Source organism: Ranitomeya variabilis, chromosome 1, assembly GCF_051348905.1.
Source record: "Ranitomeya variabilis isolate aRanVar5 chromosome 1, aRanVar5.hap1, whole genome shotgun sequence".
NCBI lineage: Eukaryota > Metazoa > Chordata > Amphibia > Anura > Dendrobatidae > Ranitomeya > Ranitomeya variabilis.
The window spans coordinates 781,295,451-781,367,539 of NC_135232.1; the positions used below are offsets into that span (position 1 = coordinate 781,295,451).

General features: G+C 45.4%; 1 protein-coding gene across 1 annotated transcript; it reads right to left on the bottom strand.

Moving 5' to 3' along the window:
• Positions 1-4,615: 4,615 nt before the first annotated feature.
• On the bottom strand, positions 4,616-47,265 carry SMU1 (SMU1 DNA replication regulator and spliceosomal factor). Its single transcript, XM_077272571.1, has 12 exons — positions 46,979-47,265; positions 45,475-45,685; positions 44,984-45,136; positions 38,730-38,840; positions 32,093-32,221; positions 22,174-22,293; positions 11,170-11,286; positions 9,643-9,770; positions 8,802-8,928; positions 6,909-7,076; positions 6,596-6,748; positions 4,616-4,892 (listed from the first exon to the last, which is right to left on the bottom strand). The coding sequence occupies exons 1-12, from the start codon at positions 47,002-47,004 to the stop codon at positions 4,794-4,796; spliced, it is 1,542 nt and encodes a 513-aa protein (XP_077128686.1). The 5' UTR covers positions 47,005-47,265; the 3' UTR covers positions 4,616-4,793.
• Between the last annotated feature and the right edge of the window lie 24,824 nt (positions 47,266-72,089).

Below are 72,089 nucleotides of genomic sequence, written 5' to 3' on the forward strand. Positions count from 1 at the left end.
GTCTGAGTGCCCGACATCCACAGATGGGGATTGTGCTCACAGCCCAACACCATGCAGAACCCTTGGCATTTGCCATAGACTAGGATTGGCAAATTCGCCACTGGCGCCCTGTGCTCTTCACAGATGAAAGCAGGTTCACACTGAGCACATGTGACAGACATGACAGAGTCTGGAGATGCCGTGGAGAGTGATCCACGCAACATCCTTCAGCATGACCGGTTTGGCAGTGGGTCAGTAATGGTATGGGGTGGCATTTCTTTGCAGGCCACACAGAACTCCATATGTTCGCCAGAGGTAGCCTGACTGCCATTAGGTACCGAGATTACATCCTCAGACCCCTTGTGAGACCATATGCTGGTGCGGTTGGCCCTGGGTTCCTCCTAATGCAGGACAATGCCAGACCTCATGTGGCTGGATTGTGTCAGCAGTTCCTGCTAGATGAAGGCATTGAAGCTATGGACTGGCCCACCCGTTCTCACCTCAACCCAATTGAACACATCTGGAACATCACATCCACCAAAGTCACTTTGCACCACAGACTGTCCAGGAGCTGGCGGATGCTTTAGTCCAGGTCTGGGAAATCCCTCAGGAGACCATCCGCCGCCTCATCATGGCCATGCGTTGTAGGGAGGTCATACAGGCACGTGGAGGCCACACACACTACTGAGCATCATTTCCTTGTCTTGAGGCATTTCCATTGAAGTTGGATCAGTCTGCAACTACATTTTCCAGTTTGATTTTGAGCATCATTCCAACTCCAGACCTCTGTGGGATATTAGTTGTGATTTACGTTGATAATTTTTTCGGTTTTATTGTTCTCAACAAATTCCACTATGTAATGAATAAAGATTTACAATTGGAATATTTCATTCAGTAATATCTAGGATGTGGGATTTTAGTGTTCCCTTTATTTTTTGGTGCAGTGTATATTACTACTTGGAGGACTCCATTGTTTACCTTTTGCACTTTACTTTGCACTATGCACTTTTTGGAAGAGATACTATATGGTTAGATCTGCAGGGTGCAATTATTTTGTACAGATAAGCTAGTTAAACCCTTTTTTGCTACTACAGTGTAGATTGTCCTTCATGCATGAGCTCTGTATGTACCTTGTCGTTATAGACTGTATATTATATGCTTATATTCTGTTAATAAAATATAACTAATTTTTTATATACATTTTTCTGGACTTTTTACTCCGTGAGCTATTTGTAGGATTCAATTAGTTGGACTAGTAAGAAATCTATACTAACACCGTCGTAGACAGAAGCAGAGTATGTCGCCGCAGCACATGCCAGTCAAGAAGTTCTATGGTTAAGACAACTGCTAATAGACTTTGGATAACAAAAATTAAGACCAACAAAGATGTATGAGGACAATCAAGGATGTCTAGTTCTTGCTCAGATGGAAAGAGCTAACCCAAGAACTAAACACATTGATGTGAAGTTTCACTTCTTGAGAGATCACCAGGCACAAAGAATCCCAAATTTAAAGTACTGCCCAACTGAAGATATGACAGCAGATATTTTCACAAAAGCATTGAATGCTGACATATTGTACTTCATGATAGTGGTAAAACGTCTTTGATATGACTTGCATTTATTTGTGGAAAAAAAAGAAATTTGGCGAAAATGTTGAAAAATTTAGCAGTTTTCCAACTTTGAATTTTCATGTCCTTAAATCACAGATATGTCACACAAAATACTTAAAAAGTAACAGTTCCTACATTTCTACTTTACATCAGCACAATTTTGGAACCAACATTTATTTTTTGTTAGGAAGTTATAAGGGTTAAAAGTTGACCAGCATATTTCTCATTTTTACAACACCAATTTTTTTTTAGGCAACACACCACATTTGAAGTCACTTTGACTGGTCTATATGATAGGAAATACCCAATAGTGACACCAGTCTAAAAAAATGCACCCCTCAAGGTGCTTAAAAAACACATTCAAGAAGTTTATTAACCCTTCAGGTGCTTCACAGGAATTTTGGGAATCTTTTAAGAAAAAAAACAACTTTTTTTCCCCACAAAAAAATTACTTCAGATCCAATTTGTTTTATTTTCCCAAGGGTAACAGGAGAAATTGGACCCCAAAAGTTGTTGCGCAATTTGTCCTGAGTACGCGGATACCCCATATGTGAGGGTAAACCACTGTTTATAGCAGAGCATAGCAGAGCTCGGAAGGGAATGAGCGCCATTTGACTTTTCAATACAAAATTGACTGGAATTGAGATCGGACGCCATGTCGCGTTTGGAATGCTACTGATGTGCCTAAACAGTGGAAATCTCCCCAATTCTAATTCCAACCCTAACCCCAACACACCCCTAATCCTAATCCCAACCCTAACCATAATTGTGGAAACCCCCCACAAGGGACATCATTTTGGAAAGTAGACCCCCTAAGAAACTTATCTAGATGTGTGGTGAGGACTTTGAACCCCCAAGTGCTTCAAAGAAGTATATAATGTAGAGCTGTAAAAAAAAAAATCAATCATTTTTTTTTTCACAAAAATGATCTTTTTGCCCACATTTTTATTTTTCCAAGGGTAACAGGAGAAATTGGACCCCAAAAGTTGTTGTGCAATTTGTCCAGAGTATGCCGATACCTCATATGTGGGAGTAAACCACTGTTTAGGCGCATGACAGAGCTCAGAAGGGAAGGAGCACCATTTCACTTTTTCAACGCAGAATTGGCTGGAATTGAGATCAATGCCATGTTGCCTTTGGAGAGCCTACTGCTGTTCTTGGACTTGCTGCGCATCTGCACTTCCACGACCTGTGGTTGCACCTCAGAGTCTCCTGGGTAGGACATCTTTGGGGCACACCAGCAGCTGGACGCCGCCGGATATTATACATACCACCCGCCGTTCATCCACCTCCAAGCTTGAGACGTGCTTCGCCGGCCCCCCAAACGTGAATCCTGGGTACTTACTGGTCAGGAGCGCTAACTGACCATTGCGCATGCGCGAGGCCGCAACGCGGAAGCCAGGCCCGACGGAAGAGCAGGGCGGCCGATACATGCACCCCGCTCCCCCAGGATGAGTGACGGCTGTTCCAGAGTACACCGCACTCCGTGAGCCAGGGCAGCCCCTCCCAGACCCTGGCCTCACGCTTTCCACCGCCAGTCGAGGGGGGAGTCTGACAGGCAGTGCTCCCCTGATGTGGTTTCTGGAGCTGCAGACCCTGCCATTCCCACAGAGACCGCACAGGCGGCTGCAAAAGGCCCAGGTAACCTTTTCTTCTGCAGTTTCCCGTAGGAACATGAAACCAACTGAGGAGGCCATGGGGACCTAGCATCAGCTGAAATATATAACCGAAGTGACAGCAGATTGGTGCATACACGGTGGCTCAGTGGTTAGCACTGCAGCCTTGCAGCGCTGGGGTCAAATCCCACCAAGGACAAAATGTGCAAGGAGTTTGTATGTTCTCCCCGTGTTTGCGTGGGTTTCCTCGGGGTTCTCTGGTTGCCTCCCACACACCAAAGACATACTGATAGGGATTCTAGATTGTGAGCCTCAATGGGGACAGTGCTGATAATGTGTGTAAAGTGCAGTGGAATTAATGGAGCTATATAAATGAGTAAAGTAAATAAATATTCTATTCTCTACAGTCAGACAAGCTAACTGTCAAGTTATCCCTCCCTGGGTTTGCCCTATACTGTTTTGCCTAGAAAAAATGGAGGGAAAAAAAAGTTACGGTGGATTTAGGATGGAAGACTTCTTGCCATCTCCCTCCCAAGACAAAGCCAAGCTAATCTGAATCAAATTCCTGAGCATAGAGATGCTAGCTCTGAAAGGAGAACCTGGCACCTGTGAGTGGAAAAAAAGTCTAGTGGAGACTGGATAAAGCTGCAGACACATCACGCAAAAGCGGGTAAGTGAGGCGAATTATTGCTGTCCCCGGAGGACGATCCCAGGTCTTGATTAGCAAGTGTCCCCTGGTGTTATCTGTTTTTAAAAAAGGACCAAGCAGCAATAACAAGCACAACCATTATTAGAAGTACTGTTTCACACAGCACATACCAACTATAAAGCCAAGACGTAAAGAAAGAGCTTAGAGCATATGTTAAATCCTAAGGCAGGTTTCAAATAATAACCTGCCCAACCATCATTTCTCCTGATCTGAAGTAGTTAGCTCAAGCCAGAGAACCTGGCTGTAAGGTAGTCATTCCAAACAGAACAAGATTTATGTTTCACGGATATGTCAATCCAGCATTTGTATGCAAGATTCTGTCTAATGTGGTTTTGAGGTGTGTGAAATACGTACTGTGCTTGGATCAGAATAAATGGCCCGACTGCCAGGTCCACTAACCTGCAAAATAGCAAGTGTAGGACAGCACCACACCACAAACGTTCCCTGCCCTAAGGTAAATTGGGCGATTCAGGAGATCATTACATTTCCGAAAATAAAGTGATGACATTCATCATATTACGCATTAATCTACTATGTTGCATTTGAGGCAGACACGTATCTATCAGAATACAAGGAAACTGCCAAGTTGGAATTGGTTACATTTTTAAATATATTTTTCCATTTTAAAATGATGCGATCACCTTTGCAAATTGATCATTCGTATTGCAAGGTTTTTCCAAACAGAAGTAAAAAAAGAGAGAAAAAAAAATAATGTATATTTGGACATAAAATGCAATAGTAATATTCACGTTAACTGTATATTGCCTTGGGGGGGGAGGAGAGCAAAAAAAAAAAAAAACCAACCCAAAAAACTTGCAAACACTATTCAAACTATTGACATCTAAACAGTCTCTTTCCACAAATTCAGATGGTTTTCTTATGGTTTCCAGAGTTTTAGAAGGCCATCTTCACTGTAGGTACCAATCAAATTCTGGTGAGGATGATGGGCAATTCCAATGACATCTTTCTCATGCACCTAGACAAGATAAGAATATTTTTTTGTCATTAAAAGATAAAATATTGACAAAATTTATGCTGTGGGTTTTATTTTGCACTATATTATACAAGATAGTGTGTGAATGGTATATTTAACAGAACATTGGATATTCTACCAGTCCCATAATATCCTACATATAACAATGATGCACATAGCACATACAGTATACAGGAGAATAAGTGATGGTATATGATATGCTAATATTCTATAGTCATAGTATATCATATATAAGTGACGATGTTCTACATCACATCTGATCATCAGGGGGCAGAGGCTTCAGTTACTGCTGCAGTCTATGCCTCCTCCCTGAAACGAAGTGTCATCAGTGACCTCCATTTCAGGGGCTGGGCTAATCCATGCTGAGCATGCTTCAGTTTTTAATTCTAATGGATGCTCAGTAGATTCTTGTCACTGTGTACTGTTCTTCTCTCTGCACACTGACAATAAGCTCTCTTGCTCTGTCATTGTACAGGGTGAGTAAAGAATGAGCGAGTAGAGACCAATGCCCCCGCAAGAAATAAAGTAAAATATTAGAGAAAAAAAAGTTACATTGAATTTGGATCAGTCTACTTCCCACTTTTCCTCATTAAAAATACATTTTAAAAATAAATAGATGTTATCGCTGCATCTGTTAAAGTCTGGGCTATCAAAATATAAAATTAATCAACTCTTATTGTAAATCTCAAATGACAAAGAGATGCGTCACACAAAGCAAGCATGAGAACCAATACCAGCGAAGCCCATCGGACAGAACCGCGCTGCAGAGGAGTATAATAAAAGTTATTTTTCTTCTCTTGCAGGTCAGGTTAGGGCCAGATATGTAGCATTATAGAATTATGTATATCAGCCCTGAAAGGTGATGGCCGTATCTCTTATCGGCCAAAACTGGTGATAGGTTCACTTTAACGGATTAGTGTTCATTTTATAGTTTTTACCATTAAAAAATTAAAACATTATTAATACATTAAATTTTTTTTTTTCATTTGTTAAAAAAAAGTGTTTGATTATATGACATTTCCTCTAAGTGTAGAGTACTCAAATGCTCATCATCTGATGACACCATCTTGCCACTTCTGTGAAGTACCACTTCCGTGCTGCCATTGCTTGCTGGCCCGGTGGATGGGATTACTAATGTAAAGGACTACAAGTCCTTTCAAGGATATTGCCTGCTACTACCAGCCTCCCAGACCTTCAAAGGTCCTACTGAAATTACTTCCCATTTTCACAGAAATCACTTATCTGCTACTGACACTGCACAATCTGATGCCCAGCATGAGACACATGGCCCTGTGGAGATGGCAAAGATGGAGAGACAGGAGGTGGTAACAGCAGGCACAGAAGAGATCAAGGTCTCTCTTGTCTACTATAAACTAGAAGAAAATTAATAACCACGTTTAGGTGTGAAACTACTTTATATTTTCTGCGTCTCTCACAAAAATCACAAAAGATGCAGGACTGCAAAGACATTTGTCATTACCTTCTTATGATGAACATCCAGATAGCTTTTAGTGAAAATGTTGGCACAAAGTGTGAACAGGAATGGGAGACATTTTCAGAATGATAATAAAAAAGAAAAGTAAGAGAAATACCCTGTCAAAATCTTTACTCACTGTCAAATAAATGGTTAACAGTTGTCATATTTTACAAAAAAAAGTCTTGGCCATGAAAGTGTCTTCACTTACAGTTAAAGTTCTCTCCAGTTTGCCAGTGACTGTGCTGAAGCAGTAGAGCACAAAATCCTCTCCAACACAGTAAATCCACTCCCCTCTGGGCGATAAAGTGCAGCACACAAAGTCACCACCTTCTCGCTTACCGGAGCTGAAGCTTCTTACAATCTACGTGGCATTAATAGAAAACGGCACTATTAGGTTACACAAAGCATCACTTTACAACCATGGATAACATGGCCCACTGTTCCCAGAGCTTAGCTGGTAGTCAACTGTCTACTACTCATTACCCATTGTACCTATGCTCTAGTACTTTGCCTCTTCTTACCTGTCCTTGCATGTTCATAATAACTACGGTGTTTGATCGGTTACACACAACAAAGTGCTCTGGATTTTTCGGCAGCAGGATAACACTGTTTACGGTAATGTCCGTTCCAGCAGTGCTGCCAAGGGACTTAAAGGTATTGGCACATTCCGTGGTCTTTACGTTCCAAACCTGGATTAACAAGACAAGAGCAATTAATAAAGAATGAGCTGATAACACCGATTAGAGCCTGAACAAAAAAAAAAAAATAAAAAAAAAAAATCAGCTTATAAGTGAATATTGATTAGCCCATTACAATGGCATTTGTCAATGGAAATAATAGGCAGCAAATGAACAGTCAGTTCTTGAAGTGACGGAAAGAGGAAAATGGACAAGCATAAGACAGAGGACTTTAAAAAAAGCAAAATTGTAATGGAAAGACAATTGATTGAGAGCGTCTTCAAAATGATGGTGTTTTAGGGTGAGAACAGTATGCAGTTCAGAGTACCTACAAAGTTTAGTCCAAGGAAGGACAATGGTTGAACCAGCACCAAGGTCATGGGTGACCAAGGCATACTTATCCCTGAGTGAGTAGTAACACAAAAAGCTAAAAAAACATAATGCTAGCTATGACAGGAACATGCCAGAACACATACACTGCACTGTATTTTGCTGTTTGGGGTTTGTAGCCCCAAGCTGGTAAGAATGCCTTTTTAGCAAAGCTTGGAGTTGAACAAGCTGGGATTCCGCAGCACACAAGTTTGGATCACACCTTTGCAAAAAAAATTATTGGTCCTATAGACTGGTTAGGCACGGTTATGTATATTTAGTCACCTGTACATAGCCATTGTTTTCTTAGACTAACAATAGCGGCCAAACATAGGTGATACACTACACAAGACCCTTTGAGATTCCCTGTGGTATCTGGCACTAATACATTAACAACAGATCTTTAAAAAGTGCCAATGTCTTCATGAATAGGAGTCATTTGGCGGCACCAGAGGAAAAGGAATATAAACCAGCTCACCCGTGATGCATAAGCTGAGTTTCGCGAGCACGGACCCGCTGTGTCCAGGCGTGTAGAATCCAAGAGAAGAAAATGTCCAGCTTCACCGAATCCGTGAAAAAAAAGTTTTCTTTATTCAAAACATGGAGGATACAAACTTCAGCACAAACCAAGGGAGACTAAAGTCTCCAGAAACGCATTGAGATTCTTACCCATATGGTTTGTGCTGAAGTTTGTATCCTCCATGTTTATGTTTGTGAATAAAGAAAACTTTTTTTTCACGGATTCGGTGAAGCTGGACATTTTCTTCTCTTGGCACCAGAGGAACCTGCACTGTTTTGGTCAGATTGTTATTATGTATAAAATAAATAAGGCAGCACTCTGTAGCGCCATAGCTTGCAAACATGAAATATGAAAACTGAATTGCATTACCGCACTACAAATATGAAAAATTGAGAAAGCTCAGCGCATAAATAGGAAATTGAGAGGATTCACAAGTTCCCACACAGATGAAGACTTTATTCTAAGAGAGGATTGGCATTGTTAGGACTTGGAAACGAGAAACGCCTTAACGTAGCTTCCAGGTACACATGAATTGGCCAATTTATGCGCGCTAAGCTTTCTCAATTTTACATATTTCTAGTGCGGTATTGCAATTCAATTTGATATTTCATGTTTGCATGCTATGGAGCTACAGAGTGCTGCCTTATTTATTTGATTGTATATGAGTTGGTGACTCTAGGTTAGCACTTGTTCACACCTAGTCTATGTTTGGATGTGACGGTCATTTTTTTTAAATTTGTTATTATGTATGTCTTGAAAAGTGTGTGACCTGACAGCAATGACCCGTAATCCTGAAGACGCTAGTATATATTACCAGCCTGATATCCAATAATCTGATTCTTACTTACCTTCACAGTGCCATCAGAGGAAGCACTTAAAATGTAGTGACCATCTTGTGAAAATGTAGCCTCATTCACAAATGAGGAATGGCCTCGGAATTCCTTTAGGGTTTTACCAGATTTTAATCCATGAATTCTGAAAGTTTCAAAATAAATCATAATTAAAAGAGTCTACAGTGCTTATATTAACGCAAGGTAGTTATTCCACTTTAAAGAATTAGACTGTTTTTTTTTTTTAAGTGTAGCTTTAGCTATAAAAGAAGTAATAAAATATATTTCATGAGGCCAATTATCGCAGGCCAGGATTACTTTTCGCCTTTAAAAACAATAAAATAGCCCATAAGAGAGATTTAGCCGTAAAACCATTCTTAATCATCATGAAGTTCAACTGGGTACGACAGGAAATTTTTAACCACAGGACAAAGATTTCCATGGATCTTTTACAAACTTACAAAAAAGCAATAGTTCTTCAGTACAATAAATTTCACTCCATAATTACTTTAGAAAAGCTATGGTCAGCACTGGGGGCGGATGGTGGTACTCAGGGGTAGGATGGATGTCTACACAGTAGTGAACCAATGACTACAGCATTGCTTAGTTGCAGTGAAGAAAAGTTATTGGTCTGTTATTAATCTGTCAGCATGTCATGTCATGGGTACCCAAAATAGATAATGGGAGGAGCGAAACGTTGGCAATCTTGTAAAAGTGAGGTGGTACCCTTCTTTAATTTCTTCGGCTTCTTACCCGTTTCAAATTTTCTTGGACATGTTTTGGGACCGCTAAAACATTTATAACTATAATCTTGGAACAGTGATGTTGGGGGGAAGAAATATGGAAAACAATAGCTCACCTGATAGTTTGGTCAAACGAAGCACTGAGGATCTGACTGCTGTCTTTTGAGAAACTAAGGCAAGTGACACCTTTACTGTGAGCACGTTCAAACCTCCTCAAACACTGGCCGCTCTGAATTTTCCACACCTGCAAAAGCAAAATAGAGTAACTTTCTATTGTATCATTGGCATTTAATTTGGTGCATATTTTTTTTTTTTACATATCACTTCCTGATCGCTTTTATTCAATTTTTTGTGTGTCAGTATTATGAAAAAAACATTTTTGGCATGTTTTTCATTATTTTTTATGGCGTTTCTGGTTGTTCCAGATGTGGCAATATCATTTGTGTGTTCATTTTTTCGTTTATTTTTGTTTGGATACAAACACTTTAGTCTACGTTCACATTTGCGGTCTGCGCCGCAGCTTCGCCGCATGCGTCCCTATATTTAACATGGGGGCGCATGGACATGCGTTGCACTTGCGTTTTGCAACGCATGCGTCACTGCAGCGCACGCGTCCGGGCGCAGAGGACGCAGCAAGTTGCATTTTTGCTGCGTCCAAAATCAACCAAAAAAAGGATGCATGCGTTGCAAAACGCAGCGTTGTGCATGCGTTTTTGTTTGCGTTGCGTCGCCGACGCTGCGGCGCACAACGCAAATGTGAACGTAGCCTTAGTGGTGATTATTTTAATACATTCACTTTTTATTTTTATTACTTTTTCACTTGGTCCCATTGTGGAACATGAATATTTTTTACAGTGATCGCTGGTCTCATGCATCGCAGTTCTCGTGTACTGCCTGACATACCCCGCTTATAGCTGGATCCAACAGTCCACCATACCCTGGGGTCATCAGATGACCTCACGGTTCCATGGCAACCATCAGCCCTGCAATTACAATTCCTGGAAGCTGATGGTGTAAAAAAAAAAAAAAAAAAAAAAGAGAGTCTTTTAACTACTTAGATGCAGCTGTCCAGATAGACAGAGGTATCTAAAGGGATTAAGCCGCTCCGATTGGCCTCGACAGGGTTTGGAACCAATGACGCAGGGCATCCTCGGTGACTTGTGGGATTTGCGCTATTTACTTATTCCTCATGGCAGTTTTAAAAAATGTATACAAGAATACCCAGAAGAAATGATGATGTTTTGATGGCAAAGGTGGTTGCACCAAATACTGATATGATTTAGATTTTGCTTTTGTTCAATCGCTTTGGATTTTTTTTATGTCTCAGTTATTAAACATTTCTAGTTTTGAAAGCATTCTTACTTTGCAGCATTTTTTCCCACACCTGCCTAAATTTTGCACAGTACTGTAGATTCCGTAATGCTAAAATATAAAAGCATGACAATGAAGCCTGACGCAGACTGTTGTAATTCAACCATCCAATAGAACCATCAAGAAAAAGAAAAAGGTAAGAAGTAGACACATGGAATTCATGGAAACTTTAGTTGTGGTCAGTTTTCACTTCATATTTCCACATACTATATTTGCATTGTATAATGTAAAGAGGAAAAAAAAGGAAGCTTACGCAATTAAAATAACTGTACCTTAATTTTACCATCTTGTGCTCCTGTCGCTAACATTTCGGTATCTCTACTAAAGCACATGCACAATACAGCATCATCCATCATCATGAAGTTATCTTGTGCTTGATACTTCAAGTCCTAAAGAGACAGTATAACAGAAAACCAAGTGTTACATGATCAGCTTTTATCGTCTGAAAGCCCAACGTAGAAATGAATGAACTTCTGGCTGGAAATAAAAATTTTACAATAAATGCATAAGGCCTCTTTCACACATCAGTTTTTAGATGTCAGGCAGAATCTGGCTAATTTTTAAATATGATCAGACATGTTCCTGTACGGCCACACACAGCCATTACACAGTACACAGCAGGGGCCCATTTAGAAGATTATCGCAGTACAGGAACACTTTTTTTTCTGGAATGTATTTTTAACCCCTTCCCGACCTGTGACACAGCGTATGCGTCATGAAAGTCGGTGCCAATCCGACCTGTGACGCATATGCTGTGTCACAGAATGATCGCGTCCCTGCAGATCGGATGAAAGGGTTAACTCCAATTTCACCCGATCTGCAGGGACAGGGGGAGTGCTACTTCAGCCCAGGGGGGGGGGGTGGCTTCGCCCCCATGGGCTACGATCGCTCTGATTGGCTGTTTCACCTTCAACAGCCAATCAGAGCAATCTGTAATATTTCACCTATGAAAATTGGTGAAATATTACAATCCAGCCATGGCCGATGCTGCAATAGCATCTGCCATGGCTGGAGACCCCGACCTGCCCCCCCCCCCCCCCAAAGCCACCGATCTCCTCCTCTCCGTCCTGTCATGTCCCATGCTCCCCCTCCGTCCTCCTGTCCGCTCCCCCGTCCTCCTGTCTGCTCCCCCCGTGCTCCGATCGCACCCCCCCATACTTACCGAGCTCCGATATCCCTCCCGGTGTCCTCGGTCTTCTCCATGGGCGCCGCCATCTTCCAAAATGGCGGGCGCATGCGCAGTGCGCCCGCCGAATCTGCCGGCCGGCAGATTCTTTCCAGGTACATTTTGATCGCTGTGATAGAACCTATCACAGCGATCAAAATAAAAAAAAATAGTAAATAACCCCCCCCTTTATCACCCCCATAGGTAGGGACAATAATAAAATACAGAAATTATATTTATTTTTGTTTTTCCATTAGGGTTAGGGTTGCACTTAGGGTTGCACTTAGGGTTGCACTTAGGGATAGGGTTGCACTTAGGGATAGGGTTGCACTTAGGGATAGGGTTGCCCCTGAGGAAGCCAGTTCACTGGCGATACGCGTTGGGCACCTGTGCCCGGTGCCACCTTCTTATCTTTCCATCTTTTATTGCCCTGATCCATCTCTTGGGGATGCTACCTGTGAGGACTGGTACATTTTGTCAGGTAGTATAGGATGCCCTATGGTCCGGCTATTCTCAAGCCATGGGGGAACTCTCACTCTGATCCTTTAGGTAGCCTTCAGGGTGGCACTGCGGTTTGACCTCATCATAGGTCTGGTCTTCACGATTTGTTTTGCTATGTCTTTGCAAATTTTAAGTGTTTTTGATTATTGTGTGTAGTGTTCTAAGAGTGTGGTCTAATAAAATTGTTATACTTTGGTGATCCCTTTTGTTTGCATACTACTCTTTTCTTTGTTTATTCTACTGTGCTGCTCTGTAGTATGCTAGAGGTGATCCCTGGCGGTGGTGCCTGCCTATACTCTTGTGTATATGCACTTAGGGCTAGGGCTGCACTTAGGGCTAGGGCTGCACTTAGGGCTAGGGCTGCACTTAGGGCTAGGGCTGCACTTAGGGCTAGGGCTGCACTTAGGGCTAGGGCTGCACTTAGGGCTAGGGCTGCACTTAGGGCTAGGGCTGCACTTAGGGCTAGGGCTGCACTTAGGGCTAGGGCTGCACTTAGGGCTAGGGCTGCACTTAGGGCTAGGGCTGCACTTAGGGCTAGGGCTGCACTTAGGGCTAGGGCTGCACTTAGGGCTAGGGCTGCACTTAGGGCTAGGGCTGCACTTAGGGCTAGGGCTGCACTTAGGGCTAGGGCTGCACTTAGGGCTAGGGCTGCACTTAGGGCTAGGGCTGCACTTAGGGCTAGGGCTGCACTTAGGGCTAGGGCTGCACTTAGGGCTAGGGCTGCACTTAGGGCTAGGGCTGCACTTAGGGCTAGGGCTGCACTTAGGGCTAGGGCTGCACTTAGGGCTAGGGCTGCACTTAGGGCTAGGGCTGCACTTAGGGCTAGGGCTGCACTTAGGGCTAGGGCTGCACTTAGGGCTAGGGCTGCACTTAGGGCTAGGGCTGCACTTAGGGCTAGGGTTGCACTTAGGGCTAGGGTTGCACTTAGGGCTAGGGTTAGAATTCGGGTTAGAATTAGGCTGTGCGAACACGGTGCGGATTTGGCTGCGGATCCACAGCGGATTGGTCGCTGCGGATTCGTAGCAGTTTTCCATCACGTTTACAGTACCACGTAAACCTATGGAAAACCAAATCCGCTGTGCCCATGGCGCAGAAAATACAGCACGGAAACGCTGCGTTGTATTTTCCGCAGCATGTCAATTCTTTGTGCGGATTCCGCAGCGTTTTACACCTGCTCCATAATAGGAATCCGCAGGTGAAATCCATACAAAAAAACACTGGAAATCCGCGGTAAATCCGCAGGTAAAGCACAGTGCGTTTTACCTGCAGATTTTTCAAAAACGGTGCAAAAAACCAGCACACAAATTCGCAACGTGGCCACATAGCCTTTGGGTTAGGGTTGGAATTAGGGTTAAGACTAGGGTTAAGGGTGTGTTGGGGTTAGGGTTGTGGTTAGGGTTGGGATTATAGTTAGGTGTGTGTTTGGGTTAGTGTTGGAGTTAGAATTGAGGGGTTTCCACTGTTTAGGCACATCAGGGGCTCTCCAAACGCGACTTGGCGCCACCATTAATTCCAGCCAATCTTGCGTTGAAAAAGTCAAATGGTGCTCCCTCCCTTCCGAGCCCCGACGTGTGCCCAAACAGTGGTTTACACCCACATATGGGGTACCAGCGTACTCAGGAGAAACTGGACAACAACTTTTGGGGTCCAATTTCTCCTGTAACCCTTGGGAAAATAAAAAATTGCGGGCTAAAAAATTATTTTTGAGGAAAGAAAATTTTTTTATTTTCACGGCTCTGCGTTATAAACTTCTGTGAAGCACTTGGGGGTTCAAAGTGCTCACCACACATCTAGATAAGTTCCTTTGGGGGTCTAGTTTCCTTCCAAAATGGGGTCACTTGTGGGGGGTTTCTACTGTTTAGGCACATCAGGGGCTCTGCAAACGCAACGTGACGCCCGCAGAGCATTCCATCAAAGTCTGCATTTCAAAACGTCACTACTTCACTTCCGAGCCCCGGCATGTGCCCAAACAGTGGTTTAACCCCACATATGAGGTATCCGCGTACTCAGGAGAAACTGGACAACAACTTTAGGGGTCAAATTTCTCCTGTTGCCCTTGGAAAAATTAAACAATTCTGGGCTAAAAAATTATTTTTGAGGAAAGAAAACGTATTTATTATTTTCACGGCTCTGCGTTATATACTTCTGTGAAGCACTTGGGGGTTAAAAGTGCTCACCACACATCTAGATTAGTTCCTTGGGAGGTCTAGTTTCCAAAATGGGGTCACTTGTGGGGGAGCTCGAATGTTTAGGCACACAGAGGCTCTCCAAACGCGACATGGTGTCCGCTAATGATTGGAGCTAATTTTCCATTCAAAAAGTCAAATGGCGCGCCTTCCCTTCCGAGCCTTGCCGTGCGCCCAAACAGTGGTTTACCCCCACATGTGAGGTATTGGCGTACTCAGGAGAAATTGCCCAACAAATTTTAGGATCCATTTTATCCTGTTGCCCATGTGAAAATGAAAAAATTGAGGCTAAAAGAAATTGTGTCAAAAAATAGTACTTTTTCATTTTTACGGATCAATTTGTGAAGCACCTGAGGGTTTAAAGTGCTCACTATGCATCTAGATAAGTTCCCTGGGGCGTCTAGTTTCCAAAATGGGGTCACTTGTGAGGGAGCTCCAATGTTTAGGCACACGGGGGCTCTCCAAACGCGACAGGGTGTCCGCTAAAGATTGGAGCCAATTTTTCATTCAAAAAGTCAAATGGCGCTCTGTTGTGAATTCTGCTCTTGGGCTCCCTCCGGTGGTTGTAAGTGGTAGCGCTGCTGTCTCTGAATTACAGCATTTATCAGGTGTTTTCACTTTTTGCAATTTGGACAGGGCTATTTAGTCTTGCTTCACCCTTTAGTCTGTGCCAGTTGTCCATTGTTCCTGGAGGATTCACATCCCTGCCTGGTCTCTTCTGCTTTGCAGTTCTTTTCAACAAAGATAAGTTCTGGCCTTGATTTTGCTGTCCACATGCTGTGGTCTTATTGTTCAGTTATTTTCCATGTTTTGTCTTGTCCAGCTTGGTCTGTATAAGGATTTGTTTAGCCAAGATGGTATCTCTGGAGATGCAGATATACCCTCCATGTCTTTAGCTAGCTGTGGAGTTTTTGTATTTTCTGTGGTGGATATTTTCTAGTGTTTTAATACTGACCGCATAGTACTCTGTCCTGTCCTTTCTATTTAGGTAGAAGTGGCCTCCTTTGCTAAATTCTCATTTCAGTCTGTATGTTTTTTCCCTCTCCTCTCACAGTCAATATTTGTGGGGGGCTGCCTGTTCTTTGGGGATTTTCTCTGAGGCAAGATAGTTTTCCCTTTTCTATCTCTAGGGGTAATTAGTCCTCCGGCTGTGTCGAGATGTCTAGGGAGCACTAGGTACATTCCACGGCTACTTCTAGTTGCGGTGTTAGGTTCAGGGTCTGCGGTCAGTACAGGTACCACCTTCTCCAGAGTACGTCCCATGCTGCTCTAAGGCCACCAGATCATAACAGTACAACTGGCCAACAATGAGTTAACGGCATCTCAGAAGAAGGGAAGGAAAGTGCTGAGCCATTTTTTTTCTGTAGTCGGTTGTGTTTTTTTTTCTCTTCCCTCTTTGCCTCTGGGTGGCTCAGGAGTTCGGCGCTGGTATGGATGTTCAGGGATTGGCTTCTCGTGTGGATCAACTTGCTGCTAGAGTACAGGGTATTTCCGATTATATCGTTCAGACTCCAGTTTTAGAGCCCAGAATTCCAACTCCTGATTTGTTTTTTGGGGATAGGTCCAAATTTCTGAGCTTTAAAAATAACTGTAAACTGTTTTTTTCTCTGAAACCCCGTTCCTCTGGTGATCCCATCCAGCAGGTTAAAATTATTATATCTCTGCTGCGTGGTGACCCCCAGGATTGGGCATTTGCCCTGGAACCTGGGAATCCGGCGTTGCTTAATGTAGACACCTTTTCTCAGGCGCTTGGGTTATTGTATGATGAACCTAATTCAGTAGATCATGCTGAGAAGACCTTGTTGGCCCTGTCTCAGGGTCAAGAAGCGGCAGAATCATATTGCCAGAAGTTTAGAAAATGGTCTGTACTGACTAAATGGAATGAGGATGCCTTGGCGGCAATCTTCAGAAAGGGTCTTTCTGAATCCGTTAAAGATGTTATGGTGGGGTTCCCCACGCCTGCTGGTCTGAGTGATTCTATGTCTCTGGCCATTCAGATTGATCGGCGCTTGCGCGAGCGCAGAGTTGTGCACACTATGGCATTGTCTTCCGAGCACAGTCCTGAGCCTATGCAGTGTGATAGGATTGTGTCTAGAGCTGAACGACAAGGATTCAGAAGTCAGAATAGGTTGTGGTTTTAGTGCGGCGATTCTGCTCATGTTATTTCTGATTGCCCTAAGCTTACCAAGAGAATCGCTAGTTCTGTTACCATCAGTACTGTACAACCTAAATTTCTGTTATCTGTGACCCTGATCTGCTCATTATCGTCATTTTCTGTCATGGCATTTGTGGATTCAGGCGCCGCTCTAAATTTAATGGACTTAGAATTTGCCAGACGTTGTGGTTTCCCCTTGCAGCCTTTGCAGAGTCCTATTCTTTTGAGGGGCATTAATGCTACACCGTTGGCTAAAAATAAACCTCAGTTTTGGACACAGCTGACCATGTGCATGGCGCCAGCCCATCAGGAAGATTGTCGTTTTCTGGTGTTGCATAATTTGCATGATGCTATTGTGCTGGGTTTCCCATGGTTACAGGTGTATAATCCGGTATTAGATTGGAAATCTATGTCTGTGACTAGTTGGGGTTGTCAGGGGGATCATGGTGACGTTCCTGTGATGTCAATTGCCTCCTCCCCCTCTTCTGAAATTCCTGAGTTTTTGTCAGATTTCCAGGATGTATTCAATGAGCCCAAGTCCAGTTCCCTTCCACCGCATAGGGACTGTGATTGTGCTACTGACTTGATTCCAAGCTGTAAGTTCCCTAAAGGCCGACTTTTCAACCTGTCTGTGCCAGAACATACTGCCATGCGGAGCTATGTTAAGGAGTCCTTGGAGAAGGGGCATATTCGTCCGTCTTCTTCACCATTGGGAGCAGGTTTTTTCTTTGTTGCCAAAAAAGATAGCTCCTTGAGACCCTGTATTGATTATCGCCTCTTGAATAAGATCACGGTCAAATTCCAATACCCTTTGCCTTCTGATCTGTTTGCTAAGATTAAGGGGGCTAGTTGGTTTACTAAGATTGACCTTCGAGGGGCATATAATCTGGTTCCTATTAAGCAGGGTGACGAATGGAAAACTGCGTTTAATACGCCCGAATGCCATTTTGAATACCTTGTGATGCCATTCGGACTCTCTAATGCTCCATCTGTGTTTCAGTCCTTCATGCATGATATATTTCGGAATTATCTTGATAAATTCATGATTGTATATTTGGATGATATTTTGATTTTTTCAGATGATTGGGAGTCTCATGTGAAACAAGTCAGGATGGTATTTCAGATCCTTCGTGATAATGCCTTGTTTGTGAAGGGGTCTAAGTGGGTCTTTGGAGTACAGAAGATTTCTTTTTTGGGCTTCATTTTTTCTCCCTCATCTATAGAAATGGATCCGGTTAAGGTTCAGGCCATTCATGATTGGATCCAGCCCACATCCGTGAAGAGCCTTCAGAAATTTTTGGGCTTTGCTAATTTTTATCGCCGTTTCATTGCCAACTTCTCCAGTGTGGTTAAACCCCTGACCGATTTGACGAAGAAAGGCGCTGATGTCAACGAATTGGTCCTCTGCGGCTTTTTCTGCCTTTCAGGAGCTTAAACGCCGATTTACTTCTGCCCCTGTGTTGCGTCAGCCAGATGTTTCTCTTCCTTTTCAGGTTGAGGTTGACGCTTCTGAGATTGGGGCAGGGGCCGTTTTGTCTCAGAGGAATTCTGATGGTTCCTTGATGAAACAGTGTGCCTTCTTTTCTCGAAAGTTTTCGCCTGCGGAACGCAATTATGATGTCGGCAATCGTGAGTTGTTGGCTATGAAGTGGGCATTTGAGGAGTGGCGACATTGGCTTGAGGGGGCCAAGCACCGTGTTGTTGTCTTGACCGATCATAAGAATCTGATTTATCTCGAGTCTGCCAAACGGCTGAATCCTAGACAGGCCCGATGGTCCCTGTTTTTCTCCCGTTTTGATTTTGTGGTCTCGTATCTTCCGGGTTCTAAGAATGTTAAGGCTGATGCCCTCATTAGGAGCTTTTTGCCTGATTCTCCTGGGGTCCTTGAGCCGGTCGGTATTCTGAAGGAAGGGGTGATTCTTTCTGCCATCTCCCCTGATTTACGACGGGTTCTTCAGAAATTTCAGGCTGATAAACCTGACCGCTGTCCAGTGGGGAAATTGTTTGTTCCTGACAGATGGACTAGTAAAGTGATTTCGGAGGTTCATTGTTCTGTGTTGGCCGTTCATCCTGGGATTTTTGGTACCAGAGATTTGGTTGGTAGGTCCTTTTGGTGGCCTTCTTTGTCACGGGATGTGCGTTCTTTTGTGCAGTCCTGTGGGACTTGTGCGCGGGCCAAGCCTTGCTGTTCCCGCGCTAGTGGGTTGCTTTTGCCTTTGCCAGTCCCTGAGAGGCCTTGGACGCATATTTCTATGGATTTTATTTCGGATCTTCCGGTTTCCCAGAGGATGTCAGTTATCTGGGTGGTTTGTGACCGGTTTTCTAAGATGGTTCATTTGGTACCTTTGCCTAAGTTGCCTTCCTCTTCTGATTTGGTTCCGTTGTTTTTTCAGCACGTGGTTCGTTTGCATGGCATTCCGGAGAACATTGTGTCCGATAGAGGTTCCCAGTTTGTTTCTAGGTTTTGGCGGGCCTTTTGTGCTAGACTGGGCATTGATTTGTCTTTTTCTTCCGCATTTCATCCTCAGACAAATGGCCAAACCGAGCGAACTAATCAGACTTTGGAAACTTATTTGAGATGCTTTGTGTCTGCTGATCAGGATGATTAGGTGGCTTTCTTGCCATTGGCCGAGTTTGCCCTTAATAATCGGGCTAGTTCTACTACCTTGGTTTCACCCTTCTTTTGTAACTCTGGTTTTCATCCTCGTTTTTCTTCAGGGCAGGTTGAGCCTTCTGATTGTCCTGGGGTGGACTCTGTGGTTGACAGGTTGCAGCAAATTTGGGCTCATGTTGTTGACAAATTGGTGTTGTCTCAGGAAGGGGCTCAGTGTTTTGCTAACCGTCGTTGCGGTGTTGGTTCCCGGCTTCGGGTTGGGGATTTGGTCTGGTTGTCTTCCCGTCATGTCCCTATGAAGGTTTCTTCCCCTAAGTTTAAGCCTCGGTTTATTGGCCCTTATAGGATTTCTGAGATTATCAATCCAGTGTCTTTTCGTTTGGCCCTTCCAGCCTCTTTTTCCATCCATAATGTTTTTCATAGATCTTTGTTGCGGAAATATGTGGTGCCCGTTGTTCCCTCGGTTGATCCTCCTGCCCCGGTGTTGATTGATGGGGTGTTGGAGTATGTGGTTGAGAAGATTTTGGATTCTCGTTTTTCGAGGCGGAGGCTTCAGTATCTTGTCAAATGGAAGGGTTATGGCCAGGAGGATAATTCTTGGGTTGTTGCCTCCGATGTTCATGCTGATGATTTGGTTCGTGCCTTTCATTTGGCTCATCCGGATCGGCCTGGGGGCTCTGGTGAGGGTTCGGTGACCCCTCCTCAAGGGGGGGGTACTGTTGTGAATTCTGCTCTTGGGCTCCCTCCGGTGGTTGTAAGTGGTAGCGCTGCTGTCTCTGAATCACAGCATTTATCAGGTGTTTTCACTTTTTGCAATTTGGACAGGGCTATTTAGTCTTGCTTCACCCTTTAGTCAGTGCCAGTTGTCCATTGTTCCTGGAGGATTCACATCCCTGCCTGGTCTCTTCTGCTTTGCAGTTCTTTTCAACAAAGATAAGTTCTGGCCTTGATTTTGCTGTCCACATGCTGTGGTCTTATTGTTCAGTTATTTTCCATGTTTTGTCTTGTCCAGCTTGGTCTGTATAAGGATTTGTTTAGCCAAGATGGTATCTCTGGAGATGCAGATATACCCTCCATGTCTTTAGTTAGCTGTGGAGTTTTTGTATTTTCTGTGGTGGATATTTTCTAGTGTTTTAATACTGACCGCATAGTACTCTGTCCTGTCCTTTCTATTTAGGTAGAAGTGGCCTCCTTTGCTAAATTCTCATTTCAGTCTGTGTATGTTTTTTCCCTCTCCTCTCACAGTCAATATTTGTGGGGTGCTGCCTGTTCTTTGGGGATTTTCTCTGAGGCAAGATAGTTTTCCCTTTTCTATCTCTAGGGGTAATTAGTCCTCCGGCTGTGTCGAGATGTCTAGGGAGCACTAGGTACATTCCACGGCTACTTCTAGTTGGGGTGTTAGGTTCAGGGTCTGCGGTCAGTACAGGTACCACCTTCTCCAGAGTACGTCCCATGCTGCTCTTAGGCCACCAGATCATAACAGCGCTCCTTCCCTTCCAAGCCCTGCCGTACGCCCAAACAGTGGTTTACCCCCACATAGGAGGTATCAGCGTACTCAGGACAAATTGGACAACGATCGTGGTCCAGTTTCTCCTTTTACCCTTGGGAAAATAAAAAATTGTTGCTAAAAGATCATTTTTGTGACTAAAAAGTTAAATGTTCATTTTTTCCTTCCATGTTGCTTCTGCTGCTGTGAAGCACCTGAAGGGTTAATAAACTTCTTGAATGTGGTTTTGAGCACCTTGAGGGGTGCAGTTTTTAGAATGGTGTCACTTTTGGGTATTTTCAGCCATATAGACCCCTCAAACTGACTTCAAATGTGAGGTGGTCCCTAAAAAAAATGGTTTTGTAAATTTTGTTGTAAAAATGAAAAATCACTGGTCAAATTTTAACCCTTATAACTTCCTAGCAAAAAAAAATTTTGTTTCCAAAATTGTGCTGATGTAAAGTAGACATGTGGGAAATGATATTTATTAACTATTTTGTGTCACATAACTCTCTGGTTTAACAGAATAAAAATTCAAAATGTGAAAATTGCGAAATTTTCAAAATTTTCGCCAAATTTCCATTTTTTTCACAAATAAATGCAGAAATTATCGACCTAAATTTACCACTAACATGAAGCCCAATATGTCACGAAAAAACAATCTCAGAACCGCTAGGATCCGTTGAAGCGTTCCTGAGTTACCTCAAAGGGACACTGGTCAGAATTGCAAAAAATGGCCAGGTCATTAAGGTCAAAATCTGCTGGGTCATGAAGGGGTTAATCCAAGATCTAGTGATTAAAATGTACATTGTTCATGGGTCAACCCCTTTAACAAATACATTCACTATACTATATAGTCTTGCAGGGGCTGGCCCGGGTGGTCAGCAATGTAACAGTGGAACAGTGTCTCAGGACTAAGGAATCACAATTCACTATCACGTAGTCTGACAAACACATCTGCATTTGGTAGATGTCTAGAGTGAAATGCAGAAGATCTACTGTGAAAGCCACTGCCTGACCGGTCATCTATGTCTGTAAAGGGGCCAGAACTAGATGCCATGCAGGCAGCAGTTTATGCCCTCACAGACTAAATCAATCACAATCATGTCGGCAGAATCCTTATTTCAATAAAGCAAAACTTACTGTTATATACAAAGTAAAGTACTTGCCTTTCTTATTTTCCCTGTTGTGAAGTTCCACACCTCAATAAATCCATCCACTGACCCAGTCACCAAATACTGACCATCAGGTGAAAAGCGGGCACATTCAACGTGCGATTTCTGACCAAACTGTAAAGACAAGAGTAAAAGGTAAATTCCAATCAATTTGTAAACCAATGACAACCCATTTATTAAGCCAATGCCTTGATATAGTTTACAATACTATACAGGTTTTCCATTGAAGAAAGCTGCAGTACATTTGTTACTTATTATAGCATGTAAAGTGAATTTATTAATTATAAGTGGAAAAATAGACTGTCAAATTCATACAGTATTAGTAAATATGACAAAAAGGTATATTTGAGCGTGGAAAATTTTTCATCATAGTTTAGGCATGGAAAATAGGTATTAGACCTACCGGTAATTATGTTTCCAGGAGTCCATCCCGACAGAACCATGGAGGCAGTCCTCCTCCTTGCAGGGACAGGAAACACATGAGAGGTTAAAAGGCCCCTCCCCACCCCAAGTCCCTCAGTTTTTTAACAAGTACCAAAACATGGATAATGCAAATAACACTTTTATTAGACAATATCATACTACATCATACAACATAGCATAATCAGGGAGGGAACTAACCGTTCTGTCAGGATGGACTCCTGGAAACATAATTACCGGTAGGTCTAAAACCTATTTTCCAGGACGACCCTCCTGACAGCACCATGGAGAATACCCAAGTTCCTCCTCAGGGTGGGATTACTGCCTGGAGGACTTTCTTCTCAAAGGCTGTCTGACGGCCAGATAAAGAGAGTATGGAAAGCTAGCACTCGACAGTTATGGGTGTGACGGTGCAAGTGAACGGAACCAGTGGTCCTCTCAGTCATAAAGATTCATATAATCACTGCACTCGTACTATGAAGATACTTGATTCAAGTGAATAGTTTTATTAAACAAATGCTCAGGTGAAGCGATAGGCAAAATTTTGCCTATCGCTTCACCTGAGCATTTGTTTAATAAAACTATTCACTTGAATCAAGTATCTTCATAGAACAAGTGCAGTGATTATATGAATCTTTATGACGGCCAGATAACACATCTAAATTTATAATGCCTGCAGAATGTGTTGAGCCTGGCCCAGGTTGCCGCCTTACAGATTTGGTCTACTGAGGCATCTGCCCTCTAAACCCAGGAAGTTGACAAAGCTCTAGTGGAGTGGGCTCTCAAATTTTCCGGGGGCTAACACCTTCAGACTGATAGACTAAGGGAATTACGGTGGTAATCCATCTAGCGATGGATGCTTCAGAGGCCTTCCTTCCCCTGTTCTTTACCCCCGAACAGGACAAATAAGTTATGGTCCTGCCTTAAGTCACGAGTAGCCTCTAGGTATTCAATTACCGCCCGTCTAACCTCCAACAAGTGGAAGGCCCGCTTCTTCTCATTTCACAGAATGAGGGAAGAACGATCTCTTAGTTCAGGTTTTGGCATGATGTTACTTTGGGTACAAAGGAGGGGTCCAATTTTAAGACTATATGATCCTCCTAAATCTGAAGATATGGGTCCTGGGTAGAAAGGGCCTGGATATCCCCTACACGTTTAGCCGTGGTAATGGGCACAAGTAAAGCCGTTGTTAATGTCCGGACTGAGATGGACATCTGTTCCCTTGGGGCATAGGGTTCCTTGCATAGGGCTCAAAAGACCAGGTTTGGATCCCAGGGGGGTAGACTGTCTGATTGTAGGCTGTAATCTCTGAACTGCTCTGATAAATCTTATTATCCACAGGTGAGTGGCCAAGGGTAGTCAAAGTATGTGCTCAATGCAGAAACTGGACCTTTAGTGTACTGGGTCCCTTATAATCTAAAACACCCGGGATATAAAGAGCCCCTGCCGAAAAGTCAAATTTGCCGCCCTCCAAGCAGAATCTCTTCCAAATCTTGCAGTATATTGCAGAAGTGACTGGTTTCCTGCTAGCCCGGATAGTAGCTATGACCTGGTCCGACAAGCCCCGAGCCCTCTGGATATCCCCTTCAGGATCCAAGCCGAAAGGTGAAGCCCTTCTGGGTTCTGATGGAAGACTGGACCCTGGTGGGTAATATCCTCTCTCTGAGGAAGCATGATCGGGTCTTCTACTGCCATAGGTTCCCACTGCTGGGAGCTACTTCTCCTCTGCCAGTATAGGACCACCCTCGCCCCATCTTCCTGAATTTTCCCAAGGACAGCTGGAATGAGTACTAGCGGTGGGAAGGTGTAAGAAAGGGTCTTGTCCCACCTCTGACTCAGTGCACCTACCGCCTCTGGGACATCCAACGGGTTGCGCAAATAGAAGTTTGGAACTTTGAATTTTTCCTGGTCGTGAACAGGTCTATAAGAGGAGTCCCCCAACGATCGCACAGGTACTGAAACACCTCATGGTTCAGCTCCCATTCTGTTGGTCAGATTTTCCATTTGCTTAAATAGGCTGCCACGGTGTTCTGGGATGAACAGCAGTGATTGAGAGGATCGTCCCTTCTGCCCAGGAAAAGATTCTCTCTTCTAGATCCTTAAGTGCCCGATGCATGGCGCCGCCTTGGTGTTGCAGGAAGGAGACCGTCGTCACGTTGTCTGACAGTATTCTGACGTGTTGATCCCTTACCGACGCCTGACTCAGTCTTAGGACTTCCCAGACCGCAAACAGCTCCCTGAAGTTGGAAGACCTGTGGCGGATCTCATCCGACCATCTGCCCTGAAGGATTCTTCCTTGTAGGTGGGCACCCCATCCCCACATGCTGGCGTCCATGTTGATTACCACGCAAGGGGAGGAGAACAACTGTACTCCCACCCGTAGCTTTCTGGCCTGATTTCACCAGAGTAGTGATCCTTTTACTGTTAGGGATAAAGAGATTGTCCTGTCGAGTGAGGACTGCTGCCGATCCCAGACTGACAGGATCTCCCTTTGTAGATTTCTTGAGTGGAACTGGGCCCACCAGACACAAGGGATGCAAGCTGTCATCAGGCCCAGCACCTTCATAGCTGATCTGATGGAGACGCGGTTCCTTATCTCTGACTCTGTTCATAACAGACTCCTGTTTCTCCGCTGGCAAGAAGGATGTTCTGCAACCGGAGTCCAGCAGCACCCCCAGGAAGATCTTCCTGGTCTCTGGTATAAGGTCTGTCTGTTCATGGACCAGCCGAGGAATTCCATTGTTGAAATGGTCCGATTTCTGTGACGCACTAGCCGATCCACCGATCTCGCCACCAGAAGGAAGTCGTTCAGGTACGGCACTATGACGATCCCTTGGTTTCTTAGGTAGGCCACTACTTCTGATATCAGCTTGGTGAAAACTCGGGGAGCCAAAGCCAGGCCAAAAGGAAGACACAAACTGGTAGTGGCAGGTTCGATCTGGCAGTCTTACAGCAAATCTCAAATAATTTTGAGATGCTGGGCGGACAGAAACCTGATAGGCACTTTTCAGGTCGATAATACACAAGAAGGCACCTTTGTCTATGAGGTGGACTGCGGATCTTATTGACTCCATCCTGATCCTCTTGTATCTGACCCTTAAGTTTAGAGGTTTTAGATTTATTATCGTATGGGCCTCTCCTGACGGCTTTACAATGAAGAACAGGGAGGAACAGTAAGCTTTATCCACCTCTGCCCGGGGGACCGGGATTATGACTGTCGAACTGGCTAGCTCTTCTAAATCCGCCAACAGAGTCTGCGGCCACTGTAGTGGTAGCAATAAATATTTCGGGGGGAGGAGAGCAAAACTATCGCGTACCCTTCTGCTATGGTCTGGAGGACCCATTGGTTCAGAGTAATCAGGAGCCACCTTGCTGCGAAATGACAGCCTCCCCCCATCTGGATGCTGTAATTGCCTCCTGGGTCTAGAGCTTGACCCAAAGAGAGAGCTTGTTCTTTCCTCCTCTACCATAGGAATTACTGTAAGTTCCACTACTGGCCTTCCCCTGGCTCTTGTGTTCATATTGTCTCAGAGAGGGACCTCACTTCCAAAAGAACTGGTTCCTTTTAAGCCCGTCTTCTGGGAACCCCTTATTTTTATCGGAAGACTGCTCTAGGATGTTACCTAATGCTGGCCCAAAAACCCTCAACCCTGAAAAGGGAATGGAGCACAGTTTGGTCTTGGAGGCTGTGAAGGAAGCCCCTGTTCCTCCCACGTCACCAATCCGTGACGTCACTACACAGGCACAGCTCTCCGGCGCCCCCTTTGTCTCTCAGGTCAGTAAGGGAACTGCACCTAGAGCAAATGGCCGCCGGGGAGACTGCCCTGTTACCCACACTGGGTATTCTAGGATTCGCAATCAGAGTAAAAGGATCAGCCCAAAATTAATTTATGATTTAATTGCCTTAAGGGCGCACTAGGTAATTACAAGAAATATACAATCACAATATATCAAGAGTTACAGTCAGAGTACAATATAACAACAATGATACAAGGCTTAAGGTATAAAGCTGGACGTCAATTTACCAGGTTAGAGGTCGCTTGTGGAAGCCGGGGGGCGCAGCGTTCCGCAGGTCCAAAACTTTAGTTGCCGGGCAGCCCCCAGAAAGCGTGTGCTTGCTCCCCTCTGGCTGGCATGCCCTGTTTCTTAGCTGGTCATCTTCTGAGTGTCCCACTCTCCACATGTTCCAGCTCTTAACCCTGCCGTGTCCCTCCCCCTGTAGCTGGGTGGGCTTAGCAATCTCCACCCCTCTGCCTCCCTGCAAGATTTATTCCAATATCTAATAAATGGGATAACTTCTCTCAGGATGATCGGATCAGTACCCGGGCAGTACCAGCGCCTGTGGTTTGTTCTGCCGGTCGGACAGGGATCAAACCTGGACCCATTCGGTCCCCGTGGGAGGCTGATCTCTATATCTCGGGTTTCAGACCCCCCACGGACACAGGAGTCGCACTATTAGATGCACAATTTCTTTAGGACGAGGGGAATATTTTTATGAGCCGGTACCTCGGATTATGCGTCTATAATTCATGATTCCCTGTTGTAGACGGTTTGACTGGACAGCCATAAGAGATGTGTATCCAGTGGCCACTTGACATGCGTGGTTTAATTAAGCCCCCAGGCATTTCCAAGCCCCCTGCTGGTGTGGCTTCCTCCCTGAGCTTTGAAGTACCTTCTGCAATCTACACTGAGCTCAGCCGATTACCATACTAATAGGCACTATGTTCATTAGAAAAGGTGGGGGCCAGGAGCACTCCTCTCTGCAGACCTGTGACCAGGAGACAAAATGGAGTCACGCCAATCTGTGTTAGTATGCCCGTCCAAGATGGCGGCTGTTCCCTCATCACAGAGGCGTTGTCACCAGACCAAGATTTTAGCCAAATAGCTCTACGAGCCGCTTTGGTCAGAGTTATTCCTAGCTGAGAATCTGGCAGACTCTGCAGAAGTATCAGCCAGGAAGGCAGTAGCTGATTTCATTAGGAGAAGGAAGGCTAAGATATAGTCTCTCGGGGTCTTCTTGGACAAATGTTCCTCCAATTGCCCCATCTACAAGAACATAGATCTTGCCACAGAAGTAGCTGCTCTGTTTGTCCCGATTAGGGCCGCAGATGACTTCCACGCCCGTCTCAGGAGAATATCGGCCTTTCTGTCCATTGGGTCTTGTAGACTTGAAGAGTCCTCAAATGGGATGGATGTTCTTTTAGTGACTCTGGCGACTGGCACATCAATCTTTGGAATTTCTTACCAGACCCCGACATCAATCCTTGGAATTTCCTACCAGACCCTGATGCCATCAGGGTCGAAGGGTAGGCGACTTTTGAAGTCCCGAGACAATACCAGTTGCCTTTCCACATCCTCCCACTCTTCCAGCACCATAGCGCGAATGTGATCGTTTATCGGGAACACCAGCTGTTTTTCTGCTCTTAGACCTCTGAACATTAAGTCCTGTCTGGATTGTGGCTTTGGGTCCTCATCCACCTGCATCGTGCCTCTAACGGCACGTACCAGTTCGTCCATATCCTCTGAAGAAAATAAATATCTTCCGCCCTTTTCCTGACTCTCAGTCAGTATTTCACCCTCTTCCTCCTGTTCTGACCCCAGGGAATGGGATTCCACCTTTGAGCTCTGCTCCAATTCCCACCTAGTCCTCTTATTGCATGGACCCAGACTGGGAGGCTGCTGGAGAGAGAGGCTGGATATGCAGGCCTCTACCTCTTCCCAGATCAGGGACCTCATTTCGGATAGAAGGGATAGCTGTTTCTGCCATAGGTGTCGGGGAGCTTCACATGGCATATGGGGCATCGCCTGGACTTTGTTGAGGCTTTTCCGGTCCATTTGGGCATAGGCATGGGCATAGCTGGGGTTCCCTTATCCTGTACAATGCAAGAGAGGGAGTAATTAGGGGCTGAGTGGTGAGGACGGGCTGGTGCTGGGGCCTGAATGAACACTGAGGACAGGGCCGCACGTAGCGGACTTACCCTGCCATCCTGGTCCGCCTTGCCCGAATCCTCCATTGTACCGCTGTACGCCCTGCGAGCTCCAGGAAACAGGAATGCTGCCTGTCTCGCTACAGTTCCGTGTTCTACCTTGGAACGCACGCCGACCACTCGGCGCCCGTGACGTCAGCGGAAGTGCGACCGACCCCGCATAGCACAACTTCCGGAAGAAGCAGCAGGCCAGCGTCCGAGAAGAGAGCCTCCCACCGTGAGGAGCGGGTCAACCCAGGAGCCCGTCCGCTCGCTGGTCTCTGGGGCAGAGGGACTCCCCACCGGGGAATTTTGGCCCTGAGCCGCTTGACAGGAGGAAGGATATGGACGAGCCACACGATCCCCCTGAGCCCTGCAGGTAAGCCGTGCTCCTCTTGTGCGTTCCTCCGTGTAGGGACAGGAAAACACACTGAGGGACTTGGGGTGGGGCCATGTAACCTCTCGTGTGCTTTTCCCGTCCCTGCAAGAAGGAGGATGACTCCCTCCATGGTGCTGTCAGGAGGGACGTCCTGGAAAATGTGTCTACAAAAAAAATTCAGACAACATATAAGAAAAAAAGGATGGTGCAAAATGCTAGCCTCAGTACTCATAAGTGAAAGAACAGAACACAAATGTATTAGCAGAAGACATTATCCTAGTTTTATCGTTATGTTACCAATATTCAGTGATTTCCACTGGTGGCATAGCAGATGTCCGGGCGGTAGTCCACTTGTGTCCAGACGCTTCCCCTCATATCTTTGGATAAGGGACTCCACTGTCTTTTTGGGGAAATTCACTAATGTTGCACTGGCCTCCAAGATGGCCTGATTTATCACCCTGTGACTTCTTTCTGTGGGGCTATACATCAAGGACTCAGTATATTTAACCTCTTCCTCCGCCAGCCAGAGGATCTGAACGATCGGAAACAGCGGATCACTGAAACAGTGAAATCCATACCCAAGGATATGCTGGGACACAAGTGGACTACTGTCTACACATCTGCAGTTTCACCCATAGAAATCACTGAACAGCCGTGGTGTGTAGATAACACTTGGATAGATAATGGGTCTTCTCATGGTAATAAATTTGTATTATGTGCCCTCACTTATGTATACCAAGGCTAGAATTTTTCACCATCCTTTTTGAATCACTTTGTACTAAGAGTAGTGAACCTCTGTTAGGCAGGTGTCACACTTGCGAGCGCAATGCGAGAAACTCGCCTCAATACCCGGCACTGCACTCGCAAGTGTGACCCCGGCCTTATGGTTTAAGTGAGAAACCCCACCAACATAACAGAGCTGAAACGGTTTTGTAAGGAGAAATGGGCTAGAACTCCTCCAAGCCAAAGTGCAGGACTGATTATGTACCAGAAATGTTTATATGCAGTGATTGCTGCCAAAGGTAATCACACCAGATACTGAAAGCCAAGGTTCACATACTTTTGCCACTCACAGACATGTGACACTGGATCATTTCCCTCAATAAAAAAACACAAAACTTTTTTCTTTTACTATGTTTGGACTTGTTTTATTTTCTTTACCTACTTTTAGGACTTGTGTGAACATCTGATTATTTTTAGGTCACATTTATGCAGAAATATGGAAAATTCTGATGAGCTCAGAACCTTTCAAGCACCACTGTATATGCTGTTTTTCACATGCACTTTTGTCAGCTGGAGGTTTTCAATGTTCAAGTGACTTGGAGATGTAACACACTTAGTTCATGAGAAACACATTGGACTTTAACTCCATCCCGATATGTGCCGTATATGTACGGTGCTACAGTAGCGGCGTTCGTGAAAACGTATATGTACGGTAGTTTTCAGCATCGCGTCACCATGATCAAATGTGGGTGTTTAACATCTCTGATGCCAATGTCAATAGTGACAGCAACACTGATAGGCATCAGAGAGAGGGAGCCAAAAGATGGCCGGGGGAGCGGTGTCGCTCAGGGACAGTGGCCTGTAAGGGTACCGTCACACAGTGCCATTTTCATTGCTACGACGGCACGATTCGGGACGTTGCAGCGTCGTATGATTATCGCTCCAGCGTCGTAGACTGCGGTCACACGTTGCAATACACGGCGCTGGAGCGATAATTTCATGACGTATTTGCGATGTAGAAGCCGTTGGTTACTGTGCGCACATCGTATACAACCTGTGTCACACGATGCAATCATGCCGCCACAGCGGGACACTAGACGACGAAAGAAAGTTTCAAACGATCTGCTACGACGTACGATTCTCAGCGGGGATCCGGATCGCAGTAGCGTGTCAGACACAACGATATCGTAACGATATCGCTAGAACGTCACGAATCGTGCCGTCGTAGCGATGAAAATGGCACTGTGTGACGGTACCCTAAGCTGCACCTGACAGCAGGAGCTGGCATGCCTCCTCCCTGTCTGCCTGATGAAGGCAGATGTGAAACAGGCATCAATGTGGGCGCCTCATCGTGTGTCCTCTCATCTCTACCCAGGTAGGTAGTTTGGTATGTGTATATTATATATTTTTTATCATTATTATATAGCCAGATATTTCATTATTACTCATCCCCCAGTTTCTCTTGCAATTGTGATCAGCCTTACATCATGCATCATATTCACGTCAGAAAATTAGGCTGCCAAACATGATTTCTATGCATTTAAGCACTGTAGAACTTTATATATGAATTGCTGCATATGATCAATTTGGCATAAGCTTTATATCATGAACCACATCTATGTCCAAACATCAAGCCGCCGATCATGGCACCTGTGCATTTATGCACTGTAGTGCTATTGCATTTTATATATGAATTACTACATACAAATATTTAGAATTGAGAGTCCTCAGTGGTTGATACCTTTTAATGGCTATATGTGTAATTGATCTTCTTGATTCTCTTGTGTCTTTTTGCTTCCGATATTCAATAATGATGTTCAAGCATGAGTACACACCTTGACTAGCGCTTCATTCTGGTTGTCAACCCCCCTTCCTTTTTCATATGTGTTTTTTAGTTATATATTTTTTATTCTTGATCTCTATATACTGATTATTGCTTTTCAGGTTCTCTCATATTTCTCATTTCCGATTGGTCACTATAGTCCCTATTATACGCTCGTGCTAATTTGTTGGAGTATACATATACGTATATACATGTTTACACACATATGTTTATATATCTATAGTCATTTATATGCACGCATTTGCACTTTCCTAGAGAATTTAGTGGCACAGGTGTATATGTGTAATTATTTTTGAGCTTTTATTAAAATTCCTTGAGTCGTCTAGTTTCCGCTAATGATTCCAGAAAATTTTGCATTCAAAAAGTCAAATTGCGCTCCATCCTTTTCAAGCCCTGCCATGCGCCCAAACAGTAGTTTTTCTCCAAATATTGGGCATCGACGTACTCAGGACACAACAACGTAATTAGTGCATTTTCTCCAGTTACCCTTGTAAAACAGGCTGGGGGGTGTGTGAAAGGGTTAATAACACATGGTGGGGAAATTGCACATCACAGAAATAGATTAAGAATAAATTGCTTTACCTTTATGTGTCTGCTCAATTGTGTAGGGAACTTTTCTTCCTCTACATCCTTCACAGCCGCTTTACCACGGAACAAATCAATGGTCATTCCAGGAGGTAACAGTCCCTGATGCTGCTGCCATTTTAAAGCCTGAAAAATAAAATTTGTGAAATAAAAGTTCCTTTGCCATCTGTATGCCTAAAGTACTGCATACAACAGAGGTATAACACCCTTTCTTCTTCTCCTGGTGAAAGACATAGATGTGACCATCATGTGTCCAATTACTTGTTGATGTACAGTGGGGAAATTAAGTATTTGATACAATGTCAATTTCTCTATCGCCTCATTGGGGGACACAGGAACCATGGGTGTATGCTGCTGCACTAGGAGGCTGACACTATGCACAAAAAGTTAGCTCCTCCTCTGCAGTGTACACCCCACCAGCTGGCATTATACACTTCAGTTTAGCTTAGTGTCAGTAGGAGGTGGACACGGGTCTTTCATTAGACCCTTATCTACCTCAGTGTGCGTCGTTTCTTTTCAGGTTTTCCGGAGGGATACAGGGTGATCAGTCATACCTGTAGTCCCACAATACGGACTTTGAGTACTGTGTGTACTGCCACCCCGTATCCTCATAGATCCCTCAGCAGGACCATGATCCTAGCACACAAGCGTGCTCAGAAGTCCGGTCCTGGCTCCGTCCCCCACCCACTCGCCCACCAGAGCCTGTCGGTTGGAGGAGACGAGGACGTCCATCAGCTCCCTGAACATCTCATTCCTCTTCAGGCTAGTATCGGCGTGGGAGGTTTGAGGTGAGTATTTCCCCATCCCAGATCTTTCAATGGGGGGGGGGGGGGGGTCTTGCTAGGGGCTCCCAGAATACCTGGTCGTCGCTTGCACCCAGATTGCAGCAGCACGGCCCGGGATTACTGTATTGCGCGGCGGCCTTTGCAGGCCGCCGCGTTTCTTTCTTCCCATGCGGCAGGCAGGCTTTCTCCCACCCGACAAACTTCTGCGGCCCCTCTGCCTTCTATTCCGGCGCGGGGCCTTTACAGGCTGCCGCGCCGCTTCCTACCCCGGCGGCCGCACTCGGACCCTCTCCAGTGCGACAGCCCTGACAGGCTGCCGCGCTGCTTCTCCCTGCGGCACACTGCTCTGGCGCCGCGGGTTTTCACGGCGGCCGCTCCATCCTCTCCAGCGTGACAGCCTTGGCAGGCTGCCACGCCGTTTTTTCTAACTGCGGCACACTGCTCTGGTGCCGCGGCTCTTCCGGCGGTCGCCGGCCTGTAATTTAGGCCCCGGCTTCTGCCCGGGCCTACTTCCGGTGCCGGGCTCCGCCCACTTCCGCTTTCATCAGGCGGGCTTTCTCCCGCCCGACAATCTCTGTACTCCCCGCCCACCGGCGCCATCTTGGTGCTCCTGGGCCCACGACTGTCTCCTCTACGCCACTGCTAGGCGCCACACATCGCGTCCCTGCGCCCTTTCAGCGGTCACCATCTGCGGTTCATCCCGGACTGCAGCAGGAGCTCACACCTAAAGGTCTCTCTGGAGGTCCACCCGCAAGCCAGACAGCTATATCCACCTGGAATCCGTTTTTTCGTCTGCCGTGAGTAGCTCTGCACTGCAGACTGACACTCCCCTCTGCCCCCCTGTCCCCTAACCCTCTGGCATTTTCTTCAGGGACCCTTCAAAATGTCTACTTCTAAGGGAGGCTGCTGTCGTCCTCCTACTTCTTCCTCCGCTTCTTCTGCCTTAGTCAAATACTTTGCATGTTCGTCCTGTAACTGCAAACTTCCTTCAGGTCAGTCCTCCCCACTGTCAGACCGATTGTTCCCACCGCCCAGGATCCCCCGGCGGCTCCGCTTGTGAGTGATACCCCCACCCCTAGCTGGGCCTCCTCTCTGTCACAATCGGTAGCGGATCTAACTCGGGTGTCTCAAACTCTGGTGTCCGTGCTGAATCGATTACCTCTGCAGACCCCCGCAGTAGCCAGCGGGTCGCAGGAGCCTCCTTCCGAGCCCTCCATGATAAGCCGCAAAAGGTCCAGACAGGAACAACGGTCTGAGTCCTCTTCTCGCTCCATCTCGCCACACGGTCCTCCTCTGAGGTCGGCGTCCTCCCGATCCTCCTCCCCTGAGTCAGGCGAGGCGTTCTCTGATGCGCCCTCGGAGGATATTTCGGAGCTGGATTCTAACCAAATCGCTACCATGAGGGATATGGTCCAGAATCTCATTGGAGCAATAAACCAAACCTGTTGCATCAAGGATCCCTCTACGGAACCCGCAGATCAGGCGGTTTCGTTTAGACGGGCTAAACCACCTTCCAAGTTTTTCGCTCCTCACCCTGAATTCGAGGACATCATGAACAGAGAAAGAGAATCCGACCAGACGTTTTCAGAGGGGAAAACGCCTTGGCGTTTTAAATCCCTTTTCTCCAGAACTTACCGCCAATTGGACTGTTTCTCCCTCAGTGGACCCTGCAGTTTCCAGGCTGTCCACCAACACGGTGCTTCCACTGTCCGGCGGAGCATCTCTGAAGGATTCTAACGATAGAGTCATAGAATCCTTTGCGAAGTCATCCTTTGAGGAGGCTGCAGCTGCTCTATGCCCAGCTTTTGCTTCCACTTGGGTTTCAAAATCCATATCCAAATGGGCCATACAACTCCGCCGAGGCATCCTGGACGGGGCTCCACCCGAACAGCTGGCGGAACTTGCCAACCAGATTTCTCACGCAGGTGAATACCTGGTCTCCGCTTCTCTGGATGCCGCGTCTTGTGCGGCTCAGGCAACCAGCAATGCTGTTGCCATCCGCCGAACCGTTTGGCTTAAGGCCTGGCAGGCGGACTTGTCTTCAAAAAGTCCCTTACCAGCCTGCCTTTTCAAGGCTCACGTCTTTGGTTCTAAGCTGGACCAAATCATTGGAGGTACAAGTTCTCTTCTTACCCAGGCTAAACCTCGTCGCCCTCCTCCTAGACGGCAATTTCGGTCCTTTCGGCCTTTACGTCGCTTTGCGGCGTCAAACTCCTTCTCCCAGCAGCAACAGAGGCCACAGGCACGCCAAGAGAAGAAGACTGTATCCTTCAGGCCCACTCCTTCCTGGCGTCCTCCCTACTCCGAGGGTAGATCCTCCAGGTCCAGGACTGGAAGATCCACCTCGGCATGACTCTCGGCAAGACCCCAGTCCACTTTCCAGACTGGGCGGCCGTCTCCTCTTCTTCAGGGACGTATGGGTCTCCTCAGTAGAGGACGCTTGGGTCAGGGAAGTTGTATCCTCGGGCTACAAAATAGAGTTCATCTCTCGACCCCGGGATCGTTTCTTCGAATCCCGACCGCCAAAAGACACCGCTCTAATTCTGGGTTTCTTCGCAGCCATTGCTTCTCTCCTCAAAGCCGGGGTGATCGTTCCCGTCCCAGAAAAAGAACGGTTCACAGGTTTCTATTCAAACCTTTTTGTGGTACCGAAAAAAGATGTCAGGGTTCGTCCCATTCTGGTTCTCAAATTGCTGAACAGGAGAGTTTGTCTGAATCACTTCAGGATGGAATCCCTCCGTTCAGTAATTGCTTCCATGGAAGCTCAGGAATTTCTGTGTTCCATAGATATTCAGGACGCCTACCTTCATGTCCCGATATTTCCGGGACATCACCGATTCCTGCGTTTTGCGGTTCTCCAGGATCATTTTCGTCGCCCTGCCGTTCGGTCTTGCAACCACTCCCAGGGTCTTCACGAAGATCATGGAGGCGCTGATAGCCATCTTGAGGGTCAGAGGCCTGGTTCTGTTTCCATACCTCGACGACATCCTGATCAAGGCTCCGTCTTTTTCTCAGGCTCACGAAAGTCTGTCCATCGTTCTCGACACCCTAGCCCGCTTCGGGTGGCTGGTCAACCGGAAGAAGTCCTGCCTTATTCCTTCTCAGCGCATCGTCTTTCTGGGCATGCTATTCGACACTCGTCAGTCCAAAGCCTTCCTTCCCGAAGACAAGAGATCCATCCTTTGTCGGGATGTACGCTTGCTCCAGGGCACTCGGTCTCCCTCCTTCCGATCGGCCATGAAGGTTTTGGGGAGGATGGTAGCAACAATGGAAGCGATTCCCTTCGGCCAATTTCACTCGCGACCTCTTCAGCAAGCCATCCTGTCTCAGTGGAACAGGTCCGTCTTCTCCCTGGACCGCCCGATCCGACTCTCTCCCCGGGTCAAATGGTCTCTCTACTGGTGGCTCACGTCACCTCTCATCTCCCAGGGCAGGTCCTTCCTTCCAGTTCACTGGCAAGTGGTGACGACGGACGCCAGCCTGCTCGGCTGGGGTGCGGTGTTACGCCACCTGACTGTACAGGGCCGCTGGTCAGCGCAGGAGTCAACTTTGCCGATCAACGTCCTCGAGATCCGGCCATTTTCCTGTCCCTCCATCACTGGCAAAGGATTCTCAGGGGCCTTCCAATCCGAATTCAGACTGACAACGCCACGGCTGTGGCTTATGTCAACCATCGGGGGGGGGGGGGACTCGGAGCTCCTTGGCCCTTGCCGAGGTACCAAGATCCTCCTCTGGGCAGAGGCAACGGTTCCGGTGATATCCGCGGTGCATATCCCCGGCGTGGACAATTGGGCTGCCGACTTCCTCAGCCGCGAGGGTCTCGCGGCAGGGGAATGATCCTTGCATCAGGATGTTTTCCATCAGATTTGTCTTCGATGGGGGACTCCAGATGTGGACCTCACGGCGTCCCAAATGAACAGGAAGGTTCCTCGGTTCGTTTTCAGGTCTCGCGATCCCCTTGCAGTGGGCGTCGACGCTCTGGCCATTCCTTGGTCACAGTTTGTGCTGCCCTATCTGTTCCCACCCCTTCCCTTGCTTCCCAAACTGCTGAAAAAGATCAAAGCAGAAGGGGTGACGGTCATTCTGATCGCGCCGGATTGGCCCAGGAGAGCTTGGTTCGTGGAGATCGTCAATCTTCTCGCGGACGCCCCCTGGCGCCTTCCAGACAGGCCTGATCAGCTGTCTCAGGGTTCGATCTGCCACCCGAATTCTCGGTCGCTCAGTTTAACGGCGTGGCTGTTGAGACCGCAGTTCTAAAAGTGTCGGGCCTTTCGGACCGGGTGATTCACACCATGATTCAGGCTAGGAAGCCTTCGTCCTCCAGGATCTACTATCGTACCTGGAAGGCTTACTTGCGTTGGTGCGAGTCCAACTGCGTTTCACCTATGTCCTTCTTCCTGCCTTCCATTTTGGCCTTCCTTCAGGCAGGTTTGGATTCGGGCCTTGCTCTTAGTTCCCTGAAGGGCCAGGTTTCTGCGCTCTCCATCCTTTTTCAGAAGACTATCTTCTCGGCCACAGGTTAAGACCTTCCTTCAAGGAGTGGCCCATGCTGTCCCTCCGTACAGGGCCCCTGTGGATTCATGGGATTTAAATCTGGTACTGGACGTTCTGAGGGTTTCCCCCTTTGAGCTTCTCAGGGAGGTTTCACTATCAGTTCTGTCTTGGAAGGTGGCCTTTCTTGTGGCCATCACTTCTATCCGCCGCGTTTCCGAGTTGGCGGCTCTCTCTTGCCGACCTCCTTTTTTGGTTATCCACCAGGACAAGGTGGTCCTCAGGCCTCCGCCTTCCTTTCTTCCTAAGGTGGTTTCCACATTCCACCTCAACGAGGACATTGTTCTACCTTCCTTTTGTCCAGCTCCGACTCATCCTCTGGAGCGATCGTTGAACAAGCTGGACCTCGTCAGGGCAGTGAGGATCTACCTGGATAGAACGTCCGCTTTCCGGAAGACGGATTCTCTTTTCGTCATTCCTGATGGCACGCACAGAGGCCTGCCGGCTTCCAAGGCGACTATTGCTCGCTGGATCAGATCGGCAATTTTGCAGGCTTACCGGGTCAAGAACAGAGTGCCCCCTCCTAGGATAAAGGCTTACTCTAACCGGGCTGTCGGCGCCTCCTGGGCGGAACACCACAGGGCTTCCGCCCTACAGCTTTGCAAAGCGGCAACCTGGTCTTCCATCCACACGTTCGCCAAATTTTACAAGGTCCATACCTACGCTTCGGCGGACTCCAGCCTAGGCAGAAGGATTTTGCAGGCGGCAGTGGTGAGTCCTCTGACCTGATGGAAGTCTGTTTTTCCCACCCCAGGGACTGCTTTTGGACGTCCCATGGTTCCTGTGTCCCCCAATGAGAAGCGATAGAGAAAACAGGATTTTTGGTTGCTTACCGTAAAATCTGTTTCTCGGAGCCTCCATTGGGGGACACAGCACCCTCCCATGTTGTTCAATTACTATGTTCTATGACTGTTCTCACATTTACAGTTCTCATGTTTGTGGTTATGGTTTTCAACCTTGTTATTTATCTCCTACTGCTTTCTCACTAACTGAAGTGTATAATGCCAGTCGGTGGGGTGTACACTGCAGAGGAGGAGCTAACTTTTTTTTGTGCATAGTGTCAGCCTCCTAGTGGCAGCAGCATACACCGATGGTTCCTGTGTCCCCCAATGGAGGCTCCGAGAAACAGATTTTACGGTAAGCAACCAAAAATCCTGTTTTTACAACTTTTCACACCACCTAAGAATGGAGAGGTCTGTAATCAGCAGTGGATCAAATACCCACTTTCCCCACTGTACAATGTATAGTCCAATTGCAGGAATGGGGAAAAAAATTGCATCTAGTTATTATTTGCTTACCTGTCCCAGCAAAGCCATGAGACGAGATGGAGGTACCACACTCACTTCACCAGCAAGAGCTTGGGCTATAGCTGCTCTTCTTTTCTCTTTGCTGCTGCCATCTGGATATGCCTGTAGGAATAATTCATCCAAATTTAGAAAATGCACAAGAGCAAAATTCAACGTTTTTTGGCAAAAAATAAAAGCACCCTTTAAGTCTTTATTATTCATTTGATATAGTTAGAAAAATGTCAACTCTAACGATCTATTACATATATTTTCATCAGAGGTCACTAAGAAACGTATGAATCCAGCTTAGCACCTGAGTCAACTTCATACCAAGCAGGTGATGGCTGAGTAACATAACTGGCATCTGCTGCAACCAGAGCTTGCATCGATCACAGCAGTTTATGCATTTAAAGGTGTATTCCCATCTCAAAGATACTTTCCTAATGTGTAGTAGGTATAATAATGTTATTAACCCCTTCATGACCTTGCCGTTTTTTGCAATTCTGACCAGTGTCCCTTTATGAGGTAATAACTCAGGAACGCTTCAACGGATCCTAGCGATTCTGAGATTGTTTTTTCGTGACATATTGGGCTTCATGTTAGTGGTAAATTTAGGTCGATAATTTCTGAGTTTATTTGTGAAAAAAATGGAAATTTGGCAAAAATTTTGAAAATTTCGCAATTTTCACATTTTTAATTTTTATTCTGTTAAACCAGAGAGTTATGTGACACAAAATAGTTAATAAATAACATTTCCCACATGTCTACTTTACATCAGCACAATTTTGGAAACACATTTTTTTTTTGCTAGGAAGTTATAAGGGTTAAAATTTGACCAGTGATTTCTCATTTTTACAACAAAATTTACAAAACCATTTTTTTTTAGGGATCACCTCACATTTGAAGTCAGTTTGAGGGTTCTATATGGCTGAAAATACCCAAAAGTGACACCATTCTAAAAACTGCACCCCTCAAGGTGCTCAAAACCACATTCAAGAAGTTTATTAACCCTTCAGGTGTTTCACAGCAGCAGAAGCAACATGGAAGTAAAAAATGAACATTTAACTTTTTAGTCACAAAAATGATATTTTAGCGAAAATTTTTTTATTTTCCCAAGGGTAAAAGGAGAAACTGGACCATGGACGTTGTTGTCCAATTTGTCCTGAGTACGCTGATACCTCATATGTGGGGGTAAACCACTGTTTGGGCGCACGACAGGGCTCGGAAGGGAAGGAGCGCCATTTGACTTTTTCAATGAAAAATTGGCTCCAATCTTTAGCGGACACCATGTCGCGTTTGGAGAGCCCCCGTGTGCCTAAACATTGGAGCTCCCCCACAAGTGACCCCATTTTGGAAACTAGACCCCCCCAAGGAACTTATCTAGAAGCATAGTGAGCACTTTAAACCCCCAGGTGCTTCACAAATTGATCCGTAAAAATGAAAAAGTACTTTTTTTTCACGAAAAAATTATTTTAGCCTCAATTTTTTCATTTTCACATGGGCAACAGGATAAAATGGATCCTAAATTTTGTTGGGCAATTTCTCCTGAGTACACCAATACCTCACATGTGGGGGTAAACCACTGTTTGGGCACATGGTAAGGCTCGGAAGGGAAGGAGCGCCATTTGACTTTTTGAATGAAAAATTATCTCCATCGTTAGCGGACACCATGTCGCGTTTGGAAAGCCCCTGTGTGCCTAAACATTGGAGCTCCTCCACAAGTGACCCCATTTTGGAAAGTAGACCCCCCAAGGAACTTATCTAGATGCATAGTAAACACTTATAACCCCCAGGTGCTTCACGGAAGTTTATAACGCAGAGCCATGAAAATAAAAAATAATTTTTCTTTTCTCAAAAATGATTTTTTAGCCCACAATTTTTTATTTTCCCAAGGGTAATAGGAGAAATTGGACCCCAAAAGTTGTTTTCCAGTTTCTCCTGAGTACGATGATACCCCATATGTGGGGGTAAACCACTGTTTTGGCACACGTCGGGGTTCGGAAGGGAAGTAGTGACGTTTTGAAATGCAGACTTTGATGGAATGCTCTGCGGGCGTCAGGTTGCGTTTGCAGAGCCCCTGATGTGCCTAAACAGTAGGAACTCCCCACAATTGACTCCATTTTGGAAACTAGACCCCCAAGGGAACTTATCTAGATGTGTAGTGAGCACTTTGAACCCCCAAGTGCTTCACAGAAGTTTATAACGCAGAGCCGTGAAAATAAAAAATGTGTTTCCTTTCCTCAAAAATATTTTTTAGCCCAGAATTTTTTTATTTTTGCAAGAGTAACAGGAGAAATTGGACCCCAAAAGTTGTTGTCCAGTTTCTCCTGAGTACGCTGATACCCCATATGTGGGGGTAAACCACTGTTTTGGCACACGTCGGGGTTCGGAAGGGAAGTAGTGACGTTTTGAAATGCAGACTTTGATGGAATGCTCTGCGGGCATCAGGTTGCGTTTGCAGAGCCCCTGATGTGCCTAAACAGTAGGAACTCCCCACAAGTGACTCCATTTTGGAAACTAGACCCCCAAGGGAACTTATCTAGATGTGTGGTGAGCACTTTGAACCCCCAAGTGCTTCACAGAAGTTTATAACGCAGAGCCGTGAAAATAATAAATGTGTTTCCTTTCCTCAAAAATATTTTTTTAGCCCAGAACTTTTTATTTTTGCAAGAGTAACAGGAGAAATTGGACCCCAAAAGTTGTTGTCCAGTTTCTCCTGAGTACGCTGATACCCCATATGTGGGGGTAAACCACTGTTTGGGTACATGCCGGGGCTCGGAAGGGAAGTAGTGACGTTTTGGAATGCAGACTTTGATGGAATGGTCTGCGGGCATCATGTTATGTTTGCAGAGCCCCTGATATGCCTAAACAGTAGAAACCCCCCACAAGTGACCCCATTTTGGAAACTAGACCCCCCAAGGAACTTATCTAGATGTGTGGTGAGCACGTTCAACCCCCAAGTGCTTCACAGAAGTTTACAACGCAGAGCCGTGAAAATAAAAAATCATTTTTCTTTCCTCAAAAAAGATGTTTTAGCAAGCAATTTTTTATTTTCACAAGGGTAACAGGAGAATTTGGACCCCAATATTTGTTGCCCAGTTTGTTGTGAGTACGCTGATACCCCATATGTGGGGGTAAACCACTGTTTGGGCACACGTCAGGGCTCGGAAGGGAAGTAGTGACATTTGAAATGCAGACTTTGATGGAATGGTCTGCGGGCGTCACATTGCATTTGCAGAGCCCCTGATGTGCCTAAACAGTAGAAACACCCCACAAGTGACCCCATTTTGGAAACTAGACCCCCGAAGGAACTTATCTAGATGTGTGGTGAGCACTTTCAACCCCCAAGTGCTTCACAGAAGTTTATAACGCAGAGCCGTGAAAATAAAAAATAATTGTTCTTTCCTCAAAAATTATGTTTTAGCAAGTAATTTTTTATTTTTGCAAGGGTAACAGGAGAAATTGGACCCAACAGTTGTTGCCCAGTTTGTCCTGAGTACGCTGGTACCCCAAATGTGGGGGTAAACCACTGTTTGGGCGCACGTCGGGGCTTGGAAGGGCGGGAGCACCATTTGACTTTTTGAACGCAAGATTGGCTGGAATCAATGGTGGCGCCATGTTGCGTTTGGAGACCCCTGATGTGCCTAAAACAGTGGAAACCCCTCAATTCTAACTTCAACACTAACCCCAACACACCCCTAATCCTAATCCCAACTGTAGCCATAACCCTAATCACAACCCTAACCCCAACACACCCCTAACCACAACCCTAACCGCAACACAACCGTAACCCTAATTCCAACCCTAATCCTAACCCTAATCCCAACCGTAACCCTAATCCCAACCCTAACCACAACTGTAACCCCAACACACCCCTAACCCTATCCGTAACCCTAACCACAAGCCTATTCTTAACCCTATTTCCAACCCTAGCCCTAATTCCAACCCTAACCCTAAGGGTATGTGCCCACGTTGCGGATTCGTGTGAGATTTTTCCGCACGATTTTTGAAAAATCTGCAGGTAAAAGGCACTGCGTTTTGCCTGCGGATTTACAGCAGATTTCCAGTGTTTTTTTGTGCGGATTTCACCTGCGGATTCCTATTGAGGAACAGGTGTAAACCGCTGCGGAATCCGCACAAAGAATTGACATGCTGCGGAAAATACAATGCAGCGTTTCTGCACGGAATTTTCCGCACCATGGGCACAGCAGATTTGGTTTTCCTTAGGTGTACATGGTACTGTAAACCTGATGGAAAACTGCTTCGAATTCGCAGCGGCCAATCCGCTGCAGATCCGCGGCCAATCCGCTACCGATCCGCGGCCAATCCGCTGCAGATCCGCGGCCAATCCGCTGCGGATCCGCTGCGGATCCGCGGCCGATCCGCTGCGATCCGCGGCCGATCCGCTGCGGATCCGCGGCCGATCCGCTGCGGATCCGCGGCCGATCCGCTCTGTGTGCACATGCCATAACCCTACCCCTAACCCTACCCGTAACCCTAACCCTACCCCTACCCCTAACCCTACCCCTAGTTCTAACCCTAGTTCTAACCCTAACCCTAGTGGTAAAAGAAAAAAAAATATTTTCTTTATTTTATTATTGTCCCTACCTATGGGGGTGATAAAGGGGGGGGTTTATTTATTATTTTTTTATTTTGATCGCTGTGGTAGAACCTACCACAGCGATCAAAATGTACCTGTAACGAATCTGCCAGCCTGCAGATTCGGCGGGCGTACTGAGCATGCGCCCGCCATTTTCCAAGATGGCGGCGCCCAGCGAGGACACGGCCGGACACCGGGAGGCTCGGTAAGTATGAGGGGGTGGTGGGGGGGTGGATCGGAGCACAGGGGGGGGGATCGGACAGGAGCACGGGGGAGCGGACAGGAGCACGGGGGAGCGAACAGGGGGACGGAGGGGGGTACCTGACAGAACGGACGACTGGGGAGGAGATCGGGGGCGGTGGGGGGGGCCAGTACATGATTTCCAGCCATGGCAGATGCTATTGCAGCATCGGCCATGGCTGGATTGCAATATTTCACCATTTTCATAGGTGAAATATTGCAAATTGCTCTGATTGGCTGTTGAAAGTGCAACAGCCAATCAGAGCGATCGTAGCCACGTGGGGGCAAAGCCACCCCCCCTAGGCTGAAGTACAACTCCCCCTCTCCCTGCAGATCGGGTAAAATAGGAATTAACCCTTTCACCCGATCTGCAGGGATGCGATCATTCCATGACGCCGCATAGGCGTCATGGGTCGGGAAGGGGTTAACAAAGACCACAAACTAGAATTGTAGTATAGTTCTTTTGATTAGCTATGTCGCTTACCTAATGTGCAGCGTTTGCAGTAGCTTTTGTATGCATGGTTACGACCACCAACAGCAGTCACTGTACGAGTGGTCGTAGCCTAAGCTACTGCAACGCCTGCACAAGGAGTAAGCGACAAGAATCAGAAATATACTACATTTTTAATTGGAGGCATTTGCTAATATTATTATGCCTACTACTTATTGGGAGAGGATCTTGGAGATGGGAATACCCCTCTAAATGCCGCTGTAAATCTCTTCCCATCTGTGATCACAGAAAGCTCGTGGGTTACCATAGGAGGCGGGGGCCCGCAGAATATCCCCATCACTGCCACTTTGGTCCTTCTGTAAAGCTCCACAGGCGACTTTGCATTAGGAGAACCACAACTTCGCTATATACTTCAATTCTGTAGTATGAAGTATAATTGTTCGAACAACTGCATGTTTAAGTTCCCTAAGAGGGACTAAAAAATATAAAGTGAAAAAATAAATTAAATAATAATATATGTAGGTTTAAAAGAGATGTAAAGCAAAAAACTAAAGATTTGAATTACATCCTTTTTGCTCATTAAAAAATGTAGTAATTGCAAACAAACATACGGTAATTTAAAAAAAATTAAAAGGAGAAAAATGCAACATTTTATTCCTCGCATGGGCCTCCAAAAATACGGTAAACAGCAATCAAAATGTTGCATGTACCTCAAAAATGGTATCAATAAAATGTCAGTCAAGCATATAAAAAAACAAGGACAAATCTTGCTTCATGGATGGAAAAATAAAGTTACAAGTCTCAGAAAATGACAACACAAAATATAGTTATTTTTTTTTTAACAAGACTACCACAGAGGGCTTGCTGACTTTTTTTCTGCTTAAGCCACAGCTGGACTAGACATAATCTGTGCAGTTAACTATTCCTTACAAAATATAAGGCACTAATTTTATAATACAACAATATGAATCTTACCTCACGGGGATCAAAATAAGATCTAGCCAAGAGGTTTTCAAGATGTATGTATCTTTCAGGCTGGGTCTGCTTCAGCATGATCATGGGGTCAGTCTGTCTCAGAAGAGATCTGGCAGCACCCAGCTCGCGGAGCTCAATCAATTCCAGAACAACCTGCGATGTGAGAATGAAAGGTAAGGGATACACAGCAATACACAGCAAGCAAGAGTGCGGTGCTAGCGATGAGAGCACACCCTAAACACCGAGCACTTACTGGACTACTCAGTATATGGGGACAACAAACTTTTTTGTAAATGATTCAGCTTCTTGTACAGTATAATAATTCTGCTTTGCTGTTCACCAATTGTCACTTGATTTATTGGAGAGTAGTGCAGTCGGTCAATGGACTCAGCAGTCTAGTGCCAAATACGTCTGCATGAGACGTTTTATTATTTCCAGTAAAAATTATTTGAGATGGAAAATACATCCCATACAAAGAAAAACCTCCTTACCTGTTCATATAGGTCGATAAGTGTCTTGTCCGGCAGTTTAAGTGACTGGATAGCCTGCAACACTGTATCCCAATGCCCACTGTTAATGTCCGCCACAAAGCTCTCTATACTATCCACTGTGTTTAATGACACTGTAGTCTCCTCTTGTAACGTTGCCAATGTCCGGTGCAAGCTGTTCTCTTTCAGATATTGCATTATCAGACGGATGACACTAAGGAAACAAAGATGCATTACCACTAGTGATGAGCGAGCGTGCTGTTATCTAAGCATGCTTGGGTGCTGTCCGAGCATCTTTGGCGTGCTTGAAAAATATGTTCGAGTCCCTGTGGCTGCATGTCTCACGGCTGTCTAACAGGCAATCCCTGCATGTGTTGCGGCTGTCGAACAGCCATGAGATATGCAGCCGCGGGACTCAAACTTATTACTCGATTACGCCGAAGACACTCGGTTAGCACATGAGCATATTCCGATAACACCTTATCCAAGTGTGTTGCCTCATCACCAATTACCACCTTTGCAGAATAAAAGAATAAAGTGTGAGTGCACACAACAAGGGGAGATACTGGCGCTCATACACCTTGCTGCTGACAAATAACCTCCAGTAGTTACACGTGAAGTCTTGTAAAATTATACCATGTATTATGTAAGGTTGTGAGACGGTGCACACTACGCAACTCCAAAAAGTGAACTCCATGTCATACCCTGCACTACATACAACGTAGAATATGATCTTTGCCTGAAGCATACCCTTGAAATGTTTGTGGAACACCTAATAATTGATAACTTCTCCTTCTGACAGGTCCTCAATATGAGATGCGGGGAGTCCACCACCCGGCACTACAACAAAGCTGAAAACTCCTCCGGCAGTGCCTCGAAATAAGCGATGATGTTATACACATATCAATGGTTAGGTCTTGAGCAACCCCCTCACAGGGATGGCCCCTTTCAGAAAACCCCTCTCTGCAGATATATATATATATATATACACACACACACACACACAACTGTCTTTACTCACCCTCCCCAGGTCCGAGTCTCTGCTCCTGACATTGGCTGCGGCCGCCATGACGTCAGCACTGCAGCCAATATCAGATACCGGGAGCGGCGGAGACACAGCTGGAAACGGTGAGTACAGCGCAGGTTTGTTTTAAAGGGCCCGGTGACTGGGATTTTCTGAGAGGGACAAGCCCTTTAAGGCCTAGCCTACATGTTATAAGAGTGCAATGCAGTGCACAGCTGGAAAGCCTCCTGGATGATGGTGGCAGCACCAGGCAGCTGTGCAGTGCAGCTCTCCAGGAGCGGTAATGGTGCCGGCCAGGCCGTCACTGGAAGAGAAATCTGCTCTTCAGCTGAAGCATTTGTCTCCGTGCCACCAGTCTGCAGAGGCTGCAGTGCGGGGCTCTGTAGTATCGATCAGTGGTCGTGAGGCGCCAATGGCGGCACCTCGTGCTCACAGGTGAGAGGCGGCAGCGCACTCATGTGCAGGCGGCAACGTCATACTTACTCGGACGACTCAATCTCGATAGACATCTTGAAACGTTTCCTGGCGAAATCAACAGATGGAACAGTCCTTACAGCTGCGGCAACGTAGGCCTGGGCTCACAATAATGACGTCACATTTGTGCGCCGTCTCCTGCGTGTACGTCACTTCCGGCGCCTTCCTGTTATTGCGTTGCGGGAACGCTAGGGGGAGCGACGCGTTACTAGTAGTCATAAGGGAAGCGCTCGCGCGCACGCGCAGTAGGACAGAGGCGCTCCGAGGCTGTGCGCTGACTGCAGTGCGTGTGACGCTTCCGGCACCAGCAATGGCTGCCCTTGCACTGCTTTGCCATAGTTTTTACACAAGGCTGGAGACACAAAATCCAGAGCAGCTTTTATTTCCTAACTACCGGAGTCCTGGCCTGGAGGACAGACCCCGATCCTGCCCATTTACCAGGTCTTCACGGCATGACATGATCACACGGTGCAGAAATACTGTGCTTTTGTTTTCTGCAGATGTCCGCACCAAGCTACTCAATAACAATCTTCTCTGATTATTGCTGCGTTTTTGTGCCCCATTATTTGATGCGTTTTTGGTGCACACATGAAGACTCTTTTCTAATGTGTTTTATTTATAATGCAGAGAAGTTTTGATTCCGCATTTAAAAAAGTAACTGCAGTTTTTTACTTGTTTTTAGGCTTCAGAGGAAAAAGCACGGCACAGTCCAGCCGCATCTTCATTGGGCGCGGTTTTCATGAAATCACATCCACTTGGACAGTGAAACGTAGCGAAATTTCTGTGCAAAAAAAAAAATAAACTACATAGCATTTACACTACATGCGAACATAGCGATGTGGTTCCATGGAATCTCCGCAGTCGGAGTGTCTAAGCACACTGCTGAATGCTCTGGTTTTGGTGCTGTTGTCTATTGGCTTCCACCACGTGGAGCCTGAAAAAAAACTAAACACAGTTACATTTTGAAGTGGAAAATTAAAGCTTGTCTGTACTATTATAAAACGCGGATTCACATCTGCACTGAAAACACAAAATATGGGGGGAAACGCAGCAAACGTGCAATAATCAGAGAAGATTGTTACTGTGCGGTGCGGACACCTGCAGAAATCATCCACAAAATACAGCATTTTCACTACCTGTGAACACGGCCTTAGTGTTATGTTCCCACGGTCAGTATTAGCGCTTTGGACGCAGCACATGTCCGCTCTGTCCTAAGCGCTGCCAGCCTTTGTATGCACGGTGATTCCGCATGTGTTCATTCAACTGTGCGGAATAACTGCGTCCTATACATAGGACTGTGATATTTATCATGCGGAGACTGAGCATCTCCGCATGATAAATTGACATGCTGTGGTCTAGAAAGACGCGCCGCGTGTTGGTCTCGAAGGGAAGCTGCGGGCGCCGGTGCACGCATAGTGGACATGGCATTTCTTGAAATCCCATCAACTATGCTGTAACATCTGGACGCTGCGGATGTACACAGCGCCCAGTTTGCAGCGTTTACTGACTGTGGGAACATACCCTTAGGCCGGGGTCACACTCGCGAGTCTATCGCCTCAATACCCGGCACTGCCGCTGGCACTCGGACTGGAGCGTGCGGCTGCATGTATCTCCATGTAGCTGAACGCTCCAGTCCCAAGTGCCGGGTATTGAGGCGAGAGACTCGCAAGTGTGACCCCAGCCTTAGTGTTATACTTTGTTTAATTTTATTATTGGGTTTAATAGAGAAAAATATCAATGATGCCAATTGTTTACATCATTTACCGTTCCCCATAAATAATCTGATTGCTGTGTTGTGCGGGGCGTTACGATTACGGGGACACAAATTTGTGTTATTTGTTGTTTTGTGATGTTTATTTTGTATAAAAAGCAAATGAGAGATGACATTATTGTAATGCGATGTCAGAGGGGCGCTGGCAGGGAGGGACAGTCAGAAGGCACCCAAGACTGCACGGTGTAGAATCAAATCTGAGAGTGACCGCTGTTTCCGAGACAGTTGGGACTAGAGATGAGTGGATCACTTCGTGGGACTCCTCCAGGGTGCAGGTCACTGGTACCAGGCAGCTGGACAGGAGGCCGCAAATCTCTAACCTTCTGGCGTCTCCGGCGCGGCTTTTGATTGGCCAGAGCTGGCGTGATGTCATCTGCTCTTCTCTAATTGGGACCCCCTGGATTTTTTTTTCATTCGTTCATAGGCCGTGTTCACACATAGTGTAAATACTGTGTATTTTGTTTTCTGTAGATGTCTGACCCAAAATAATAACAGTCTCTGGTGATTGCATCTTTGCTGCATATGTTATGCCTCTTCCCTGTTATTTGATGCATTTTTGGTGTAGATGTGAGGCCTTATGTATTTTTTAGGCTAGGTTTTCGGGTACATTCCCACAATGAGCTTTTGGCGCGTTTTTGACACTGCATGTTTTCGCTGCGTCACAAATGCAGCATCTTACAGTTCTAGCAAAGTGGATGGGATTTATAGAAATCTGCCCACTGCTTTTTAACACTGCGTAAACTGACCTGTGCTGTGTTGTTCAAATCCGCGGCATGTCAGTTTTTCTTGTGGGTAGGCTGAGTTTTCTGTGTGGATTTTCCCCTTAGGTCGGAGTCACACTAAACATATGAAAAATCGGTCCGAGTCTCCCTGCGGAGAGTCGCACGAGTGTAATGTAAGTGTCATGCGAGTACAATCCAATTTTTCACACCTAGCATTCGATTTACATCCGATTGCAATGCGATTTTAACATGAGCTTTTACATACAGCAGTTCTCTGTGTCCTGTTACCCTCGGAAAAATACAAAACTGGGGGCTAAAAAATAATTTTTGTGGGAAAAAATGTTTGTTTTATTTTTACTGCTCTGTATTATAAACTTCTGTGAAGCCCTTGGTGGGTCAAAATGCTCACCACACATCTAGATAAGATCCTTAGGGGGTCTACTTTCCAAAATGGTGTCACTTGTGGGGGGTTTCAATGTTTAGGCACATCAGGGGCTCTCCAAACGCAACATGGCGTCCCATCTCAATTCCAGTCAATTTTGCATTGAAAAGTCAAATGGCACTCCTTCCCTTCCAAGCACTCCCATGCGCCCAAACAGTGGTTTACCCCCACATTTGGGGTATCAGCATACTCAGGACAAATTGTACAACAACTTTTGGGGTCCAATTTCTTCTCTTACCCTTGGGAAAATAAAAAATTGGGGGCGAAAAGATAATTTTTGTGAAAAGAAATGATTTTTTTATTTTTACGGTTCTGCATTATAAACTTCTGTGAAGCACTTGGTGGGTCAAAGTGCTCACCACACCTCTAGATAAGTTCCTTAGGGGGTCTACTTTCCAAAATGGTGTCACTTGTGGGGGGTTTCAATGTTTAGGCACATCAGTGGCTCTCCAAACGCAACATGGCGTCCCATCTCAACTCCAGTCAATTTTGCATTGAAAAGTCAAATGGCGCTCCTTCCCTTCTGAGCTCTGCCATGCGCCCAAACAGTGATTTACCCCCACATATGGGGTATCGGCGTACTCAGGACAAATTGTACAACAACATTTGGGGTCCATTTTCTCCTGTTATCCTTGGTAAAATAAAACAAATTGGAGCTGAAGTAAATTTTTTGTGAAAAAAAGTTAAATGTTCATTTTTATTTAAACATTCCAAAAATTCCTGTGAAACACCTGAAGGGTTAATAAACTTCTTGAATGTGGTTTTGAGCACCTTGAGGGGTGCAGTTTTTAGAATGGTGTCACACTTGGGTATTTTCTATCATATAGACCCCTCAAAATGACTTCAAATGAGATGTGGTCCCTAAAAAAAAATGGTGTTGTAAAAATGAGAAATTGCTGGTCAACTTTTAACCCTTATAACTCCCTAACAAAAAAAAAATTTGGTTCCAAAATTGTGCTGATGTAAAGTAGACATGTGGGAAATGTTATTTATTAAGTATTTTGTGTGACATATCTCTGTGATTTAATTGCATAAAAATTCAAAGTTGGAAAATTGCGAAATTTTCAAAATTTTCGCCAAATTTCCGTTTTTTTCACAAATAAACGCAGGTAATATCAAAGAAATGTTACCACTATCATGAAGTACAATATGTCACGAGAAAACATTGTCAGAATCACCGGGATCCGTTGAAGCGTTCCAGAGTTATAACCTCATAAAGGGACAGTGGTCAGAATTGTAAAAATTGGCCCTGTCCATAACGTGCAAACCACCCTTGGGGGTAAAGGGGTTAATACTTCCTATATTTTTGTATTGTAAGGTAACAGCACCATCTGCTGGCGGTTTGATGTATACATTCTAGTTTAGTTTGCAATGTATTATGGAAGTTCCTAGGGCATTTTGGGATTGTTCTTGTTGCATTGTGGTCTTATTATGACACTGTGGAAGGAACAGCAGCAATTGTTCCTGTATGCTTTGAGGAGAAACCACACCATTCGTTTTCTGTCATATTCCTTGTAAACAGCCTGTCTAAGCACTAAGTCACTATGTGTTACAGCCTTGTGTCTATCAGTAAGTGTATTAATAGGTAATCATCAGCTTATATTACCTCATGTTACTGTATATTGCAGACTATCTATATTCTATGCATTGTACAGTTATATACTCTGAAATGCTCCTGTTATTGCATCTTATAGTTTCACCCTTTCCTGTCACATCTACTATCAATAAAAGACGGTTACAATTTTACAGCCTATTTTCTTAAAGAAGACAGGGGGTTTAGCTACATGCCTCATTACACACCGCGCTAAAGTGTATGAGGACAGTATACACCATATGTGGTCAAAAACTACTTTTCAGAAAAGTGGAAAGCTCAGAACGGAAGTAGAATTCAGATTTTGCTGGAATGGTTTGAGGGTGCCATGTCACAATAGCGGAGACTGTGCAGAGGTGCCAGAACAACCGAAACCTCCCTCCATAAGTGACCACATTTTACAAACTGCACCTCTCAATGAACTCCTCTAGGGATGCAGTGATCATATTGACACCATCGGTGGGTCACAGAATTTGATACCATTGGGCAGTTAAGAAAAAATAATTACATTTTTACCACAAAAAAATTGTTTTAGCCCCAGATTTTACATCTTCACACTGGGAAATGGGTAAAAATGGCACCAAAATTTGTCACACAATTTCTGCGTAATCTGGCAATACCCCATATGTGGCTGTACAGTACTACTTAGTCATATGGTGAGTCTCCAGTGAGATGGAACACTATTTAACTCTTGGAGAACAAATTATGGTAGCATAGTTTGCGGACTCCATATAATAATAATAATTTTTATTTATATAGCGCCAACATATTCCGCAGCACTTTACAATTAAGCGGGGACTTATACAGACAAATTCAATACAAGTTAAGACAATTTAAACAGTGACATTAGGAGTGAGGTCCCTGCTCGCAAGCTTACAATCTACAAGGAAATGGGGGGGACACAATAGGTGAAAAGTGCTTGTTATTTCAGGTCTGGCAATTATAGTAAATAGGGATTTTCATATAAAGCTGCATGATCCGGTCATCAGCCCGTGTGTTTAAGTGCAATAGTCAAGTATCAAGTGCAGTTATCATGTGCATGGAGGGTGTGGAGACAGATGAATAGTAGGGTGCAGATTTAGAATAATATTTGGAAGGAGGGAACAGGGCAAAGTTAGTTTACTGAGTAGTTGATGTGGTAGGCTTGTTTGAAGAGATGGGTTTTTAGAGCGCGCTTGAATAGGTCGGGGCTAGGTATCAGTCTGATCGTCTGGGGAAGTGCATTCCAGAGAGCTGGCGCAGCACGAGAGAAGTCTTGGAGACGGAGGTGTGAGTATACAGAGACCCTAAGTAGCAGAAGAGCAGAATTCCCCTTCAAGTGACTTCATTTTGGAAATTATACCCTGCTGGGAATTTACTACAAGTGTAACAATTTTGACTCCATGTGTGTTTTCCACAAACAAGCAGCAGTGAAAGAGTGAAAATTGCAAATCTGCCAATGTAGTTCCCATACATTGTGCCCAGCTCATGCTTCTGGAGACATGGAGACTAAATTAGGTGGGTTCTCATCGCTACAGAAATACCAAATATGTGAACGGCGCAGGGCTTAGAAAGGGAGAGGGGTATTTGGATTTAGGAGCGCAGAATTCGCTGGATTTATTTTGAAGTCGAGGAGCCATATTGCTTTTTCAGAGCCTTTGTGTTATCAGTAATGTAGTAGCCCCCTATATTTCTGTTAACAGATAACAGACCTGACTGTGACTTGCTTTTTTGTGGATTAAGTTGCAGCTTTTATTGGGAACATTTTACGTAAAGTTTGGGATCATATTTATACTTTGCTCTACGCTGAGCACTTACATCTGGTGTATGCATCTAAATCTCTGAGTGACATGATTCAGATGAAACCCCCCAGGGATTTATTCACTATAATGAGGCAGCAGAGTTACTCTGGACTCACTCTGGACTCTGTTCAGTGGTGTCCTTCTTATTAAAGTTGAAAGGTGCACAAACTGTAGCGGACCATGCTTTTATGTACGGTTAAAAAGACAGACATCACCAAATCATAGGACAGATAGCATACACAGTGCCTACATGTGCCTCATTATAGGGAATCTTTTGCCGGGGGTTCTATCTGAATTACGTATTTAAGAGATTTACACAGAATGCACAGTATAAGTGCTCAGTCTATAGCGCAGGATAAATGTGAGCTAAGCTTTACTGCAATATTTGGGAGGCAGAATGAACAAATCAACAGCAGGTGTAGAATTGGTTTTATATATTTTTTACGTCGTTCCTCGTGTGGTATAAGTGACTAGGCGATAAGTGATTAGGCGGCTTTATTCTTCGGGTCAGTACGATTACTGTGATACCAGATTTATATTGGGTTTTTATGTTTGGCTGCTGTCACTCACTAAAAGACGCTTTTTATTGAAAAAAAAAGGTTTTTTTTCACCGTATTTTGAGAGCTATAATTTTTCTATATTTTTGCCAACAAAGTCATGTGAGGGCTTGCTTTTTGTGGGATGAGGTTACGTTTTTACTGGTATTTTTGAGCACATAACTTTTTTTTTATTGCTTTCTAATTCGATTTTTGGGAGGCAGAATGAAAAAAAATCCAGGAATTCTTTTATTTATTTATTTTTTATGCCATTTACCATGTGGTAAAATTGATAAGGCAACGTTATTCTTCTGCTCAGTACGATTACTGTGATACCACATTTATGGTATACAATTTTTTGTTTTTGTTTTGCTGCTCTTACACAATAATTTTTATAGAAAAAATAATTATTTTTGCATTGCTTTATTCTGAGAGGCATGCTGTATTTTTCAGACTATAAGACGCACCTTTTTACTCCAAAAAATTTGGAGGAAAATGTGGGGTGCGTCTTATAGTCCGGATGTACCTGCTGTATCTGTGGGTGGGCAGCTTGGGAAACATCAGCAGCGGAGCAGCAGGTCATAGGAGGCAGGAGCCTGCTGCTGCAGCTAACCCCTGTGCCCGCTGTTAAAGAGAAATGAATATTCACTGCTCCCCATGCCCGTAAACCCTCCCACCTCTATGCACTTAAGCCAGCACTGAGAGGTGGGAGGGACTATGGGCGTGCAGAGCAGTGAATATTAATTTCTCTTTAATAGGGAACAGCTGTCAGCTGCAGGCTTCCTGTAGTGGCTGGGCTACCAAGTGTGCCAGCTACTAAAGTGAACGAGTATTCACTGCTCTCCACTCCCATGGAGTCTTGGTAGGGATGAGGGGGCCGTGCATATCAGGATAGGGATGAGGGGACCATACATACCAGAATAGGGATGAGGGGACCATGTATACCAGGATGGTGATGAGGAGGCCATGTATATCTAGATTGGGGACATATACAGTATATATATACCAGGATGGGGGATATTAGTACAGAATTGACCACATTTTTGCCTCAATTTTCTATTTTTTTCTATTTTCAATTTCAATATTTTTGCTTCAATTTTCTGTTTTTTTTTTCTATTTCAATTTTCTATTTTTTTCCATTCTCCTCCTCTAAAACCTAGGTGCGTCTTATAGTCCCAAAAATACTTTAGTTTTTTTTCATTTTTCGTTCATGGAGCTATATGGTGGCTAGTTTTTTGCGGAACAAGATGTCGTTTTCAGCTATTCCATTTTGATTTCCATTTGATTTTTTTATCGCGTTAGTCTCCTTTTCTTCGGAGGTATGATGAAAAAGGATAGTTTTTTTCGCCTTTTTTTATTAATTTTTTTTTATGGTGTTAACTGAATTGGATTACTAGTGTGACAGTTTTGTAGGTCGTGATATTCCAGATGTGGCAATACAAAATACGTGTATTTTTTTTATTTTTTAACATAAATACATCTCTCTTATCGGTTTAACGTTTTTTTCAGTTTTTTGTTCCTTTTGTAATTTTTTAAAAATATTTGTAAAAATTATGGGACAAACTTTTATTACTCTGATCGCTGATTTAGTGCTTTGCAATGCATTATACTTGTCAGTGCTACGCTGACAGAAGCCTCTTAGATCATGCTTCGGGCCTTAGCAGTGTTCCTTTAAACAGTCATTACTTCTCATATTCCCCAAAAGGTTGATGGATAAATTATTCATCACTGTTGAAGTCTTGTTTTACCATAAGTGAGACTTGTATTTGCTTTCTATGGTTTAATAAACAGATAAACCTCAGAAAACAAAGAGAAATCTGAACGCATAACTCATACTTTAACAAACAAAGATTAAGTGAATTTTATTTACCCTTCCTAAACTAAGAAATGTATTCATTTCAGAAAACTAAGTATGTTATTTAGGGTAGATTAATATGTATGTATTTTGGGGTTTGTTTTGGCTGAAAGCGCAAAGACTATTATTGTAGTTGAAAAAGCCCCAGGTGCATTGAGAAATGGATGTGGAACTGCAGTTAAAGTTTAACCCTACCATAGAAAATGTATAACACGCGCACATTTTTTTAATTCTCTCCTGCGTGTTTCCTGTAGTTTTTTTTTCTCTCTTCTCGTGTATTTCTTATAGTTTTTTTCTTCTACCCTACATTTTCTATTTTTTTTTTTGCATCTTTCCTTCTGTTTTTTTTTCTCTTGAAGTCCTTTTTCTGTTCTGCATATTAATCCTGTGCATTTCCTGTTTTTTTTTCCTATTTCTCCTCCCCCTCCTGCTGCGTTCTCTCAGTGTGGTATAATTATGTTTTCTGTCAAATCTTTATTGTGAATTTACATTATGATATTGATCCTTGTTTTTAACAACACATTTAGGCTATGTTCACACTTTGCGGTTTTTGCTGTGGATCTGCAGCGGATTTGATGCTGCGGATCCACAGCAGTTTTCCATGCAGGGTACAGTACAATGTTACCCTATGGAAAACAAAAACCGCTGTGCCCACGTTGCGGAAAATCCCTTTAAAAACCGCGCGGAATTGCTGCGGAAAAAAAGGAGCATGTCACTTCTTTCTGCGGATTCCGCAGCGGTTTTCAACTAGCACCAATAAAAAGTGCTGTGGAAAATCCGCAGAGGAATCCGCAGAAGAAACCGCAGGAAAATCCGCAGTGAAAACCGCAGCGGTTTTGCACTGCGGTTTTTCCAAATCCGCTGCGGAAAAATCCGCAGCAAAATCTGCAAAGTGTGAACAAGCCCTTAAAATTTTATTGGGGGGCCAGGTGGTGGATGCTCCGGGCCTACCTGGAGCTCTGCTACTCTTAAGGTACCTTCACACTGAGCGACTTAACAACGATATCGCTAGCGATCCGTGACGTTGCAGAGTCCTGGATAGCGATATCGTTGTGTTTGACACGCAGCAGCGATCAGGATCCTGCTGTGACATCGTTGGTCAGAGCTAGAAGGCCAGCACCTTATTTCGTCGCTGGATCACCCCGCTGACATCACTGGACCGGTGTGTGTGACACCGATCCAGCGATGTCTTCACTGGTAACCAGGGTAAACATTGGGTTACTAAGCGCAGGGCCGCGCTTAGTAACCAGATGTTTACCCTGGTTACCATTGTAAATGTAAAAAAAAACAAACAGTACATACTCACATTCCGGTGTCTGTCCCCTCGCCGTCAGCTTCCCTGCACTGACTGTGAGCGCCGGCCGGCCGTAAAGCACAGCGGTGACGTCACCGCTGTGCTTTCCGGCCGGCGCTCACAGTCAGTGCAGGAAAGCACAGCGCCGGGGGACAGACACCAGAATGTAAGTATGTAGTGTTTGTTTTTTTTTACATTCACACTGGTAACCAGGGTAAACATCGGGTTACTAAGCGCGGCCCTGCGCTTAGTAACCCGATGTTTACCCTGTTTACCAGGGGACTTCGGCATCGTTGGTCGCTGGAGAGCTGTCTGTGTGACAGCTCTCCAGCAACCACACAGCGACGAAACAGCGATGCTGCAGCGATCGGCATCATTGTCTATATCGCTGCAGCGTCGCTTAATGTGACGGTACCTTTAAGCTCTGTAGTAGTAAGGGGCATCACTAGGCACTTTGATCCTGGGCCTAGACCCTGGATCATGAGTTCATTGCACCGAATCTCAAATTCACATTTTTTTTACTGAATAAACTTTATATCCGTGAACACACGCATGCAGGGTTTGACTGACACAGCTTGTGTGGTGCTGCTGTGCACCTTGCGTAGCTCCCCCTCCTCCCCACACCCTGGTCCTTCTCTTCAGTACCGTGACAGTGTAAAATGCCCAAGGCGGTAGTCGTTGGAGAGCTGCTGCTTCTCCACACCCTAGTACTTTACAAACACACAGTGTCCCAGTCTATATGTGTTGTGTGTTGAAGTTTGCTTTGCACTAACTTGTAGGCTGCAGGCCTCCGTTTCATCCACGTCTTTTGTTCCAGAATCAGCCGCGCACACATTAGGGAACGTCCAGTATAACAAGGCATAGTATACCCTTTGTCCAACTATACCCGGGGTTAAAGTGGCCTAGGCCATTTCATACCCCCTCATGTCAGATTATACCCCCTTGATATTGTAAGAGGCACAAACTGGGCAATAATCATGGCCGAACACTCCGGAGTATCTGTGCCCTGGCCCCCCATTACATGAAAACATTGTCCATTTTGCGTACCTGTGGCTCCACATTCTGTGCCGTCAGGGTCACCTGTGTTTTGCTGTAGGTTCCCATCAGACAGTGTTATAAAGATTCAGACACAGTCCTGTTCATCTTTCAAACAAACAACTTTACTGTTTCTTCTACGTAGCACATCCATATTCTTCACAGCATTAACAACAGGATTCACATTACACATCTCTACTTCTTTCCCTGCACTTTCTTTCTGTCACACTGCACACACACGGTTCCTCAGAGTCCTCCCAATTCAGCTTTGCAACAGTGAGTCCTTCCTTAGTCTGTTTCGCCCCAGACGAGAGAATTTCTGTCTCCGAAGCTAGTTGGCACTTGGCGAGTGACCTACCCTTCTGTGCTGTGCTTTGTGGTGACCCAGCGTACTCCTGTTCCAAGTTCACTGCATCTGAGAATTTCCTCAGCCGTTTCGCACCGGTTCTGAGGGCATCTGCCCATGCTACAAGCTGCCACATACTGGAGCTACCTGCGTCCTCGTTCTGTCACTGTTTCTGTTTTTAATCTCCTTGCTTGCTGCTGTACTGGCCTACTGCTGATCAGGCCTGATGCTGTGGATGGCTGGGCTTCTCCCTTAGTGAATGTTGTGTGGTCACTGCTATCGTCCTGGGCATTTAAGCCCGTGTGGACTGTCTGAGCACCCGGGCCCTTCTGACTAGATTCAGGAAATGCTCCTTCTCTTTGCTGACCCCTCCTACATTAACTAGTTCCTAACTATGTGGAACTCCTATCTAGTACTATGTACACTATTCCAAGGTACTCCATCTAGTGGGCAAACTTCAGTACTATGCTTTCCCTATTTAACAGGTACACCAAATAGCAAATATATACATTTAGCAGATTGAAAGGCAATATATAAACATATGTACATAGCAGCATATAGGACATAACAGCAATTACTATACATCAAAAATGCAATGGGAACCGGATAGGTTCTTAAAGGGATGGGGGCGAGTACCAGTCCTTGAATCCCCCTACAATATCAGCAATGAAGTGATAAGATCAAGTTATAATTGCATTCTAAAATAAAAGTGCAGCGCCCCAGAGTCCTGGTCGTTGCAGTAATGTTGTTCTTCCACCAGGGGGAGCGATATTACGTCTGAAGGCAATAAAGGAGATCTTCTGTCTAGGTATCACAACCACACACAACACACATCACACTCCATCCACCAGGGGGAGCAAAGGTTCTATCTACTAGGCCACTCCTCACAGTTAGGTAAAACTGGTAGTTGGAGGGAAAGTTAGAGAGTTCCTGGCTGGAGACTGAGAGAGAAAGGTCTCCAGACCGAGCTGGCTGGAGGGAGTTCCAGCCAGATCAGACTGCGGTCTGAGGAGGACGAGGGTCCACGGAGCTGCGTCTGCCCTACGTGCGGCAGCATCCTAGGAAAGAGACATTGAAAGGAAGTGTGTTGCTGTGAGTGAGAAACGAAGTCATAGCAAAAAGGAGAAGAAACCAGAAGTTCTGCCCTGTAAAGGCTGCCTCCTTCTGAGGCACGAAGCTGGTTGCCGGAATACCGAGGGAGCAACTGTCTCCAAGCCTTGCTCCAGAGACCGGCAGGACAGTCAATTCCAAGTTGGCTGCCCAACCTTAATATCTAGGAAGACACGGTGGCAACTTGTGGGGGTCGGGGCGTCTCTAGGGTCCCTATAAACAAGCCTCAGGCCATCAGTCATACGGGTTTTGTTCTATCCGAATACGGGGAACAGTGAGAGGAGTAATAACAGTGAGGACTTCATTAGAGCTTATGCAAGTGGGGACCTACTGTGTTATTGTGCGCAATGGAAGGCTACTGATTTCCACCTGGATAAGGAGACTCTGGATTTGCCTTCAGAACGGGCGGACTCTGCCTACCCTGTGATCTGGTGCCCTGTACTGTGGACACTGAAGCCTTCAGTAAAGGTAAAGAGACTGCAACCTTGTGTCCTCGTTATTCACTGCGCCTCACGCCATCCACCATCTACACCTCTGGGAAGCCCTGGGGATACACTTCACCTGTGGGAAGGTATACCATCTAGCTGCCATAATATCACCCCAGCGGACCCCTAAGCAGCGTCGGTCACCCTGACCGAATACCACAGGTGGCGTCACAAACTTCCCCTTTAAAGACCTTTTCCATAAGAACTATTCCTTTTACTGGACACCCCTGAGGGCCACGGACCGGGTCGAGCCACCGTGACATCCCCCGAACCGAAGGACCCGGTGCCGAGTACCCCATTGCCCTAACGTGGGGGCAATCCAAATGCACTTATCTTACTGGACAATAGTGCAATCTCAGATTTAATGACTGCTGTCTGCTACCAGTCACATTGCATTGTAAGATCAATCTTCATCGTGTAATTAACAACACAAATACCTTCCCACTATGTGTAAGTCAGTTTCACATGATAAAAAATGGCATCTCAAATCTCATTTATGAGGGCTCATAATATAGAGTCGTATATTGTAGCCTGGATGGGTATAGTTTGGCCTAGGCTATTTTACACCCTCTGGTATAGTTTGGCCTAGGACACTTTATTCCCCGGGATATACTCTAGCCTGGGCCAAACTATACCCAGGTTTAATCTGGATAGGGTTAATTTGGCCTGTTACACTTGTTTTTTTTTAGCAAGATCAACTTTACTGGACAGTTTATATACATCAGTCTCTAAAGTGCTGTATCGGGCACAGCACCCTCCGGTTCCATTTTCATCAACAAAGTACATTTCAAGCATCCGCTTCTGTTCAGCTCAGACTATCCCTTCTTTAACAGCTCGTTAGCCCTAGGGACTCCCCATCAGACAACACATCATTCTGAAATCTTATATCTTTCCCTCACACAGTTCCCTGTCCAGTTTCCTCTGTTTGAAAGGGATCAAGGCACACTCCACAGTGCCTTGTTCGGGCAATAGCCCCTGGAGGTTGCAGGAATGTTTGCAGGAAATTTGGTATGACCTCATGCTGCCAGAACAATATGTACTCCTTATGCCTCTAGCCCACTGCACCTTGAATAAACCTCACACTTACTTTAACTCTCTCTTACTAACTAAAACCAGGAAGTAGTTCCCCATTTTACTTTACTTTTCCCCTTCCATCCTGGGCTGGTCCCAAACAGTTAAATATATTAACACTATTCCTATCACTTAAACACTAATAAGGCCCACCACTACCTGTTTTGCTCTGTCACTGCTCTGGACCCTAAACCCTTAGGCTACTTTCACACTAGCGTTAACTGCATTACGTCGCAAATCCGTTTTTTGCCGAAAAAACGGATGCGTCAAAAAAAGTGAAAAACGTATGCAACGCATACAGCATTTCGACGGATCCGTCGCAAATCCGCTAAACGTTTCCGTCGAAAATACTGGATGCGTTGCATACGTTGCATACGTTTTTACCATCCGTTGCATCCGTTTTTATGACGGATCCGTTTTTAAAATGGGAGGCTCCCAAATTTGATTGGCTACTGGAAAATATGGAAAACTATATAGTTACTGATTTTACAGCCCATCTTTGAGGGTTTTAGTTTTGTGGCAGCGATGGAAGGTGTTCTTGTGAGGATTGCTAGTTTGGTTACCGACGTTATCTTTGAGACGAATCGCCTGGATATCATAGTGCGGGAGAAGGAAGCGGCAGCGGAAAGGCGTAGGATGCTTCTGCAGCAACGGAGACGGAGACGACTGTGGATTCATCCGATTAATGAACTACGGATGATGATAAAGGGATCCAAACCCTAACCCTACCCCTAACCTCACACCTAACCGTTTAATGAACATTTTCAGACAGTCATAGTGCCACGTATTTCAGTGCCACGTACTATAAATACTATAACTACGTGGTTATACGTGGCACTGAAAAATCGTGGCATTTACGTGAAATACGTGGCACTTAAATACGTGGAACTTATGTACGTGGCACTGAAATACGTGGTACTTATACGTGGCACTTAAATACGTGGCACTTATATACGTGGCACTTAAATACGTGGCACTTAAATACGTGGCACTTAAATACGTGGCACTTAAATACGTGGCACTTATATACGTGGCACTTATATAAGTGCCACGTATATAAGTGCCACGTATATACGTGGCCATATATGTGGGGTTGAAGGCCCAGGCCAGGTTTATATAGATTTGGGGGTGTCTGGCCAATTGGCAACAAAATCCAGCTTCTGAGCATGCTCAGTGTAAAAAAACGTATTGCAGCGCTGCATTGCGTCGTACGACGTGTCCCGACGCATCCGTCGCTCATAGGCTTCCATTGTAGCCAACGACGCATGCCGCAGGATGCGTCGCTACACGTTTTTTAGGCGGAGACAAAAAACGCTACAAGCAACGTTTTTTGCTGACGACGTATCGCCAAATTTCGACGCATCCGTCGTACGACGTATGCCAATCCGTCGCAATACGTCGCCAATACAAGTCTATGGGGAAAAAACGCATCCTGCAAACACTTTTGCAGGATGCGTTTTTTCTGAAAAAAGACGTTTTGAGACGGTTTGCAGTTAACGCTAGTGTGAAAGTAGCCTTACATATATCGAGTCACTAAACTATGTACTGCAATTCTCAGTCATCCTTCAGTTTTTTCAACTGTCGCTGGGGGCGGCTCAAACTGGTTATCTCCCTGTGTGCCAACTGACATACAGGTGACAGTCGTATGAAGCTGCAAACCACTGCCATCTAGTGGCTAAAACACCATTAACATCTCTTATGTTTATACAGGTAAACAGGTGTGGAGTGGGAATCTTCAACCACCCCCTCACATACACAGCAGATGCCGGCTGTGCTGCATAGCCAAAAACTACCTGTAATTGTAGCAACTGGAGTTTGCTGCTAACATTGAAGTTTATGCATATAAGGCTGGTATCACACTTGCAACTGCAATGCGAGAAACTCGCGCAAGTCTCTCACCTCAATACCTGGCACTGCCACCGGCCCTCCACCGGCCGGTGGCAGCGTCGGGTATTGAGGTGAGAGACTTGCGCGAGTTTCTCGCATTGCAGTTGCAAATGTGACACTGGCCTAAATGTCGCTGTCAAACACTGAATGGTGATTGCAGGGAGCCAATAAGTGTAGTTTAAGCAACTGAACAATTGCAGGTTCAAATCCCCTAATGATACTAAAAAAATTAAAGATAAAAAGGTTTTATAAAATAAAAATATTTAAATCCTTAACCCTTTTCCGACATCAGGCATAATAGTATGCCGATGTCGGACACCCTCCCTTTGATGTAAACTCTGACGCTGAGCACACATCTTTTACATCACATGTTAGCTATTTTGAACAGCTGACATGTGCCTCTAACAGCCGTGAGTGGAATCACAATCCACTCGCGGCTGTTAACTAGCCAAATGCTGCTGTGAAACTCTGACAGCGGCATTTAACATGTGTTAAAGCGTGAGGGAAATCTCTCCCATCGGCGAACGTGTCACATGCCGTGGGTCGCCGATGGGTTGGCATGACAACCAGAGGTCTCCAACAGACCTCTATGGTTGTCATTGCCGGTGGTCGGTGCTCATAGGAAGTCAGCATTTCTGCTACATACAGGCGATCTGATCATCGCCTGTATGTAGCAGAGGTGATCGGGTTATGGCAGCTTCTAGTTTCCTACGGAGAATATTGAAGCATGCTGAAAGTAAAAATAAATGTTGTAAAAAATATTCAAAAAACGTAAAAAAATAAAAGTTTAACCCCTTTCTGACATTAGACGTACTATCCCGTCGAGGTGGGGTGGGCCCGTATGACCACCGACGGGATAGTACGTCATATGCGATCGGCCGCGCTCACGGGGGGAGCGCAGCCGATCGCGGCCGGGTGTCAGCTGACTATCGCAGTTGACATCCGGCACTATGTGCCAGGAGCGGTCAAGGACCGCCCCCACCACATTAACCACCGGCACACTGCGATCAAACATGATCGCAGTGTTCCGGCGGTATAGGGAAGCATCGCGCAGGGAGGGGGCTCCCTGCGTGCTTCCCTGAGACCCCCGGAGCATTGCTCCGAGGGTCTCTTACCTCCTCCTCGCTGCAGCAGGCCCGGATCCAAAATGGCTGCTGCATCTGGGTCCTGCAGGGAGGTGGCTCCACAGCGCCTGCTCCGAGCAGGCGCCGGGAAGCCTGGAGCTGTGCACGTCAGGTCACTGATCTGACAGTGCACAGCAAAGTGTCAGATCAGCGATCTTACACTATAACATGATCCCCCCCCCGGGGCAATGTTATAGTATAAAAAAAAATATTCACGAGTAAAAAAAAAAAAAAAATTCCCCCCCCCCAAAAATATATTGTTCCTATAAATACATTTCTTTATCTAATTTTTTTTTAAAAACAATAAAAGTACACATGTTTAGTATCGCCGCGTCCATAACGACCCAACCTATAAAAGTGTCCCACTAGTTAACCCCTTCAGTGAACACCGTAAAAAAAAAAAAAAAGAGGCAAAAAACAACGCTTTATTATCATACCGCCAAACAAAAAGTGGAATAACACGCGATCAAAAAGATGGATATAAATAACCATAGTGCTACTGAAAACTTCATCTTGTCCTGCAAAAAACGAGCCGCCATACAGCGTCATCAAAGAAAAAATAAAAAAGTTATAGTCAGAATAAAGCGATGCAAAAATAATTATTTTTTCTATAAAAGTTTTTATCGTATAAAAGCGCCAAAACATAAAAAAAATATAAATGAGGTATCGCTGTAATCGTACTGACCCGAAGAATAAAACTGCTTTATCCATTTTACCAAACATGGAACAGTATAAATGCCTCCCCCAAAAGAAATTCATGAATAGCTGTTTTTTGGTCATTCTGCCTCACAAAAATCGGAATAAAAAGCGGTCAAAAAAAGTCACGTGCCCGAAAATGTTACCAATAAAAACGTCAACTCGTCCCGCAAAAAACAAGACCTCATGACTCTGTGGACCAAAATATGGAAAAATTATAGCTCTCAAAATGTGGTAACGCAAAAAATATTTTTTGCAATAAAAAGTGTCTTTCAGTGTGTGACTGCTGCCAATCAAAAAAATCTGCTAAAAAACCCGCTATAAAAGAAATTCAAACCCCCCTTCATCACCCCCTTAGTTAGGGAAAAATAAAAAAATTAAAAAAATGTATTTATTTCCATTTTCCCATTAGGGTTAGGGTTTGGGTTGGGGTTGGGGCTAGGGTTGGGGCTAGGGTTAGGCTTAGGGCTAGGGTTACGGTTAGGGCTAGGGTTAGGGTTAAGGCTACAGTAAGGGTTGGGGCTAAAGTTAGGGTTAGCGTTTGGATTACATTTCCGGTTGGGAATAGCGTTGGGATTAGGGTTAGGGGTGTATCAGGGTTAGGGGTGTGGTTAGGGTTACCGTTGGAATTAGGGTTAGGGATGTGTTTGGATTGGGGTTTCAGTTATAATTAGGGGCTCTGCAAACGCAATGTGATGCCTGCAGAAAAATCCACCTAAGTCTGCATTCCAAATGACGCTCCTTCCCTTCCGAGCTCTGCCATGCTCTCAATCGGTGGTTCCCCCCCACATATGGGGTATCAGCGTACTCAGGACAAATTGGACAACAACTTTTGGGGTCCAATTTCAACTGTTACCCTTGAAAAAATACAAAACTGGGGGCTAAAAAATAATTTTTGTGGAAAAGAAAAATAATTTTTATTTTCACGGCTCTGCGTTATAAACTGTAGTGATTGCATGTAGAAAAGCCGCGAAGACACCATCACGTGTTTCTCAACGCAAGCAATGAATAGCCAGGTCTTTCACCGGGAAGGAAAAACCACGGGAAGGGCAGCATCCAATAAAGGAAAACCACCTATGCCAAAACATGGTATCCATCCACAGACAGCTGTTTCGGGGGATTTGCCCCTCATCAGTGTGGAGTAGGAAACTGGCTATTAGGAGCAGTGTTCTGGATCACTACGTTGAGAAACACATGATGGTGTCTCCGCGTTGTTGGATGTTTTGATCTCCCCGAGGTCATTCACCCTTATGTTTATAAACTGTAGTGAAACACTTGGGGGTGCAAAGCTCTCACAACACATCTAGATGAGTTCCTTAGGGGGTCTACTTTCCAAAATGGTGTCACTTGTGGGGGGTTTCAATGTTTAGGCACATCAATGGCTCTCCAAACGCAACATGGCGTCCCATCTCAATTCCAGTCAATTTTGCATTGAAAAGCCAAACGGCGCTCCTTCCCTTCCGAGCTCTGCCATGTGCCCAAACAGGGGTTTACCCCAACATATGGGGTATCGGCGTACTCAGGACAAATTGTACAACAACTTTTGGGGTCCATGTTCTTCTGTTACCCTTGGTAAAATAAAACAAATTGGAGCTGAAATACATTTTTTTGAAAAAAAGTTAAATGTTCATTTTTATTTAAACATTCCACAAATTCCTGTGAAACACCTGAAGGGTTAATAAACTTCTTGAATGTGGTTTTGAGCACCTTGAGGGGTGCAGTTTTTAGAATGGTGTCACACTTGGTTATTTTTTTTATCATATAGACCCCTAAAAATGACTTCAAATGAGATGTGGTCCCTAAAAAAAAATGGTGTTGTAAAAATGAGAAATTGCTGGTCAACTTTTAACCCTTATAACTCCCTAATAAAAAAAAAAATTTTGGTTCCAAAATTGCGCTGATGTAAAGTAGGCATGTGGGAAATGTTACTTATTAAGTATTTTGTGTGACATATCTCTGTGATTTAATTGCATAAAAATTCAAAGTTGGAAAATTTTCAAAGTTTTCGCTAAATTTCCATTTTTTTCACAAATAAACGCAGGTAATATCAAAGAAATTTTACCAATATCATGAAGTACAATATGTCACAAGAAAACAGTGTCAGAATCACTGGGATCCGTTGAAGCGTTCCAGAGTTATAACCTCATAAAGGGACAGTGGTCAGAATTGTAAAAATTGGCCTGGTCATTAACGTGCAAACCACCCTTGGGGGTAAAGGGGTTAATTCACTCCCCTTTTGCCCCAAAATAAAATAATTAAAAAAATCAAACATACACATATTTGGTATTTCCGCATTCAGAATCGCCCAATCTATCAATAGAAAAAAAGAACCCGATTGCTAAACTGTGTAACGAGAAAAAAAAAGTCAAAACGCCAGAATTACATTTTTTGGTCGCTGCAAGATTGCATTAAAATGCAGTAACGGGCGATCAAAAGATTGTATCTACACCAAAATGGTATCATTAAAATGTCAGCTCGGTGCACAAAAATTAAGCCATCACCCAACCCGAGATCACGAAAAATGATCACAGGTATCGGAAAATGGCACAATGTTTTATTTTTTGTAACAAATTTGGAAATTTTTTTTAACCACTTATATAAAAAAGAATCTAGACATGTTTGGTGTCTATGAGCTTGTAATGACCTGGAGAATCTTAATAGTGGGTCAGTTTTAGCATTTAGTGAACATAGTAAAAAAGTAAAACAAAACACTATTGTGGAATTGCACTTTCTTGCAGTTTCACTGCACTTAGAATTTTTTTCACCATTTTCCAGTACACGACATGGTAAAACCCATGGTGTCTTTCAATAGTACAACTCGTCCCACAAAAAACAAGCCCTCATATTGCCATATTAACGGAAAAATAAAAAAGTTATGGCTCTGGGAAGAAGGGGAGCAAAAAATGAAAATGCAAAAACTAAACTACCTCCGGTCAGGAATGGGTTAAATCAGTCCGTTTTCCTCATTCGTAAGTAAAAAAAAAAAATTAAAAACTTAAGAGAAATAAAAATGCTTCATATTGTTATGATAAGGTTTGATCTACCAAACTATAAAATAATTTAAACTGTACATTAAACGTGTAAAAAAAAAAGAAATTGAAATGCTAGAATTGCCATACTTCTGTCACAGTACTACCCAAAAAAGATAAAAAAAAGTAAAATAGTATATGTACCTCAAAATGGTATCAATAAAAACTTGAGCTCACTGTGCAAAAAAAAAAGACTTCACTCAGCTCCATGGACGAAAAATAAAAAATATTTTAAAAGCGTACCACGTCTGTGTTTCCAGTATATCTGATATGCACATTTTTCACGGATAACATATATACCCATTATAACCTTTGGTGCTATGCATATGTCCATTTTTTTTCCGGCAGCATGGATGGCAAGGGCCAATACAAGGCTAGGAGTCCGTGAATAACACATGCAGCACATGGATGGCAAAGTTATCAACCTAAAAGATTGTCTTCTATATTTGATCAAACATTTAAAGGGATTGTCCAGGTTTTTCACAAAAGTCTGCAGCTGGCATCTACTACATTATCAGTACTCAGAGAGTTATCAGTGTGTTATCTGTGGTGTTACATAGGACTGCCCGTAGCATCTACTACATTATCTGTACTCAGTTGTCACTTTGTTATCTGTGGTGTTACATGGGACTGCAAGTACAATTTACTATATTATCTGTACTCGGAGGTATAAAGTTTACCTCCGGTCTCTGGTGTCAGCTGAGTAGACTACTGCTCCCATCAGCCGACTGCTGCTGCCGCTAATAACAGTAAAGGTACCTTCACACTAAACGATTTACCAATGATCACGACCAGCGATACGACCTGGCCGTGATCGTTGGTAAGTCGTTGTGTGGTCGCTGGGGAGCTGTCACACAGACAGCTCTCCAGCGACCAACGATGCCGAGGTCCCCGGGTAACCAGGGTAAACATCGGGTTACTAAGCGCAGGGCCGCGCTTAGTAACCCGATGTTTACCCTGGTTACCATTGTAAATGTAAAAAAAACCAAACAGTACATACTCACCTTCTGCTGTCTGTCACACGTCCCTTGCCGTCTGCTTCCCGCACTGACTGTGAGTGCCGGCCGTAAAGCACAGCACAGCGGTGACGTCACCGCTGTGCTCTGCTTTTACTTTACGGCCGGCGCTCACAGTCAGTGCGGGAAGCAGACGGATCGCTATCGTTATCGTTGCAAAGTCGCTTAGTGTGAAGGTACCTTAAGAGCAGGTGTGGCTGATGGGAGTATTCATCAGCCGGCGCCTGTGCTGTAAATAAATAATTTAAAAAAAATGGCGTGGTTTCCCCTATATTTTTGATAACCAGCCAGGTAAAACTCACAGCTGGGGGCTGCAACCCTCAGCTGTCAGCTTCAGCAAGGCTGGTTATGAAGAAGAGAGAGGTCCCCACTCAGATTTTTTTTAATTGTTAAAATAACTAATTTAAAAAATGTTGTGGGATCTCCCCCATTTTTGACAACTAGCCAAGGTAAAGCAGACAGCTGAGGGCTCGTATTCTCAGACTGCTTGGGGCCATGGATATTGGCTCCCTGAGCCTAAAAATAGCAGTCCCCAGCCACCCAGAAAAGGCGCATCTATTAGATACGCCAATTCTTGTGCTTTGCCCAGCTCTTCACATTTGCCCTGTAGCAGTGGCAAGTGGGGTTGATGTCACCTATTCATTACTAATCCTATAGTTATATGGCAAACTAGGTGTTACCAGCCAGCTAACGCTCGGGACGCTCATTGCTATCTAATTAACGCTGCTGGTGATTAAACTAAAGTAAATAATGACAATATTCAATAGCGCTTACGCAGGTGGTAAATTAACGTGTGGTAATGTGTGGGGACGGAGCCTCGTGTGGTAATGTGTGAGGACGGAGCCTCGTGTGGTAATGTGTGGGGATAGAGCCTGGTGTGGTAATGTGTGGGGACGGAGCCTCGTGTGGTAATGTGGGGGGCTGAATTATGTGTGGTAATGTGGGGGGCGGGATTATGTGTGGTAATGTGGGGGGCGGGATTATGTGTGGTAATGTGGTGGGGGGCGGGATTATGTGTGGTAATGTCTTGGGGGCCGGGATTATGTGTGGTGAGGGGCGGGATTTTGTGTGGTAATGTGGTGGGGGGCGGAATTATGTGTGGTGATGTGGTGGGGGGCGGGATTATGTGTGTTGATAGGGTAGGGGGCGGGATTATGTGTGGTGATGTGTTGGGGGTGGGATTATGTGTGGTGATGTGTTGGGGGCGGGATTATGTGTGGTGATGTGGTGGGCGGGCGGGATTATGTGTGGTGATGTGGTGGGCGGGCGGGATTATGTGTGGTGATGTGGTGGGGGGGTGGGATTATGTGTGGTAATGGGGTGGAGGCGCGAGATTATGTGTGGTGATGTGTTGGGGGGTGGGATTACATGTGGTAATGTGGTGGGGGGTGGGATTATGTGTGGTAATGTGGTGGGGGGCAGAATTATGTGTGGTAATGTGGGGGGGCAGGATTATCTGTGGTAATGTGGTGGGGGGGTGAGATTATGTGTGGTAATGTGGTGGGGGGCGGGATTATGTGTGGTGATGTGGTGGGGCGGGATTATGTGTGGTGATGTGGGGGGCGGGATTATGTGTGGTGATGTGTTGGGGGCGGGATTATGTGTAGTGATGTGGGGGGCGGGATTGTGTGTGGTAATGTGGTGGGGGTGGGATTGTGTGTGGTGATGTGGTGGGCGGGATTATGTGTGGTGAAGTGGTGGGCGGGCGGGATTATGTGTGGTGAAGTGGTGGGTGGGCGGGATTATGTGGTGATGTGGGGGGGCGAGATTGTGTGTGGTGATGTGGTGGGGGCAGGATTGTGTGTGGTAATGTGGTGGGGGGCAGGATTATCTGTGGTGATGTGGTGGGGGGTGGGATTATGTGTGGTAATGTGGGGGGCGGGATTATGTGTGGTAATGTGGTGGGGGGCGGGATTATCTGTGGTAATGTTGTGGGGGGCGGGATTATGTGTGGTAATGTGGGGGGGGCGGGATTATCTGTGGTAATGTGGTGGGGGCAGGATTATGTGTAGTAATGTGGTGGGGGCAGGATTATGTGTAATGATGTGAGGGGTCAGGATTATGTGTGGTGATGTGGTGGGGGACAGGATTATGTGTGGTAATGTGGTGGGGGCGGGATTGTGTGTGGTAATGTGGTGGGGGGCGGGATTATGTGTGGTAATGGGGTGGGGGGCCGGATTATGTGTGGTAATGGGGTGGGGGTGGGATTATGTGTGGTGATGTGTTGAGGGGGCGGGATTATGTGTGGTGATGTGGTGGGGGGCGGGATTGTGTGTGGTAATGTGTTGAGGGGGTGGGATTATGTGTGGTGATGTGTTGGGGGCGGGATTATGTGTGGTGATGTGGTGGGCGGGCGGGATTATGTGTGGTGATGTGGTGGGGGGTGGGATTATGTGTGGTAATGGGGTGGAGGCGCGAGATTATGTGTGGTGATGTGTTGGGGGGTGGGATTACGTGTGGTAATGTGGTGGCGGGTGGGATTATATGTGGTAATGTGGTGGGGGGCAGAATTATGTGTGGTAATGTGGGGGGGCAGGATTATCTGTGGTAATGTGGTGGGGGGGCGAGATTATGTGTGGTAATGTGGTGGGGGGCGGGATTATGTGTGGTGGTGGGGCGGGATTATGTGTGGTGATGTGGGGGGCGGGATTATGTGTGGTAATGTGTTGGGGGCGGGATTATGTGTAGTGATGTGGGGGGCGGGATTGTGTGTGGTAATGTGGTGGAGGTGGGATTGTGTGTGGTGATGTGGTGGGCGGGATTATGTGTGGTGAAGTGGTGGGCGGGCGGGATTATGTGTGGTGAAGTGGTGGGTGGGCGGGATTATGTGTGGTGATGTGGGGGGGCGAGATTGTGTGTGGTGATGTGGTGGGGGCAGGATTGTGTGTGGTAATGTGGTGGGGGGCAGGATTATCTGTGGTGATGTGGTGGGGGGGTGGGATTATGTGTGGTAATGTGGTGGGGGACGGGATTATGTGTGGTAATGTGGTGGGGGGCGGGATTATCTGTGGTAATGAGGGGGGCGGGATTATGTGTGGTAATGTGATGGGGGGGCGGGATTATCTGTGGTAATGTGGGGGCAGGATTATGTGTAGTAATGTGGTGGGGGCAGGATTATGTGTAATGATGTGAGGGGTCAGGATTATGTGTGGTGATGTGGTGGGGGACAGGATTATGTGTGGTAATGTGGTGGGGGCGGGATTGTGTGTGGTAATGTGGTGGGGGGCGGGATTATGTGTGGTAATGGGGTGGGGGGGCCGGATTATGTGTGGTAATGGGGTGGGGGTGGGATTATGTGTGGTAATGTGGTGGGGGGCAGAATTATGTGT

Coding starts and splice junctions, on each gene's coding strand:
- SMU1 (XM_077272571.1), bottom strand. CDS start 47,004: ATGTCTATCGAGATTGAGTCGTCCGA. Junction 9,771..11,169: donor CACAAGATGGTAAAATTAAG/GTACAGTTATTT, acceptor TTGCTTTTGCAG/GTGTGGAAAATTCAGAGCGG. Junction 6,749..6,908: donor TTATGAACATGCAAGGACAG/GTAAGAAGAGGC, acceptor AATGCCACGTAG/ATTGTAAGAAGCTTCAGCTC.